Below are 72089 nucleotides of genomic sequence, written 5' to 3' on the forward strand. Positions count from 1 at the left end.
TGTCAACTCAAGCTGAAGCGATCTTGGGTGCTGCAGCAGGACAATGACCCAAAACACACCAGCAAATCCACCTCTAAATGGCTAAAAAAAAAACAAAATGAAGACTTTGGAGTGGCCTAGTCAAAGTCCTGACCTGAATCCTATTGAGATGTTGTGGCATGACCTTAAAAAGGCGGTTCATGCTAGAAAACTCTCAAATAAAGCTGAATTACAACAATTCTGCAAAGATGAGTGGGCCAAAATTCCTCCAGAGCGCTGTAAAAGACTCGTTGCGAGTTATCGCAAACGCTTGATTGCAGTTATTGCTGCTAAGGGTGGCCCAACCAGTTATTAGGTTCAGGGGGCAATTACTTTTTCACACAGGGCCATGTAGGTTTGGATTTTTTTTCTCCCTAAATAATAAAAACCATCATTTAAAAACTGCATTTTGTCTTTACTTGTGTTATCTTTGACTAATAGTTAAATGTGTTTGATGATCAGAAACATTTTGTGACAAACATGCAAAAGAATAAGAAATCAGTTTTTCACATCACTGTAATTTAATATTTTTTTGCTAAAAAATAATTTACAGTACTACTAATGTTAAAGATCAGAGGGAATCTTGTGTATTTTAGTTTATCTAGTGTTTAGTTAATAAAGGCTGTGTTTAAATTCCAGTCATAAAGTAAACTTGGGGAAGATTATATCATAAGACCAGAAACTTCTTTTTCTGTTTTCCACCTTAATGGGACAGAACTTTCCCCTTAACTCGCCAACTGGCCACTGGTGTGTGTGTGTGTGTGTGTGTGCTAAGTATAAATGTAAGGTATTGTATGCAGGTCTTATTACAAAAACCAGGGTTGCCAGATAATTTCAGTAAACCCGCCACATCTCTAAACCTATATTAATAAAGAACTGATCCAGTACTACAGTGGGTGTAAAATGTGATTTTCATCTTAATCTGAGTGATTGTGTGACTTTGGTCATCACACTGTCATTACCTATGGAGTGAAATCAGAGTCAGAAGAACTTCAACCTGAGTGTGTTATACTTTAGAAACACATTTATAATACATATGTAGTGTTTAACAAGAAAACATGTGATAAATGTCATGTTTAGGGGAAGTTAATGTATTTGTACAGTTCAATAAGACAAGAAAATAAACACATGATAAAAAGTCAGGACAGAAATATTAGTGTTTCTCAACAGACTTATCTCTGAAAATAAACCTGGTTTCAAAGTGTTCGACAAAACCGAGGATCTGGCAACTTGAGAAAGTGTTTAACATAACACGACCAACTTTTAGGAAACTCCTGTTTCGGTTTTCCTGTTAGTATGAAAGTCACACAGTCCCGCTGTTGAGACACACACACACACACTCCTTCACCCGGAGAGCTGCTGCTGTAAGTGTGTGTGAAGTTGTGAAGGAGAGGAAACTCGGATCTGCTTGATGTTTTGTTGAAGGATTTGTGTAACTTTAATGTGATGATGTGATTTAAAGTGTAAACACAGTGTCTGAGACATGAAGAGAGGGTGAGTGTGAACTTTATATAACTCTATAAACTCTATATCACAGCTCTTACACAACTCAGAACTTCACTTAGTGCACTAATTACACAACACTCATAGAGTTTAGATATTCATTCAGCAGTTACATACAGTATATTCAACATTAATCATAAATAGAAACAGTAAACACATTCTAGCTGCTTCCACAATATTGTGTTTAACTACAGAAATGCTGTAAAGGAACATCAAAGTCAAGCAAACTGTCAATCATCTACAGAAACACTCTGAATTATGGCATTAGATTAGATTAGATTAGATTAGATTAGATTAGACTGAACTTTATTGTCACTGCACATGTTCGGTACGAGGCGTCAGAATCCAGTTATCATCTAACCAGAAGTGTCACTCAGCAGCTCACAGAGAAGGAGTTCTGTACAATGAGAACAATGATTATAGATGATGAAGTGGAGGAAGATATTGTAGACCAGGGTTATGATATTGTGGTTTAAGAAGGTTATAAATGTGTGTGTGTGTGTGTGTGTGTGTTGTTATAGAGAGTGGAATGAAGGAGGTTTCTACTGTATATACAATATGTGTAACAGTTATGAATAGTCCAGTCCTGAGTGTATTTTAACATTCTGTGTGTGAAGCAGCTGAAACGGCTTTGAATTAATCTTTCGTGTTGGTTATAATATTTGTTAAAATATTGTATTATACATAATTAGTTAACAATTAAAATTAATTAAGAAATTATAGACAGATTTTAAGAAGAACTCGGTTGTATAAATATATTTGTTTGTTGTAGTAAATCTACACACACTGACGCACCATGACCAACTTTTCCTACATCTGCACCGTGTGGATCAGCGTCTGTGTGTGTAAGTCACATTTTTATCTTTTATTAAACAGATGAAACATAATGTTATTAAAATAACTGCTCTGTCCAGATTAATCTATATTATAATTTCCCGTCTCAGACCTCCTCTCTGCAGAACCTGAGATCAGTGTATCTGGCCCAGTGGGTTCTACAGCTGTCCTGCCGTGTCAACTGACGAGTGTAGACACTGACAGACCGTATATTAGATGGAACAAATCAGAGACTGTGTTTGAGCGAGAGGGTGTGGACTCGTATCAGTGTGAGGGATATGAGGGTCGTGCGGACGTTCCTGTGGAGGAGCTGCGTAAGGGGAACTGTTCACTGGTGTTACACAATCTGACATTTACTGATACAGGAGTCTACACCAGCTACCAGACAGTGAGACACACCAAGAGATCTGTCCGTGTTAGGAGAGGAACAGTCCTGATCAACAGTGTTAATCTCTCAGTCTATGGTGAGTGAGTTAGTGTCAGTAGAACACACACTGAGCGTTACACACACCAGAGAACAAAGCTGGAAATAACTAATGATTATAAAAGTGTAAATCTTACTGTGTTATGATGCAGTAATGTGTGTTTTCTTTCCCTTTAGTTCCCCCTCTTAAAGAAACAGACGTTGGTATTTCAGCAGCTCCCACAGGTGAGTCAGTATCTACCTTCCCCTTATTTTCATCACTAATCAATAATTAACAGTCTGTTCCAGAACGTTAGAGGTGGAAGTAGGACTGATTTACAAAATCTTACTTTAGAAATTACAGCCATCTGCAACATGTTGGGTTTTTCTCTTGTTTTAAAGATGTGTGTTCTACAATCATTGTGCTTCAGATAAAGACCAGGTCATAAATAAAACTCATTTCTGTCTCTCTGCAGTAATGAACAATGAACACATTTATTTACACAATCTAAAATAATAAAATGAATGTTTGTCCAGAACAGCAAGAACACTGTTTTCAATGTTCCTAGGACATTTTATTTACCTTTAAATAGTAATTTTTTGCCATTTCATTTCCTGTAAGTGTCACTAATGAGACTATACTAGTGTATTTGCTTTTAATTTTGCACAGTTACTGTCAAGTCCATAAGTATTTGGACACAATGCTATTGTTGTTACCTCTCAAGGGCTTTAAGTAAAATATTGCACCTGATCAGGAATTGCAGCCTTTCTTTCCTTTTGTGGTTTTTTTTTTCTTTCTTTTTTTCTTTTGTTCCAAAATCTCTCCATTTTAACAGCCAAAAGTAACTAGACACCTGATTGATGAGTAGTTTGATGGTAGTCGTGACTTTTTCTTAGTTATTTCTTAATTTTTCATCACTTATTTTAGTTCTTAATATTATTTAAATTTTCTACAAGTCCCTGGAACTTTACTGAAAACTTGTGTGATTGTGTGTGTTCTAGCTAAACTAAAATAAAACACATTTCTTTCATTTCTGTCTCTCTGCAGTAATGAAGAGTCCTCACCCACTGGTCCTGGTCCTGTCCCTCGTCTCATGTTTACTCGTCCAGCTCTTCTGTGGAGAAACATGAGTGTGACCTACAGCTGTGTACAGGACTGTGTGTTTCAATCACACACAGTAAACTACACACTGCAGCTTTTACACACTTTCCTGTCAGAACTCAGCATTAGTGAGACTGGACTTTCTTCCAGAACTGAACTTGAACAGGATTTTGTTCTGGAGAAACCAGTTTGTTCTTCTCACAGCGTGGTGTATCAAATGATCCAAACATCTGCACTTTACTCTGAGTTAAGCTGGTGTTACACTGTACAGATCTTACAGCAGATCTTTATTATCATTACTGATCACATTATACGAGACAAACCTGGTCTGGAAATTATACAGTTTAAAGCTGGATTTACACTAAATGATCTAAACTGTACAACGTTTCAGATTTCACATTTATGACATATGTTTTTTATATTTTCATATTATCTCTGCAGAGGACTATTTAAAGTGAGAAATAAAAGCACTGACAGATTAACAGATACTCATGTAGGAGATGTGGGAGTCACATGTCACCTACAACTAATCATACAAAATGATTGCGAAAAGTTTCACATTTTTAAGAACAGTTTTATCAACCTGGAGCCATCAAAACAAAACACATACATGTGAACATGCAACTGTCAAACTTATCATTTGATCCTTTCTATGGCTTCAATCTGGGGAGGATTATAAGAGTAGAATAAAAATATACAGAAACATTAATAATGAAATAATTTAATAGTAATGTAGTTCTGTACGACTATACACCATCTCTCTCTCTCTCTCACACACACACACACACACACTCACATACACACCAAATCGTCAAACTATTATGGCATATAAAAATCTATTTTTGTGTAGTGTGTGTAGCAGTGTCTACTATGTCAGAAAATAAATGCTCATATATGCACTGTCGTATTTATATTGGTTTTAATAAAAGTGTGCTAGAACGCGTTTAACTTCATGACTAGCTCCTTCAGAATCAGATATTTATTGTAGATTGTTTGAGGCGATTTTCTTGTCATACATTTCCGTGGAACACAGCGCGTTAAACCCTCTTGAAGCCCAGCTTCACTGGATCTCTATGGGCAGCACAGAGGAGCTTCTTCACTGCAGAAAAGCTGGACGGTGATTGGATAAATACACCAAAATTGTGACTTCCAGGGAAGCTCAGTTTCTCTGGGAGTGAATGGAGCAGTGGGCGGGGCAGGACGCTGGGCGGCTGCATGATGATTGGAGGAGCTGTTTAAAGGGCGGAACCCCTTTTTTGATTGACAGCATGTGTTAAGTATGCATTAGCGCTACAGAGATTCGAGTTCAGTTCCATACGGATTTGCAGGTGATTTTTTTTATGATGAAAAATGTAATTATAATAATAAATTTTATGATGAAGGCCTAATATGAGCTTCACTGGTTTCAAAAGCTAGCAGCCTCCACTGGTGTGTAGTGTGTTGACTAATTGTTAGTGTGTCCTAATCATACCAGCGTGACACTGTGTTAAAAAAAAATTAACCCTCTTTCTCTTCCTCTTATTGAATTTCCCTTCTGTTTCACCGCAGTGTATTTCATGTGTATTCACTCCGAAAATAGCTTAATACTTGACAAATGTCTTTTTCTGTGTATAAACCATGTAACATTTATACACCATTGTGTGTGTGTGTGTGTGTGTGTGGATAGATCTAACTGTTCAGTCATATTTTTTTATTTTCTGTTTTTGATTAGTTAGTACAGAATCACTGAAATCAAATCAAATCACTTTTATTGTCACATCATGTTACTGGTACACTGGTACAGAACATGTGAGTGAAATTCTTCTGTACAATCTACACAAACAATAGTAGTGTACAATTATAAAAATAAATATGCATATAAAAGTACAGTAGTATTTATATTGTGCAAGTAATATATAAAAAAGAATATAAATAAATGTAAATACAAGGATACATATATATGCAATATATATATATATATATATATATATATATATATATATTGGTTAATATACTGTTAATGGTTATATGTTTTAATGATGTGTGTAGATGTGCTGTGTCTATTACTAATAGCTTGTATTATAAACATACCAGTGAAATGTAAATCTTATTGTGCTTTTAATCCAGATATTACACAACTGTCTACACACAGCTCTCTACACATCTATACACACTGGTTGTCCCAGGGCCAGAACAGCATTTTTTTTCAACATCCTATTTTTTATTATGTAATATATAAAGTCTGAATACTCCCTAAAGCCCCAGAAGGAACTCGGATCTGCTTCATATTAATTCAGTGGGAAAATGATTCATGTTACTTTAACCTGATAAATGGAAACACAATGTCTGGGACAGGACGAGGGGGTGTGAAGGGGGTGAGTGTAAACATTATACACCTCTGTACACTCTTTATATAATCTCTATCACATTTTTATCTTTTATAAAACAGATGAAACATAATGTTATTAAAATAACTGCTCTGTCCAGATTAATCTATATTATAATTTCCCGTCTCAGACCTCCTCTCTGCAGAACTTCACAGTATTCCCATTCAGTGGTGTTAAACTCTCAGTCCATGGTGAGTGAGTTGGTCTCAGTAGAACACACACTGTTTCTGCACTACATGTGAGTGTTAGATGGAGACAGAATATTGTGTGTTTTTTTGTTCTTGGAAGCATCTGCATAACAGAAGTGCACTAGTTTTCTATTCTATTATCTGTTAATTAAGGAAAATATTATGAGTGTTCAAGTCAAAGTGGGACTTTTGGTAACCGTCCAGAATAACAGAACACAGTCCTGAGAGTAAAAACTCCCTTTATTTCTCTATATAATAATACACTAATGCACTTGTGCACCCAGTGTTTCACTGGTGCTTGGACACCATCAAGGTAGAAAGTTTTCTCACTACACTGGAGCCATGATCGGACTGCTTCACGGCACGCCGGCCTCCCAGGAACTGACTTGTAGTTTAATTCAATTCAATTGAATTCAATTTTATTTGTATAGCGCTTTTGGCAATTTTCATTGCCACAAAGCAGCTTTACACAGTCAAAAGAGTTATTTAAATTTGTATGAAATGTGAATTTGTATGAATCAAAATGGTCAGTTTGTCCCTGGTGAGCAAGCCGAGGGCGACAGTGGCAAGGAAAAACTCCCTGAGATGGTAATAGGAAGAAACCTTAAGAGGAACCAGACTCAACAGGGAACCCATCCTCATCTGGGTGAAACAGATAGCAGTAAATGATCTGCATTTATACAGTGTGTAGGGTGGGAGGCAGTTCAGCTATAATAGCTGATGTTAATATGGAGTCCAGGTAGTTATTGAAGACCCAGGTAGACTTGTAAGAAGTTCCAGTCCTGAACTATAGAACTGTCAAGTCCCCAGAGAAACAGTTGCCAACACCAGTCAAGGCCAGAACCATTTTCTAGGTAGAGAAAATCATTCCCAGACACCAGACGCATCCCAGAGAGACACACGGGGCATCCATGTGACGAGATCTTCAACCAGAAGCGGGGCACCAGGATGGGTCAGAAAGGTCCGGAGGGCAGAGGGAGTCTGGATCACTGGCAGCTCAGGAACGACATGTGTAGCTCGACAGAGAGAGAGAAAGAGTGAAAGGGGGAGACAGGAGGAGAGAGGAAAGAGAAAGAGGGGGGGGGGAAGAGAAGAAGAGGAGAGATGGCAGTTAGGTATGGTCACAGTCACACAATTTATAATGTGAATGTATATTAACTGTAGAGTGCAAGCAGAGACTCCGGCAGGACTAACTATGACAGTATAACTAAAAGGGAGAGCCAGAAGGAAACACAAACATGAGGGCTTCCTGAGATGTAAAGCAAACAATCACCTCACCGTCAGCAAACCTGAGTGATCAATGAGAGTGAGGAAGACAGCATCCAAACATACCAGTTCACCATAATACTCTACGTCCATGAGTCCCCCAGATCTGCTCCTTTACCTATGGCAAATATATTTATAAAAATGCTTGGCTAAATAAATAGGTTTTTAGCCTGGACTTAAACACTGAGACTGTGTCTGAGTCCCGAACACTATTTGGAAGACTATTCCATAACTTTGGGGCTTTGTAAGAAAAAGCTCTGCCCCCAGCTGTATTTTTCATAATACGCGGTACTGACAAGCAGCCTGCATCCTTTGATCGAAGTAGGCGTGGCGGATCGTAAGACACTAGCAGTTCGCTCAGGTACTGCAGCGCGAGACCATTTAATGCTTTATATGTCTAGAGTAGTATTTTAAAATCAATGCGAAATTTCACAGGGAGCCAATGCAGTGAAGATAAGATAGGGGTGATGTGCTCATATCTTCTGGTTCTAGTGAGGACTCTCGCTGCTGCATTCTGGACTAGCTGAAGCTTATTTATGCATCTAGCTGAACAACCAGACAGTAAGGCATTACAATAGTCTAACCTAGAGGTGATAAAAGTATGAACTAGTTTTTCTGCATTGTTTAGCGACAATAAATTTCTTATCCTGGCAATATTTCTGAGGTGAAAGAATGCTATCCTGGTAATATCATCTACATGAGCTTCAAATGAAAGCATCAATAATCACACCAAGGTCTTTCACTGTTGCATTTGATGAAACAGAAAGGCCATCTAAAGTTACGGTGTGATCTAAAATTTTACTCCTAGCTGTATGCGGTCCTATGACTAGAACTTCTGTCTTATCCGGATTTAGCAGAAGGAAGTTAATTAGCCAATTTCAATTTCTTATGTCCTGCACACATTGCTCAATTTTAGTAAGCTGTTTTTTCTCATCAGGTTTTGCTGAGACATATAACTGTGTATCGTCAGCATAACAATGAAAACTAATACCATGCGTACGGATTATGTTGCCCAAAGGAAGCATGTAAAGGGAAAAAAGCAGTGGACCTAAAACTGAACCCTGCGGAACGCCAAACTCCACTAGAGAACATGCAGAATAATCACCATTTAAGTCTACATACTGATAACGATGGGTCAGATAGGATCTGAGCCAGGAGAGGGCTGTACCCTTAATTCCTACTACATTTTCTAATCTGTGAAGAAGAATAGCGTGATCAACGGTGTCAAAAGCTGCACTGAGGTCGAGTAATACAAGCATAGTTACACAACCCTGATCAGAGGCCAATAGGATGTCATTTACTACTTTAACGAGTGCTGTCTCTGTACTGTGATGAGGCCTAAATCCTGACTAATACAGTTCATGTATGCCATTTCTATGTATATATGAGCATAGCTGCTCCGCTACTATCTTTTCCAGAATCTTAGAGATAAAGGGGAGGTTTGATATTGGCCTGTAACTGGACAGCTGACAGGGGTCGAGGTCAGGTTGCTAATTATTGGATTGATAACTGCTAATTTAAAAGATTTTGGAACATAACCAATGCTGAGTGAAGAATTAATTATTCTCAACAGGGGTTCTGTTATTGCTGGTACTATCTGTTTAAGAAAATGTGTCGGTACAGGATCTAATATACAGGTTGATGAATTTGAAGAAGAGATGAGTGAAATTAGTTCATTCTCTTCAAGGGGAGTAAAGTATTCTAGGTTCTGATCTGACATGGCTAGATTAACATCTGCATCAATTACATTGTTCGGTTTCAAAACCTCAATTTTATGCCTAATATTTACAATTTTATTATTAAAAAAGTTCATGAAGTCCTCACTATTGCATGATGTTGTTGTGGAGATTTCTGCAGTGGTCTTATTTCTGGTTAATTTGGCTACAGCATTAAATAAGAATCTAGGATTATTTTTGTTATTTTCTATAAGAGTGAAGAGATATGTTGATCTAGCTACACTAAGAGCTTTTCTATAGTTCAGGATGCTCTCCTTCCATGCTATTTGAAATACTAGCAATTTAGTTTGACGCCATTTACGTTCTAATTTCCGAGCGGTCTGTTTTAAAGTGCGCGTGTGATCGTTATACCAGGGAGCAAGTTTCTTATCTCTAATAATTTTTCTTTAAACTGGAGCTACATTATCTAAGGTATAGTGAAATGTCGACTCTAAATATTCAGTCACCTGATCGAGTTCTGTGGGGTCAGACGGTGATCTAATCGAAGCTGGGAACTCTGGGAGATTACTGATAAAACTCTGTTTGGTAGTTGATGTGAATGTACGTTTCATACGGTAGCGCGGCGCTGTGCGTACATTATTACTGTGACACACTTGAATTGAGACAAGATAGTGATCTGAGATAACTTCAGATAGTGGTATTGTGAATAAATTTCTTATACTTAATCCGAATAATATTATTAAATCTAAAGTGTGACCTGTTTTATGAGTGGGTCCTACTACACACTGATTTACTCCTACCGAGTCCAGTATGGACATAAATGCTGTTCTCAGAGGGTCTTCTGGGTTTTCAAAATGAATATTAAAATCTCCAGCAATTAACACTTTGTCTACAGAAACGACTAGGTTTGAAAGGAAATCTGCAAATTCACTAAGAAATTCAGAGTACGGCCCTGGAGGTCTGTAAATGACGATTAGCGGAATCAACTGAGCTGACTTAATATAGTTAAATACACTTATGTTACTATAAAGAATTTCAAATGAATTAAATTTGTGTCCGTGTTTTTATACAATAGTCACATTATCATTGTGAATAACTGCGACGCCTCCTCCTCTACCAGTTAACCGAGGCTGGTGTATGTAGCTGTAACCAGGAGGACTAGCTTCATTTAGAGCTACATACTCGTCCTGTTTAATCCAGGTTTCTGTTAAACAGAGTATATCAAACTCCTGGTCTGTGATAATTTCATTAACAATAACTGCTTCAGATGCGAGAGATCTAATATTTAACAATCCTAGCTTCAGATCAGAGGTGCCGGCTGCGCATTCAGTGTGATCCAAGTTTGTGGTCTTTATGTCAATTAAATTACTAAAACAGATTTTCTGAGTCTTTCTAAATTTGTTTTTAGCTCGGGGAACAGACACAGTCTCAATACAGTGAACCCTGAGTGACGACTCTATGCAGCTAGCAGACGGTTGGGTTAGCCTGTCTGTCTGCTCCCTGGCCTGGGCTCTGGATTGTCATCGATTAACTAGGCCTCTCCTGAGACTATGAGCTATACTACAGGAAATGAGAGCAGCACCTTCCCAAGCGGGATGGACACCGACACCGGTCAGCTTTGCCCTCAAAGGTCTTCCACTTGTCTTTGAAGCCCACATTATTTTCGGAGAACCACCTGAACATCCAGCGGTTCAGCGACCATAACCTGCTCTAAGCTATGTCTCCACGTCTCATTGGGATTGGACCAGAGCATTTTACTTCATCGGACATCGCCTTCGCTAATTTAAACACCTCTATAAAGTTATTCTTACTAACCTCTGACTGACGAAGGCGTATATCGTTAGCTCCAGCATGTACCACTATCTTAGAGAACCTGTGCTGTCCTAGAGCCCTAAGATTACCTGCTATGTCCGGTGCTCTGGCTCCCGGGATACACCTAACCACTGCCGCTGGTGCCCCTAAAGTTCTAGCTAATTTCACGTGTCTCATCATAGAGTCTCCTATAACCAGAGCTCTTTCAGGTTTCTTAGCGGGTGCATCACTGAGGAGAGCAAACCTGTTGGACACGTGAAGCGCAGAAGAGGTGTGCTCCGGTGGGCTAGCCTTAGCGTTAGCTTTGGCTGAACGAGTATGCCGCCGAGTCGTCACCCACTCGCCCCGCTGTGAGGGCTCTAATGCCGGAGTCGGGGGCTGGTTATCTCCGCCTGCGGCACCCAGACTGTCCGCTACAGGAATAACACTGTTCTCACACTCTCTAACCCTCTCTAAAGTCTGGATGCGCTCCTCTAACGCTGATATCTTCTCCGTCAGAGTGCTCACTAACACACACCTATCACAAATAAAATTACCACTAACGACGGAGGAAGAATGTCTAAACATCCTGCACTCTACACACTGAACGAGCTGAATATTGGACATGATAACGTACCTGAGTCGGAGTTTAGTTGTTTGGGGCTGAATTCCATTTGTTGTTTTTAGACGAAGAAACTCGCGCGTTCTCCAAAAAGCGCAGAAAAAGGCGAAGCCAAATAGTACGAGATGTAAAAACTAGTTGCTGTTAATATTATTATTGTATAAATGAAAATGGTGTGTAATTTAAACGCTAACACAAACGCAAACTTTCGCGGCAACGATACAAAAACAGGAAGCTACGTCACAGGAAGGACCAAGGTTCTTTGCATACTTTTATGAGTAAATAGCTATAAAAAAACAAAATAAAAAGGAGTAAATATTATTAGTATTATTATTTTTCCTAGTATTATAATTTTTACTCATTGCTTTGTTTCCTATCCCTGCCTTCTACCTGTATATTTCTCATAATTCGTTGTGCAGGCGCCTTCTTTTTTATTGTAGCGAGCAGATCATGGCCTCTTGAACCCGAGGCCTTCTGGGTATTTAGTACTTCACACTTGAATACAATTGTAGGCCAATAAAATGTTTCCACAGGGCCTCATCTGGTGTTAACTAATACACCACTGCACTCTCACTGTCTGTCTGTATTACACTGCTTCATCCACTCTGAATCTTTATACAATCAGTAACTTGTGTTTATTATTGCACTGTATATTCCACTCATATTTATTCTGTATATATTGTATCATACACATGTACATATATGGATGTCTGTATCATGTTTATTTGAGCATGTTATCTTCTTGACATGTTATACTGTATATTACTATATACACCATATACTTATTACTTACTGCACTTGTACATTAATCACTCTCACCCCTGTACATATGAACCCACACCCTCATTTACCTCATTATTATTTATTGTAAATAGGACACTTATGCACTTCTCATGTACTTTGCACAATGACAAAAAAGTTTTACCTATTTTATTTAAATTTTAAGTCCTTTTAAAATCCTCAGAAATAGATATTTAATTCTATTTGTAATAAATCAGCTTTACATAATTATATAAATTTATTAAAATCAGTGTTTAACTTGTAAATGTCTCCCTAATGATAACTGAACATTAATTCAATTCAATTCAATTCAATTTTATTTATATAGCGCTTTTAACAATGGTCATTGTCCCAAAGCAGCTTCACCAAAAAAAAAAATTAAAGATTTTTTTTTTTTTTTTTTTAGAAAAGAAAAGAAAATATTTGGAAGTGTGTATGTGTGAGAAAAATGTGTCTAGATAATAATGAAATGAATGAATGATGAATGAAATGTCTCTGATGAGCAAGCCAAGGGTGACGGCGACAGTGGCAAGGAAAAACTCCCTGAGATGGCAATAGGAAGAAACCTTGAGAGGAACCAGACTCAACAGGGAACCCATCCTCATCTGGGTGATAACAGATAGAAATAACATCAAGTGTGTTGTGCAGGTGAAAGTTCAATATATCAGAAGTTGTGTAGATTCAGTTCAGCAGTAGGTGCAGAGGGCAGATGGGGTCAGGATCACTGGAAGCACAGGAGCAGGATGTGTAGCTCCAGCCATCATAAAGCAGAATCTAGCTGGAGCAGGTCCTTCTCAAGATGCCTTAGAAACCTCGCAGGGTTGGCCTTTGTCTACTAAAGCTGGCACAATCTCCAGATGTCTCGGGATGGGTAGAAAAATACAGAACAGATGGAGAGAATTAGCGTAGTTGCCATTCAGGATAGGTGTACTGGAGTATGAGGTTATGGGATGAGTTACGCGTATGCCAGATTAAAGAGATGCGTCTTGAGTCTACTTTTGAATAGGGAAATCGTGTCTGCTCCCCGAACACTGTCTGGAAGGCTATTCCAAAGCTTTGGAGCCAAATATGAAAATGCCCTGCCCCCTTTTGTAGATTTTAAAATTCTGGGAATTACCAGAAGTCCGGAGTTTTGTGATCTTAAGGAGCGTGGTGGATTATAGCGTATCAAAAGACTGGTTAGGTATGTGGGAGCTAAACCATTTAAAGCCTTGTATGTAAGTAGTACTATTTTGTAATTAATTCTAAATTGGACAGGTAGCCAGTGCAGGGATGATAATATAGGTGTTATATGATCATATTTTCTGGATCTAGTGAGAACCCTGGCGGCTGCATTTTGGACTAACTGTAGCTTGTTTATTGAGGATGCAGGACAACCACCTAGTAATGCATTACAATAGTCCAGTCTGGAGGTCATGAATGCATGAACTAGCTTTTCTGCATCAGATACGGATAGGATACTCCTAAGTTTGGCGTGATTTCTAAGATGGAAAAAGGCTGTTTTTGTGATATTGGAAATATGATTTTCATTAGCATTAACACTGGACTAATCAGATCAGAAGGAGATTAGGGGGCGTGGTCTCTCATAAAAACAATTAGACCAGATTAAATATCAGGCTTTAAGATTGTGTTCAGGTGAGATTAGGACACGTCCAACATCAGTCCTGCAGGGTGACATGGGGGAAATGTCCCTGGGTCTCAGAAGGACACAACTGTCCCTTAACTACTGGCTTCATCTGCGAAGACAAAAGCTGGATCACGTGACACAAGTCTCATTAAAGTATTTCTGTAAAAGAGATATGAGAGAAATAATAATAATAATAATAATAATAATTTCTGAACTTTATCAGCTCAGTATCAGACAGTAAATATTCCTTCATACTCAGTAATCAGTCTGAGAAACATTCTGCTTTTCCAATGTAAATTATTTATCCAAGTTTTAAGATTTTACTCTCTCCCACCACTAGATGGCGCTCCATCCCTATAGATCACACCTCCTTATTGACATGTGTGTAAGACTATCCCCGAAATATTGATGTAGGAACAAAATGTCATGTCATGCAATCCGTGGCAGGGAGGCATTTTAGCGCATAATATTACAAAAAAAATTCAATAGCTCTTTTGTTATGTGGATTACACATGTAAAACCAGTTGTACTATAATTCACTCTATCACTGCTAATAACTACAACCTTTTTCTCATTCAATTTGATTTTATTTTTATTTTTAAATTAATTAAAAAATTAACAACTGAATTAATATCAAACTGATTATCGCAAAGGGAAGGGTAGTAGTTATTAGCAAGGAAAGCATGCATTATAGTACATGGGGCCAGGGGTAGATCAGTGGTCAAGGCATTGGAATATGGTTTGGAAGATCCCAGGTTCAAACCCCACAACCACCAAATTGCCACTGTTAGGCAGCTTGTCAAGGCCCTTGAGCAAGGCACTTAACCCTCAATTGCTCATGTGTATAACGAGATAAAAAATGTAAGTCTTCCTAATTTGTTGGGTCTCATGCTGTCTGCTGCCAGCGGTTTAAGACACAAAACACACACGGGTCTCTCCTCTGCCCCCACCATGAATCCAAGTGCAACATAGGCTTCATCATGTTTTCCTTTCGGCTGGCTTTTTGGTTGATTAGAGTGATGATGCTGAATCACCTGCTTTTTTGTGGTCCATGTAACAAATGTATCCATTGACGTTATTACGCTCACTACACACTGTACGCTACTGACCCGGTGTTATGCTCTAAAATGCCCCCCCCCCCATAAACTTTTTCAAATAATATATTAGAACATTAATTCATAGGTTTGTGGTTTACAAACTACAAATTATAACAAACGAATTTAATTATAAAGTAAGCAATATAAAAAAAATTGTATAGGGGAAAAATACATAAATTATATATTTTTTCATATACAACATGTATATTTTATATTGCTTATTTTATAATAAAAATCGTTTCTTGTAATTTTTTCACCACAAACAATATTTATTTAGTGTAATTTGTGATAAATAATTTGTTATTTGTACATTGACAAACCCCTGCAAAATAAATGTGCCATATAATAATCATTTTTGGGGATTTGTATTAATCGTCTCGACGAGTGTCACGTGCCTAGGGTTAATTATAATAGTAATAATATATTTGATAATAATAAACCTTTGAATGTATGTCCTAATATAATATTTGATAGAGATTATGTAGGGGGGGGGGGTCCAATCCGTGGCAGGGGGGGGGGGGGGGGGGGTCAAACCGTGGCAGGGGGGGGGGGGCAATCCGTGGAAGGGGGGGGGGGGGCATTTTAGCGCATAACACGTTTTTGTGACGGCGGTAAAGTTAGTTTGATATTCGCATCTCCGAATTCAATAGCTGCGTAAATAAACCCGTGAATAAGATACCCAGATATATTTCCTCTCTACATTGTCTTTAAGCTACATCCGCCGTAAATTATACATGTTTAAAAGCATAAACACCATTATTCTCCATATTCACCATATACGGCGCAACGAATGATTTAGGGATCATCGCTAAATGCCGCACAGCAACAAAAAGCGTAGAACGATATTGATCTTCCCTTCTGTTCAGCGCCTGAAGGATCAAAAAGCAACTTTGTTACCACACTTGTGTGGATGTTGCGGTTCGATTATCAATATGAGTGGCACCCGCTACAGATTGTAGTCAATAAATCACACGGTCCATGCCCATTAAAAAGCTTTACTGTAAGCATACGTCAATATGTGTGTGGTTTCTACAAATAAACAATAACAACAAAGAATGAATAAACAGAAAATACAAACTGTGCACTTAGGAGCAGTAACAGTAATATTTCAATAATATGGATAACACATCAGCATATGAATCAGGTTAAATTTATCTGAATAAAGCAGATATAAATCACATCAGATTTCTATATATTAATATTCACTTAAAGTGGACTATTAGATAAATAAACAGAACATGGCCTTATATTATCTTAACTGCTGCATTTAAAGTATCTCAAATCACACGCAATATGTCTGTGTGATTGTAGCATCTATACTAATTATTTCACAACAATGAACAACATCCAATAGCAATGAACATATGAAACAATATGAAGTTACTTACTTCAGAATTTACGCACACATTATGGTAAAATAGACTGAAATGGGACCAGAACGACGCACAGCTTGCTACAGAACTATCTAGAAAGTTAACCGCTTTTGTATGTGCCTGGACATGTCCTACTTTTAACCAATTAGATTGCAGCAATATTAGTCACAAGTTTCTAGGCGCAGTAACTTAAAGTGCCCAAAAGGGGGCACTATTGTCATAAAGTCAGGCCTTTTGTACAACACTGGAAACTAGAAATGCCAGACTAGTACTGCCTGATAAAATAATAATGTTTAACAAAAATACAGAAACATCAGCATACACCTTGAAATAAATGAAACTACATATATAATACCGAATGTTTCCTTATATATTGTTCCTCTGCGATTAACATGCCGACGTTAAACCGTTATTGTTGCACTATGGTTCCACTTTTTCTCTGATGTTATTTTAATTTACTTGTATTAATGATCCATTTCTTTGTGTGTCATTATTTAGTTTCGAGTGTCCGATAAAGAAAATAAAGATTAAATGAATCAATAAAGAAAAGCATGAATTAGAATAGGTACAGTACTTTCCTATTATTTTCCACTAATTCCCTACCGTTCATTGCGCCCCCCTGTCATGTCTGTATTCCCCACTAGAGGGCGCCACACACTTTGAGAACCACTGCCATAGAGGAACTTTACATAACACCGCCCTCGCATTCTCATACCCACACATTCTCGCGCAGGCGGTAGTGATGTGAAGTTTGAATCATTTTAGTGATTCGGTTCTTTGAATCTCGTTTATCAAAATGAACTAATCTTTTTAGTCATTTCATTCATTTCGTTCTTTTGATCAGAAATAAGATAAAATGTTGCATTTTCAATAAAGGAAAATACCCTCAATACATCTACATACACAAATTTCGGCTATAGTTTCAGAAATTTTCTTTTTTTTATGTATAGCTAAGGAGATATTATAATAAACAGAATGAGTAACTCACCATACTGCGGTAAAGTCCGTTTGATGTTCAAACATCGATGTGAACGAATTATGAAATCTTCCAGTCGTTCGTTCACAGACTGAAGAAAAAGTTTTTGCTTTTCAAGACAACTTATGAGTCACGATAAAGTAAGAACTAAAAAAGACTTGGTAACCCTCCACTTGGTAAACCTCGGTTGGTGTGCGGTTGACCGCAGCAGAGCTTTTTGGCCCCAGTCCCGTTTATAACTAACGCTGGGTAAAGTCCCGGCCCCACCTGTTTCAGTTTTGTGTCAAAGAGAGAGTTCAATTCTCTCCGAATTGTAAGCGGGCCAGAGGAAGTTCCAGATGAAATTTATGAAGTGTATGAGCTGCTTTTCAATGTTTATTTCAGGTTTACTTCATGTCAGGACATACTGTAGCCTCCTGTGTATTACAGATCAGGAGCATCACGTTTATCACATTTCACTGGTTATTGGATTTGGATTGTCTGGATTTGGAAATCTCTTATCACTCCTGTAAATGTCTATTTTTTATGTAATCGATGAATTATATTATATAAAGTTATTGTAGTTATAGTCTGGTCTGTAGTTCCTCTGTGTTTTAATAATCAGCATTTACAAGTCATTCCTGGAAAAAAGAATAAAGAGTAATAAAAACAATGCATTCTGTACTTTTATAGGGTGCATAATTATTTAGTAAAGTTTAGTTTAAAGTATTGCACCTGGTTTAAAAGAGCATGACTGGTGAGCGATGGTGGCAGGCAGAGCAGGGTGGCAGGGTGGCAGGGTGGGCCCACATGTGCAGTGGCTCTTGCGAGCTTCTTGACTGGCACTTTTCATGCTCGGCCAACTGGCGCGGCGACAGGCGGGTACCTTCTGGACACTCCTCTGCTGGACACTTTCCCAGCTGGGATCAAAAGCCTTGTTGTGGAATACACACCTTTACCCTAATATATACCTTTAAATCATCCGATGAAGTACAGGCTTCATAATCCAAGATTAAGTTTAATTTAGTCATGATTTATATCGATAAAAGATCTTTCTTAATGTGAAGTTAATGGAGTTATCAGTAATTTTATCTACCAGTTCATAAATATAGAGAGATGTGCAAGTTTGTATTTTACTAAGAAAAAAAATCAAAATGCGTATCTGGAATATTTTTTCCATAAGTCTCGATTTTGTTCACTGTATATTAGAGAGAGAGAGAGAGAGAGAGAGAGAGAGCAATTTAATCTCTGTTTTAATCCACACAGGGAGCTTTGTGTACATTACATTAGTATACATGAAGTAGTATTAGTCTTGATTAGTCTTCACAGACTCAATTCTCTGTGTCTCTGTTTGTATGTTCTCCCTGGAGAAGAGAATAAGGAGAAATAAAAGTGTATTTTTTTTACCACCATGACAGACTGCAGGCTGAAAATCTGATTAAATACTGACTATCTGATCTTAGAGCTGGACTTTACTGCAGTGGAGTTTATTAAAGTGAATGAATAAAAATATATAGATCTCATACTGTTACTTCTAAAAGGTCACACATGTGATTAATTTAAAGATTAACAGTGAGACACAAGAAGATGAAAAAGTCCTAATCAGCCGTGGTAATATCTCAGTCTCTTTTAAGTCTCAGGAGAACACACACTGATCATCACAGCTGAAATGATGAGACATTTATACATTGTTCATTTACTTGTAAATACTATTTTAATGGCAATGACATATTATATCATCATATATTATATGATTAAAAAATAAGAGTTATAGTATGAATATGTACCAGGCTATTATTATTATATTATTGTGTAAAGTGTGGGTTAATAAAGTGTGAGTTTAACAACAGTAATGGAGTGAAAGTTAAGACTGGGGAAGAGAAACACTGAGCCACATTATTAGTGAGTCTGACCTACACCTGACCCACAGTGTCCGTCACTTCAGCATCACTGAGAAGTGTTTGATCTCACAATGGATTTAAAATGAAGTGATGCTTTATTGTAAATTAACACTTATATTGCTCCAAATTACACATCATCATGGATCATGGCTCTGGTGTACTGAGAAAACTTTCTACCTTGATGGTGTCCAAGCTCTAGTGAAACACTGGGACAAGTGCATTAGTGTATCAGGGGATTATATAGAGAAATAAAGGGAGTTTTTACTCTTAGAACTGTGTTCTGTTATTCTGGACTGTTACCAAAAGTCCCACTTTGACTTGAATGCTACTTGCAAAAAATATTGAAATAGATGTGACATAAGGATGAGAGAATGCAAACAGGACAAAGTGGTAAATTACATTTTAGGAGCAGAGTGAGATTATGAACAACTTAAATATCTACTGTATAAGTAACATCTTCATCTTCACAATAGTCCATTCCTCAGCCCCGTCTCCCAGCAACTACACCCCATCATCTCTACAACCACTCTTGGCCTTTCACTGGTTTCATCACATATTTAACCTAAGCCTGATTCCTGTGTCCAAAAATAAAGACCCATGCACACCAATTACATGTTCTAATTAACATGTTCCAATTAACATGCAGTTTATTTACAGTTCACAAGGTTAATTTGATCTGAAGCCGAGGTTGTTTCATTGCACTCAGTCATACACTTTTATATAAGTATTGTGGAGGCAAGTGCAAATTTGTCATAGTCTAGTCCCAAATCGGAAAAAATGTAATTTTGGAAAAAAGCATTGGTAGGATCCCATAGAAAAGAATTAGTGATGGTCTGGTCCAACACGGCCTGATTGCTCCACCAGTAAGACTCACATTAATTTACAAAGTATTTCTGCTTCCAAAAATATAGTTTTAACTATTAGTATTACTGAAGTGTACTAGATTTTTATTTTACTCCTGCATTTTCACATATTTGTCTGACAGCATTCTTTAAAAATTATATAATTTTATATTATTTGACTAAAAGATTATTTATATATTACTAATGTTAAAGCAGGACAAAGATCAGAGGGAATCTTGTGTATTTTAGTTTATCTAGTGTTTAGTTAATAAAGGCTGTGTTTAAATACCAGTCATAAAGTAAAATCAAAGACTGGGGAAGATTATATACTAAGACCATAATGTTTTTTTCTTTTCTTTTTGTTTTCCACCTTAATTGGACATATATACATATTTCACCAGCTCACACAGATGAGTCAGTATTATTATTATTATTATTATTATTATTATTATTATTATTATCACCCTGCTCCCTGAAGCCTTATACATTTATTTGCTCTTATTGAGGTCTTTATCATCCATCTGTTGTCTATTTATGTAAGAAAGGGTGTGTGTGTGTGTGTGTGTACTACAGGATTTGAGATGTTGAGTGTGGTCGCTAGTGCAGATATTTGGGTTGCCAGATAATATCAGTAAACCCGCCACATCCCTAAACCTATATTAATAAAGAACTGATCCAGTACTACAGTGGGTGTAAAATGTGATTTTCATCTTAATCTGAGTGATTGTGTGACTTTGGTCATCACACTGTCATTACCTATGGAGTGAAATCAGAGTCAGAAGAACTTCAACCTGAGTGTGTTATACTTTAGAAACACATTTATAATACATATGTAGTGTTTAACAAGAAAACATGTGATAAATGTCATGTTTAGGGGAAGTTAATGTATTTGTACAGTTCAATAAGACAAGAAAATAAACACATGATAAAATGTCAGGACAGAAATATTAGTGTTTCTCAACAGACTTATCTTTTCAGTGTTCGAATTAGAGCGTAACACCGAGATCTGGCAACTTCATTGTAGTTTCCCGCGTGCGGTTTACTGGTGGTGCAGTATAAAAGGACACAGTCCCGCTGTAGAGACACACACACACACTCCTCCACCCGGAGAGCTGCTGCTGTAAGTGTGTGTGAAGTTGTGAAGGAGAGGAAACTCGGATCTGCTTGATGTTTTGTTGAAGGATTTGTGTAACTTTAATGTGATGATGTGATTTAAAGTGTAAACACAGTGTCTGAGACATGAAGAGAGGGTGAGTGTGAACTTTATATAACTCTATAAACTCTATATCACAGCTCTTACACAACTCAGAACTTCACTTAGTGCACTAATTACACAACACTCATAGAGTTTAGATATTCATTCAGCAGTTACATACAGTATATTCAACATTAATCATAAATAGAAACAGTAAACACATTCTAGCTGCTTCCACAATATTGTGTTTAACTACAGAAATGCTGTAAAGGAACATCAAAGTCAAGCAAACTGTCAATCATCTACAGAAACACTCTGAATTATGGCATTAGATTAGATTAGATTAGATTAGATTAGACTAAACTTTATCACTGCACATTTTCGGTACGAGGCGTCAGAATCCAGTTATCATCTAACCAGAAGTGTCACTCAGCAGCTCACAGAGAAGGAGTTCTGTACAATGAGAACAATGATTATAGATGATGAAGTGGAGGAAGATATTGTAGACCAGGGTTATGATATTGTGGTTTAAGAAGGTTATAAATGTGTGTGTGTGTGTGTGTGTGTGTGTGTGAATTGTTAGAGTGGAATGTAGGAGGGTATTATATACAATATGTGTAACAGTTATAAATAGTCCAGTCCTGAGTGTGTACATATATAAGACAATATACGGTATATTTCTAATGTCTTTAATGTCTCTGAATGTCTCTCTAATCTCATGCGTACTTCATCTGCAGTGCTACTGCTCTGTGTTAGTGCTCCATGTACTGTATTAGTGTGATAAAAATTTAGAAATACTGAGTAATAATAAGGTGGAATGGTGTCGCCTTGCACCTCCAGGTTCCAGGTCCGATTCCCGGCCCGGCTCGATTCTCTGTGTCTCTACGTGCATGGATTTTGCATGTTCTCCCTGTGCTTCATGGGTTTCCTCCAGGTACTCCAGTTTCCATCCAAAGACCTGCAGATTAGGCTAACTGGTGTTCCCAAATAGCCCATATTGTGTGAATGAGTGTGTGAATGAGTGTGTGAATGAGTGTGTGAATGAGTGTGTGTGTGCCCTGCGATGGATTGGCACCCGTCCAGGGTGTACCCCGGCTCGTGCCCTAAGCCTTGGGATTACTATGACCTGGTGACCTCTAGTCATTTGTAATAATTGCAGAGGTCGTCTCTAATTTTAATGCTGCAAATGACCTCCATATTTTGACAAATACTAAGGTCTTATGATATTAGTGGTCTTGATTTGGCCAGGATTTGTCAGGGTCGTAGATCAGTTTTTCAAGGTTTTTGTTTCCTGTGCACCTGTTTATCCATCTTCTGTAGAAGATAGAGGCTGCGTTTGGAATGCTTTGAAAGTATTTTGGGTTCTGGATCATATAGAGATACACAAGACAACAATACACTGTACAGAAAAAAAGAGCTGAAAACTATCAAAAAGAATGAATAGATAGAGATGGATGAGATGTATAGAAGCATGCTGTAAACACTCCTCGATTTCTATCATACAGCTCGACCTACTGTATCATGACAAGAGATTTCCAAATAGTAGCCTATCCAAAATAGTGCACAATTAAGAGGCGGTTCAAGTCATATTTAGTGGTTAATGAGTTAGAAACAAATCAAGTAAAAAGCATATAATGTTAAGCCTTGTTGTTTTATCCTATCCAGGACATAAGTCAGTAAATTTGAGTAAAATCGCACGATTTGCTTCTCCTATGTGTACACAGCACACAGAATTCAGATGTGTGTGTATGTTTGTGTGTGTTGGGGGTCGTGCTTAAGGAGGTTCCATAGGCCGTGGCAGATGGCCTCCTCTGTGTCTGTAGGCCACGCCTACAAGGGCAAGACATAGATATTATATCCTGTACCAACACATTTTCTTAAACAGATAATACCAGCAATAACAGAACCCCTGTTGAGAATAATCAATTCAAGTTCAAGTCGGCTTTATTGTCACGTCAACCATTTACAGTTAGTACACAGTGAAACGAAACAACGTTCCTCCAGGACCAAGGTGCTACATGCAACATAAATTTACAACAAATTAAAAGAAAAACCAAACTAGCTAACTAAGAGGCCTAGTCAGCTGGCTAGCAGAGACAAGACAGATTGACCTTACACAAATTACAACATAAATTAACAAAAACTAACTATCTAGGGAAGACTATCTACAGGAGTGTGAAGTGTGTGTGAGAGGGGTGTGTCCGATCAGCCACAATGCTGGTGGCTTTACAGATGAAGCGTGTGGTGTAGATGTCTTCAATAGAGGGGAGAGAGACCCCGATGATCTTCTCTGCTGTCCTCACTATCCGCTGTAGGGGTTTGCGGTCTGATATGGCACAATTCCCAAACCAGACAGTGATGCAGCCGCTCAGGATGCTCTTAATAGTTCCTCTATAGAAGGTGGTCAGGATCGGTGGTGAAAGCTGGGCCTTCCTCAGTCTTCTCAGAAAGAAGAGACGCTGTTGGGCTTTCTTGTGTAGGGAGCTGGTGTTGAGGGACCTGCTGAGGTCCTTCTCCAGGTGGACGCCCAGGAATTTGGTGCTGTCGACAGTCTCCACAGAGGAGCATCGATGCTCAGCGGAGAATGGTCATGTCTTTCTAAAGTCAACAACCATCTCAAATTCAAATTCAAATTTTATTTGTCACATACACAGTCATACACAGTACAAAATGTAGTGAAATGCTTAATGCTCCTTTGTCTTGTCAACATTCAGAGACAGGTTGTTGTCTTTACACCAGTCCGTTAGCCTCTGCACTTCCTCTCTGTATGCTGACTCGTCGTTCTTGCTAATGAGACCCACCACAGTCGTGTCATCAGCGAACTTAATGATGTGATTTAAACTGTGTGTTGCTACACAGTCGTGAGTCAGCAGTGTGAACAGCAGGGAACTGAGCACACAGCCTTGTGGGGCCCCAGTGCTCAGTGTGGTGGTGCTGGAGGTGCAGTTACCGATATGTACTGACTGAGGCCTTCCGGTCAGAAAGTCCAGGATCCAGTTGCAGAGGGGGGTGTTCAGGCCCAACAGGCTCAGCTTCCCGATCAGTTGTTGGGGGATGATAGTGTTGAATGCTGAGCTGAAATCTATGTACAGCATTCGAACGTATGTGTTCTTTTTGTCCAAGTGTGTGAGGGCAAGATGGAGTGTAGTAGAGATGGCATTGTCCGTTGAGCGGTTAGGACGGTACGCAAATTGCAGTGGGTCAAGTGAGGGGGTCTTGATGTGTCTCATGACGAGCCGCTTGAAGCACTTTATGATGGTGGGAGTAAGTGCCACTGTTGAGTCTGGTTCCTCTCAAGGTTTCTTCCTATTACCATCTCAGGGAGTTTTTCCTTGCCACTGTCGCCCTCGGCTTGCTCACCAGGGACAAACTGACCATTTTGATTCATACACATTCACATTTCATACAAACTTAAATACTTCTTTTGATTCTGTAAAGCTGCTTTGCGGCAATGACAATTGCTAAAAGCGCCATACAAATAAAATTGAATTGAATTGAATTGAATTTTCCACTAATTCCCTACTGTTCATTGCGCCCAATATTTGTTCATATGTGTACAACATGAACACAAACTCAAAATCCTCCAGTTTCATTATGAAGCCTTTGGCAGCATCTAATGTGTCATCATCCATGCTCTCATCCTGGGTAATCTTCTCAAAAGTCTGCAGGAGGCCATCATAATTGTTGAAATTCCATTGAGTAGGAGCGTTTTTGTGCAATCTTGAAGACTCTGCAGGTGTTCATGATTGCCCAGAAAAAGGATGTCAAGAAAAGACATTCTTTTTGTGAACTTTGAAAAAAAATGTGGTGAACCCAGAGAGAGATGCAAAAAATATTCTTGACTCAGGCAAACATTTAGCACCTTGGGACAACACCAGGTTCAGTCTGTGTGCATAGCAATGCACAAACTCTGCACTAGAGACTATTACTTTAACTTTGGCCTGAAGGCCATTAAAGATAAAGCAAAGACAGCAGCCCCATCGTAGGTTTGTGCTACAAGTTTTTCTCTAAAGCTGTGGCCCTGCATGTTCTTGTTTAAAACTTTAAACACAGACTGAGCATCTCTACCCCTGACACATCCAAAAATCCAATGAAGCACTCTTGAATTTTACCTGCACTATCCACATATCTAACAATGACAGGTCAGTTGCTTCATCCACCTGCCATGCAAAAAAGGAGCAGTCTGAATTTCATCTTTTATATGATCAGAAACAGTGGCTGCGAGAACAGAGATCAAGTCATTTTGGATTGAGTGGGACATCCCAGAAAACACAGCTGATGACTGAAATTGTGTGGCCAAGACAGAGTCATATTTAGCTATGTTTCTGTAAATTCCCTGTAATTCAATTCAATTCAATTCAATTTTATTTATATAGCGCTTTTAACAATGGTCATTGTCTCAAAGCAGCTTCACAAAGATAAAAGAAATTCATAAAAAAAATATATATATATATCTTCTTTGTCTTTCGGCTGTTCCCTTTCAGGGGTCGCCACAGCGAATCATCTGCCTCCATCTAACCCTATCCTCTGCATCCTCTTCTCTCACACCAACTAACTTCATGTCCTCTCTTACTGCATCCATAAATCTCCTCTCCTCATTTATATATATATATATATAAAATAAAATAATAATAAAATAATAATAATAATTTGTGTATGTGTGAGAAAAATGTGTCTAGATAATAACGAGATGAATGAATGAAATTTCTCTGATGAGCAAGCCAAGGGTGACGGCGACAGTGGCAAGGAAAGACTCCCTGAGATGGTAATAGGAAGAAACCTTGAGAGGAACCAGACTCAACAGGGAACCCATCCTCATCTGGGTGATAACAGATAGAGATGATATAACACCATGTGTGTTATGCAGCTGAAAGTACAATATAACAGAAATTCTTTAAATTAACATGAAGTCCAGTTCAACATAGGGATGAGTCAGTAGGTGCAGAGGGCAGATGGGATCTGGATCACTGGGAGCACAGGAGCAGGATGTGTAGCTCCAACCATAATAAGGCAGAATTCAGCTGGAGCTGGTCCTTCTCTGGATGCCTCAGGATCCTCGCAGGGTTGGCCTTTGTCTACTGAAGCTGGTACAATCACCAGATGCCTCAGGATGGGTAGAAAAGTACAGAACAGATGGAGAGAATTAGCGTAGTTGCCATTCAGGATAGATGTACTGGAATATGAGGTTATGGGAAGAGTCACGTGTATGCCAGATTAAAGAGATGCGTCTTAAGTCTACTTTTAAACTGGGAAACCGTGTCTGCTCCCTGAACACTGTCTGGAAGGCTATTCCAAAGTTTTGGAGCTAAATATGAAAAGGCCCTACCCCCTTTTGTAGATTTTGAAATTCTGGGAATTACAAGAAGTCCGGAGTTTTGTGATCTTAAGGAGCGTGGTGGATTATAGCGTTTCAGAAGACTGGTTAGGTATGTGGGAGCTAAACCATTTAAAGCCTTGTATGTAAGTAATACTATTTTGTAATTAATTCTAAACTGAACAGGTAGCCAGTGCAGGGATGATAATATTGGGGTTATATGATCATATTTTCTGGATCTAGTGAGAACCCTGGCGGCTGCATTTTGGACTAACTAAAGCTTGTTTATTGAGGATGCAGGACAACCACCTAGTAATGCATTACAATAGTCCAGTCTGGAGGTCATGAATGCATGAACTAGCTTTTCTGCATCAGATACGGATAAGATGCTCCTAAGTTTGGCAATATTTCTAAGATGGAAAAAGGCTGTTTTTGTGATATTGGAAATATGATTTTCAAAGGACAAGTTACTGTCTAATATTACGCCCAGGTCTCTTACTGTTAAGCTAGTAGTAACAGTACATCCTTCTAAACGCAGGCTGAATTGTGAAAGCTGTTGTGTGCTGGTTTTTGGGCCGATGAGCAATATCTCTGTCTTGTCTGAGTTTAGTAAAAGGAAGTTATTGGTCATCCAATCTTTTATGTCCTGGACACACTCGGTTAATCTAGACAATTTAGTTATTTCATCTGGTTTTGTTGAGATATATAATTGGGTATCATCAGCATAACAATGGAAACTAATCCCATGTCTTCTAATGATGTTACCCAAGGGAAGCATGTATATTGAGAACAGCAGAGGTCCTAAAACTGACCCTTGTGGGACCCCATATTTCACTGGCATTACACCAGACAGTTCTCCATTTAGATCTACAAAATGGTATCGATCAGACAGGTATGATCTAAACCATTTTAATGCCTGTCCCTGAATACCTATGTGATTTTGTAAGCGATCCATGAGAATATTATGATCTATAGTGTCGAATGCAGCACTAAGATCAAGCAAGACTAGAATTGAGGTGCAGCCTTGGTCCGAAGCTAAAAACAAGTCGTTTGCAATCTTAACTAGTGCAGTTTCTGTACTATGATGGGGCCTGAAACCTGATTGAAATTCTTCAAGGATATTGTTTTCCTGCAAAAATGTGCATATTTGAGCTGATACTACTTTTTCTAATATTTTTGATATAAAGGGAAGGTTTGAAATCGGTCTATAATTTGTTAATTCATTTGCGTCCAAATTAGATTTTTTAAGAAGCGGCTTAATAACTGCCAACTTGAAAGGTTTAGGGACGTGACCTAGATATAATGAAGAATTAATAATGTTTAAAAGTGGCTCTCCAACCGTATGCATCACTTCTTTCAAAAATCTGGTTGGGATTGGATTTAACAGGCACGTTGCTAAATTAGCTGAGGTGATAAGTTTATAAAGCTCTTCCTGTCCTACACCTCTAAAGCACTGAAAAACTAAATGTGAAACTTTAGACTGAACTAGATCATGAGATACTATTAGGGGTTGAACTTCCGTTATTTTCTTCCTCATGCTATCGATTTTTTCATTAAAGAAGTCCATAAAATCTTTACTACTAAAATGTTGTGGAGTACTCTCTGCAGGCATCTTAGGTTTTGTTAGGCGGGCTACTGTACTAAATAAGAACTTGGGATTGTTTTGGTTTCTTGCTATCAGTTGGCTAAGATGCTCGGTCCTAGCAGTTTTTAGAGCCTGTCTATAGCTGCACATACTGTCTTTAAACGTAATTTGAAAAACTTCTAATTTAGTTTTTCTCCATTTTCGCTCGAGGTTACGAGTTGCTCTCTTTAGGGTGCGAGTATGATTATTGTACCAAGGAGCAAGTGTTTTATCTCTGACTTTTTTTAATCTGATGGAAGCAACAGTGTCTAATGTACTGGTAAAAATAGTACCCATGCTGCTAGTCATTTCATCCAGATCGTCTGCATTTTGGGGTCTTATAAGAATTTGAGACAGATCCGGCAGATTACTCGTGAATCTGTCTTTAGTAGTCGGATTCATATTTCTAACAAATTGATAACGTGGGGAGACACAGTTAATCTGTTCTACGGGTAGAGTATATATCAAGAGGTGATGATCTGTTATATCATTACTTTGAGGTAAAATCTCTATATTAGAGACATCTATACCATGAGATATAATTAAATCTAGCGTCCCCTTATATGCTGATTCACTACTCTCATCATGCCCCCTGAATGCCAGCTCCTGGCAGCCAAGCAAGGAAATCACATCAATTAGGCGGTTTAGCCCCTAGACAGGTAGCCCCTGTTTTTTTTCTTTCTGTTTCATTATGTTTTACCACTTGAATGCGAAGACCCTCATTGATTGCATGTTCAAACCTGACCCTGCCCAGACAACTTAACCTTGCACGTGAACTCACATGTTCTTTGCACTTTTCATGCCTTTTGTATGCCCTGTCAAAGTAACCCAGATCTCCAAAACCCACGTTTGACCAAACACATCCCATTCCCTAAGAAGGTTTCATCAAGAGGCATGGGCAACAGTACATTTTCTTTGTCACAGCACTTCTAGTCAACCAGTTCACCTTGATATACCAGGAGAGCTGAAAAGACCTGTTATTTTTTCCAGATTTGCACCAGATCAATCTTGGGCATTGGTTTGCCCTGCCGTTTAATTCTGAGTCTCTCCTCGTAAGGAAGACTACTAAATGGTTTTGCCAAAAGCAGGTCAACAATATTAGCACCATCTTCGTCTGCCATTATGCACAGCTTGCTAATTGACTAGTTTCCCCTTCCATAAGCCACTTTAATTATATGAACTAACTTTACAATGCTGAAACAAGGAGCAAAGTCAAGAACGCCATAAATTTAAAGAATGATTTGTACAAACAAAAATGGTTTATATCACCAGCAAACAATACAGAGTGCAGCAATTCGTCGTACCACTTCACCTGCAAATCTGCATTGGACTGAACTCGAATCTCTGATGTGCTGATGTATACTTAAGACATGCTGTCAATCAAAAAAGGGTTCCGCCCTTTAAACAGCTCCTCCAATCATCATGCAGCAGCCCAGCGTCCTGGCCCGCCTACTGTTCCATTTACTCCCAGAGAAGCTGAGCTTCCCTGGAAGTGACGATTTTGGTGCATTTATCCAATCACCGTCCAGCTTTTCTGCAGTGAAAAAAAGCTCCTCTGTGCTGCCCATAGAGATCCAGTGAAGCTGGGCTTCAGGAGGGTTTAACGCGCTGTGCTGCACAAAAATGTATGACAAGAAAATCACGTCAAACAATCTACAATAAATAACTGATTCTGAACGAGCTAGTCATAAAGTTGAACGCGTTCTTTTATTAAAATCAATATAAATACAACAGTGCATATATGATTATTTATTTTCTGACATAGTAGAGGAAGCTGATCTTCCCTTGTAGTCTTAGAGCAGCCGCCACTGCTATAGATCTATAATAAAAGTTAATTTTTTTTCAATTGTCCAGGTGTCTGGTTACAGTTGATCTCATTGAAGTTTTTGTGTATTGACCTGTTACACTACAAAACTTAAAAGTACAATATGAAATGTTCCTTAACAACTATCACTTTTTTATTATCTGTATTTGTTTGTCTGTTTGTTTCAGAAAATCTTTACACACTCTACAGGAGTCTCAGACATCATGACCCTCCTGTACATTTATATCTTATTTCTGGCTGCCGGTGTGGGTAAGTGACCAGGATCTACAAAACCAACAAAACTAACACATGTTAAATTCAAATTCAAATTTAAATTCAAATTTTATTTGTCACATACACAGTCATACACAATACGGTATGTAGTGAAATGCTTATACGACCGCCTGTGACCTTAAAATTTTAAAAAACAACTGACAAGAAATAAGAAAGAAATGGAAAAACAAGCAAGAAATAAATAAATAGTTTAACTATAAGAAGTTAGACCAAAATATAAAAGTTTTCAAAATATATAAGAAACATAAAACTCTTCCATACAAGAATGAATGAAAAATGTCCAGAAGTGTGCAAATGAGCATTGTGAGTGCAAGTGTGCAATATGCAAAGTGTGTGCAATATGCAAAGTGTGTGCAATATGCAAAGTGTGTGCAATATGCAAAGTGTGTGCAAATGTTGCAATGTGTGTGCAAATGTGCAGTGTCCATGGTTGTCCGGTCTACAGTGTATTGGGGTGTGTGCACAGAAACAGTAAATAATGACCATGAGTGACCATTTCTTTGCAATGTTGCAAAATCACGGAGATGATTAGTCCTGTGTTGTGTTGTGGTTGAGAGCCCTTATCGCCTGCAGGAAGAAGCTCCTCCTCAGTCTCTCTGTGTTGGCCTTCAGGGAGCGGAAGCGCTTCCTGATTGCAACAGAGAGAAAAGTCCATTGTTGGGGTGGCTGAGGTCCTTCACGATCTTCCTGTCCAGCACCACTTGCTGTAGATCAAGTGCAGATCAGGGAGCTCAGTGCGGATGATGCACTCAGCCGAACGCACGACCCTCTGTAGAGCTCATCTGTCTTGCATGGTGCTGTTCCCGAACCAGGTTAAGATGTTTCTAGGATGCTCTCTATGGTGGTGATGGTATGGAGGTATCGGAAGCTGTCCCTCTCTCCACTGGGCTCTCGTTGATGATGGGGGTGTGGTAGTTCCTCTCCTGCTTTGTGCTAAAGTCCACTATCAACTCCTTTGTCTTGGTGACTTTCAGGAGGAGATTGTTCCTCTGGCACCAGTTCTCCAGATTTCCAACCTCCTCCAGGTAGGCTGTCTCGTCGTTGTCAGAGATCAGGCCCACCACGACAGTGTCGTCAGCAAACTTAATGATGGTGGTTGTGTTCGTAGTGGCTGTGCAGTCATAGGTGTACAATGAGTACAGCAGGGGGCTCAGAACACAACCCTGGGGGGCTCCAGTGCTGAGAGTGAGAGAGGCTAAGACATGTCCGCCCATCCTTACGTGTATAGAGGATATGAGAGATTGCATTGTCTGTGGAACGGTTCGGGCGGTATGCAAACTGTAGTGGGTCCAGTGTGTCGGGTAGTGATGAAATTATGAAGTCTCTGACCAGCCGTTCAAAGCACTTTATCACTACTGAGGTGAGGGCTACAGGGCGATAGTCATTAAGAGAAGCAGGATGAGGTTTCTTTGAAACATGAACAATGATGGACTCTTTGAAGCATGTGGGGATCATCGACTGAGATAAGGAGAGGTTAAATATCTCTGTGAACAGGTGCTAGTTGGTCTGCGCAGGCTCTGAGAATACAACCGCTTCCGTAAACACGCTGACGTCATCGGAGCTGTTTCTGAACATGTCCCAGTCTGCGTCATCGAGTGCGTCCTGTAACGCGGCCTTCGATTGGTCCGTCCAGCGCGTGACCTCCCTCTGAACCGGAACTCCATGTTTCAGCCTTTGTTTGTATTTTGACATGAGGAAGATGGCTGCGTGGTCAGATTTCCCAAACGGTGGACGAGATTGTGCCTTGTAGCCGTCTTTGATTGTCATGTAGCAGTGGTCCGTGTCCTTTCACCCCTGGTGGGGCAGGTGATGTGCTGATGTAAATTCGGTGCTGCGTGTTTGAGGTTGGCACTGTTAAAGTCCCCTGCCACAATAAGCGCAGCGTCCCGGTGTTGTGTCTGGTGCTTTGAGTGCCTCATGCAGCTTGCATAAGGCAGTGTCCGTGTCCGCTTGTGGTTGAATATAAACGGCACTGATTATGACTGATGTAAACTCCTGAGAAAGGTAAAAAGGACGACACATGATGGAGAATAGTTTCAGGTTTGGTGTGCAGGATGGTGTGAGAGGAACAACGCTCACGCTGTTGCACCAGCTGCTGTTCACCATTAAACACACACCAACTCCCCTTGACTTCCCCGAGTCCTGCGTCCTGTCCATGCGGTGAACCGAGAAAAACTTGGCCGGCTGGATGGCATGGTCCGGCACCGCTGGGTTCAGCCATGTCTCGGTAAAGCAGAGGAGATTGCAGTCCCGAATGTCTCTCTGGAACTTTATCCTGGCCCTGAGGTCATCGAGCTTGTTCTCCAGTGACTGGACGTTGGCGAGCAGGATGCTAGGCAGAGGTGTGCGGTGTGCACGGGCTCTCAGACTGTTCATGATGCCGGCTCGTTTCCCTCGGGGCCGCCGCTTCGCGTCGCGTCGCGTCGCGTCCATTGTTCTCCCTTAGGATCTCGCTCGGCCAGCTCGGATCCGGAGTTAAAAATGACGAATTGTAAGTACATTGTACACCAATAGAAACGAGAGTGTCTCTATCATACTTAAAGTACTCAATAGTGATGAGTTTGCCGGTTTAAAGTTACTGGAAATTACCTTAAAATACAAAAATAATGAAAAGTATGTCGGAGCAGTCGTGACGGCAGCTGAACTCACCGTCGCCATCTTGTATCAATAAATACAATAAAACTATGTTACAAATCATTGTAATGTTTATCCAACAGACTTCATCAGTGCAGTTCCTCACATTACTGTATCTGCTCTAATGGGTTCCACAGTCGTCCTGCCGTGTGAACTGACTAATAATTTCACCCAAACATCAGTTATTCAGTGGCGCACTGATGATGAGGATGTGTTTGAGCGAAGCAGTGATGGTACGTATGTGGGTGAAGGATATGAGGGTCGTGTGGATATTCCTGAAGACGAGCTTCATAAAGGAAACTGTTCCCTGGTGTTAAAGGACGTCAGTGTTACTGATGATGATTTCTACAGAACCTTTGTGGTGAAACATGTGGACAAAAGTAACACAGACATAGAACAGGAAATCTACAGTGTTACACTCTCAGTCATTGGTAAGTAAAATTTGTTTAGCAACATCTAAATTTGTTAAAATATTTCTGAATATATTATTTAAATCTAATACGTGTGGAAATTAAAGGGCTGACTTTATTTTTTAGAAATTTTGATAGAAAGTTCCCAGAAGAAGTCTGGTTGAGATCAGAGGTTTACATCAGGACTGAGCTCCTGCAGGACAGTTTAAACACATCAACAGGAGGGTTTTTACCTCCATGTGTGTGTGAGCAAGCGGTCAGATATTAAACTCATATGATAACCACAGATGGAAAGAGTGGTAGAATCATAAAGATGTTTATCAGGGGATTAGGAAGATAATCTTGATGTTTGTACAGAGTACAGTTTACAGCCTGCTTGGCTTCGATCATTAAATAAAAAGTAGATTTAAATAATTTTGTGTAATAATAAACACTAGATTTACTAAAGTAAAGAGATTTTATTGTTGTTGTACTAATGTAATGAATTTTGTGTGGTAGGTCTGAGAGACCAGCAGTAATAAAGAAAATTTAAGAATAAACAAAAGATAATATAAAAATAACATTATATACAATGGAATATATGTGCAGTGGGACTTTGTAGTCCTGTTTGCACAAAGGTGAATACAACTCCCTTACGACTTTACATTATACTGTTACTGTTACATTCATCTCTTTTTGTCATGAAAATCAGAAAAAATACATTTATATTTAATTTGCTTTGGTTATATCTGTTGTTTTAGCAGCTGTGTGATGAGCATTTAGTTTTTACGAAATCAATAAAAACATAATGTTTCTAATGTAAGATCGTTTCCTGAACATTTTTTTTCTATTGAATGTCTCTTCAGGCATTCAGGTATCAGCTCCAGTGGGTTCCACCGTCGTCCTGCCGTGTGAATGGAGGAATCTGTCCATCCAAACACCTCATGTGGAGTGGTCTATTGACCGTGAGGTTGTGTTTGAGCGACAGGGTAAAGAGACATTTCAGGGTGAAGGATATGAGGGTCGTGTGGACGTTCCTGAGGACGAGCTGCTTAAAGGAAACTGTTCACTGGTGTTGAAGAACATCAGTGGTACTGATGAAGCTGAGTACAGAAGCTCCACGTACATGGTGAAACACAAAAAAACTGTCTTGGTCCAGAAAGTTCAACTCTCAGTCTATGGTAAGTTAATTAATCTCAGATACAGAGTCTGACACAAAGTTTATAATGACTGGAAAGGTATTACAGTTGCAAGAAAAAGTATGTGAACCCTTTGGGATTAAGTGGAGTTTTGCATAAATTGGTCAAAAATGTGCTCTGCTCTTCATCACAACAATAGAAAAACAGTCTACTTAAAATAATACAACACAAACATTCTATGTTTTCATGTTTTTATTGAACATAACATGTGAACATTCACAGTGCAGGGTGGAAAAAGTATGTGAACCTTTTGGATTAATAACTGGTTGACCCTCCTTTGGCAGCAATAATTTAAGTTGTGATTTAAATACAGTTCAGAGCACATTTTATGACCAATTCATGCAAAAATCCCAAAGGGTTCACATACTTTTTCTTGCAGCTGTAAGTTTACCTGAACAGCTTATTTAATGTTTGTGTGTTTCAGACTGTGTTATTTAGTTCAATACTTTTTCACAGCTAATTAAAGGTTTCCATGACTGTGTTAGATCAGCTGAGAGGGGAATCATACTCTGTATCCTGCATTTCAGTGCTGTTTTATCACACACTCATTTCGCACACACATTGTTTACTTAAGTGAGACCTAATGTAAAGTGATGCTTCTCGTGCACTCCACTGTAATGACCTGAGAAGTTACATTCCAAACCCACACCAGTAGAGGGAGCTCAGTGTGAATATGTGCATTTTAACGCAGTACTGTATGTTTAATGTGTTTAAAAAAGTAACAGATATTTAATATAGTTTATTTATCTCCTTTTTCCTGTAAAAACCGAACTGAAGAGAGATCAGCTTCCTCAGGTGAGTGAATATTAAACCTTATTGAAGTATTTCATTTACTTTGATGTTCAGAGACTTTATGAGTAAATTATACACAATAAACACGATTATGTGACTAATGACAAAACATTTAAATTAATGAAAGTGTACAATTGTTACCTGAATATAAATGAACTGTAATCATGCTAAAATAAAACAATCATATACAGTAAAGATCTAAAAATGTCTTTTCCCTCTGAAGACAACATTGAAGAGAGTTCAGATAAAAACTCTGGTGAGTGAATATTAAGCTTTAATATTATTTTGTTGTACAGCTCACTGATGGAAACATCACCTAATTATTTGATTATATGAATGAGTGATAACACATAACCAATACGAGATGTAACAAGAAAAAGTATTTACACCCTGAAATATACACTTACACTCTACAGTATATGTAAATAAATGATGAATAACAAGAAATATAAAAAAACAACTGACTTGACATTTTACATTAATGTCACCATTTATTTGTAAGCTGTGTGTTTGTGTTTGTGTGTGTGTGTGTGTGTGTGTGTGCGCGCATTGTTCACTAACCTTAAAAATATAAAGATATTACAAAATTTAAACTGAAACCTATAATAACATTCATGATTTAATTTCATTAAGAGTGACATTTTGTCTTTGCAGATAACAGCGTGAGAAGACACTTGCTGATCCTGCTCATTTGTTTCTCTGTTTTTGTGGTATGGTTGTGTTGACTCTTATTAAACAAAAACCAAACAGTTATTCAGTAATAATTTGTTTTAAAATAGAAGCCAAGGTTGTTTTTTATCTTTACAGTAAACATTGTTCCAAACCTCACTTGAGGTTTTAGATCACGTCTATTACTGAGAAACGTTATGGTCATAACCAGTGCAATGGTTTCATTCTTTAATTAATCATTGTGCCAATCACTGAATATAATTTAAAATGTAGGGTTTAATGGTGAAAGAGCTCCTGTGATATGGCGATGGGATGGGAAGAGACATATCACAAAAGGATTTATGAGTTGCAGTGGTTTTCTTGTATAAATGATTATTTCGTATCCATCATGCATAGTGTCGACTGTACAAGCCTCTGGAGACAGTGTTATGATCTGGGGTTGATCAGCTCTAGACTCAGCAATGTTATGTGGAAATAAAATGAAATCAGCTGACGACCTGAATGTACTGAATTACCAGGTTATCACATCTATGGAGTTCTGCCACACAAATAAAATCTCCAGTTTATTTATTATTATAACAACAGTAAACTATTTCTTTATAGGATTCAAACAGGTGGGGGACAAAGTCCACAAATCCTGTACTTGAGTAAAAGTAAAATATTTATTTTTCAGGTAAAAGTAAAAGTTAAAATTTTCACAAAGATTTCTATCGAAGTACGAGTATAAAAGTAATTACCTTTAAATGTGCTTTGGACCACGCCCAGGAATCCTGTTCAAGTTCAGTTCTGGAAGAAAGTCCAGTCTTACTAATGCTGAGTTTAAGTTACACCCACCCACCCACACACACACACACACACACACACACACACACACACGAAAATGTAAGAGTTTGTATTGTTACTTCCTGTATGTAAACAAGACAAAAGGAGAATTAAGGACATAAATATGGTTGAGAGAATCACAGACAGCATACGAGAGGGAAATATTTTATATAAAACATCCAAATATAAAGCATTTATTCTTATTTGTTTAAATATATTATTCTTTCAATAGCAACAGTTAATTCAAACATGTATGACATCCTCCACATAAACAGATTTTTTTTTAAAAGTGTAATTGTTGGCAGCATTCTGTCAATAGACCATTAAAAATGGCTTCATTGGTAACTTGCTTTGGATCAACAGCAATGAATCTTTTAGAAATCTAATTATCTTTATCATGTAAAAATTATTTAACTACATCAGCAGAAATTGTGCTTTAATGCCTAATGGTTAATCCTCTTAGTTCAGTAAGATACTGTGTGACCTTCTGATCTCCAACAGTAACCCTCCTAACAAACACTGCTATAAGATCTGATCTAATCTAGAAACATCTTTACTCTTTGTGTAGATTCTCAATCACCCAGGTCGCTCGTAGTTGTAGGATTTAGTAACAACAGGTACAGTTGAGGAACACAGCATTTCTCATCTGAAAGGCTTCATCAGCTCCACCTAAATGGTTTATAGTCACAGGGTTTACATTTTGTGAGTTAATTAGACATTAATAGTTGGACATCAGCGGCATGTCTCTCAGGTACTGGTGGGTCAGGACCACAGAACTGTGTTGTTATGAAAGCACATTTTGTCCATTAGTGTGGGATTGAAACACAGTCCTGTACACGGCTCTAGGGGACACTGATGAAGAGCTTGAGGAGTGAACATGAGTGTAGAAATGATGGAAATGTTCATGAATGTTGGCTGAGAACTCTTCATTCCTGCATCACCTACAGAGAGTAAGAGAGAGAGAGAGAGAGAGAGACTGGAGCGTAGTCATGCAAAACTACAGTACTATTAAATATCAGTATTTAATTACTAATGTTTATGTAGATTATTTATGTTTTAATGGCTCAGTTCAGTTCAGCTAAGTCTAGCCTTTATTTGTCACACACACATCACTGCACAGTGAAATTCTTTATCCTTTACATATCCCAGCTTCTTGTTAGTAAACAGGGTCAGTCATTATAACCCTGGAGCAGCGGGGCCTCGACCTGCCAACCTTCTGATCCGTAACTCAAAGCCTTAACACACTGAGCCACCACCACTGCCCCAAGCACTGATAAGCACTGATAGATTAAGATGGCAGAAAATATACAGTGTGTTCTAATCATTATTTTATGCACCAGACATTGATTTTTTTGAAGAGGTTACGTCACCTGGGATCATCTTTAAATAACTCATTAAGCCAAATCATTTCAGTAACCAGTGATATTTAGAGTTTCTTTACTCTGTACAGAATTCAGACAGGTTAAACACTGACATGCATTCTTTTCCATTTTCTATTTGAACCAATGATGATGTAATGCAATGTAATATTGTTATTAAATCAATTAGAGAATATAGAAAGTGCTTAAGGATCAGGAGTAAAGGCATGTGTTTATGAAAATTATATAGCTCCTGATATCTTAAAGGGTCTTTTGGATTTGTTACTATAACAAAATGACTGGACAGCAGTGTTTATGATGGAAGCCTTTGCATTGTGTTATTGTTATTGGGAATTCCTCATATCTCACATGTAGTGTTGTGGATAAGCGAGAACACTCAAACTTCTCAATTATAATCTTTATTACAAATGAAAACCAAGATAATAAAGAAGGTTGGTATTGAATGAACACTGAAGAGCTGACCAGGATGTAAAGTTGTTTTTTTTTTTTAAAGGCCAGTTCTATTTTTTTTCTTTTTCACCACTAGATGGCACCACATCCCTTTAGATGAGCAGGTCTTAACCCTAGTCCTGGAGTCCACTGGCCTGTATGTTTTAGTCTCACTGCTCTACCACACACACTTCAAGAGACTGGCTTTACACTCTACAATTTCCAGCTCAGTTTTGTGTTACACTGTGTATAATGAAGAAGAATCATTGATCAGGAGAAGAGAGCAGTGCTGTAAGAATGTTTAATGTGACACGCTCACTGGGGATGTGATGATGGGAAAGGAAAGAAAAGTAATTTAAATTAAAAATTCAAATTTTATTTGTCACATACACAGTCATGCACAGTACAATATACAGTGAAATGCTTATACGACCGCCAGTGACCTTAAAAAAATAAAAGACTATTAATTGGAAATGAATATGAAAAAGAAAATAGAAAGTAAATTTAACTAAGAAAGAATAAAATATTTGTACAATACAAAATATACAATATATGAAAAATAAGAAAAAGCTAGCGGAACAATATAAAAAAATATAGAATTTATGGAATTTCTGTGTGGGAATGAAGTTGAATATAAATAGAAATGTCCAGGTGGTGTGCCTGAAAGTGTCATATTTAAAGTGACTTCATCGTGGAAATAAAATAGAAGTAAGTAATGTCCATGAATGTGCAGGTCTGCAGTGACCACTAGTGTCAATGAATGTCCAGAAGTAAGACCAATAATGTGTTTGCTTTGTGTTTATTTACAACATGTTCTAAAAGTTCCTAAAAGTGATTATGAGCTTCAGGAAAATCAACATAATTCCCTCTGACAAATGAGTAACCTGATAGGGCAGGAGTAGCTCAGTGGTCATTGCACTGGACTACTGATCTACTAGGCAGTGACGTCCTGATAACCAGTATTTACAGGTCATACACTATATACACTATCTGTACATTTAGGCATTTGAAAGACCCTTATCCACCAGAGTGACTTACATTATCTTTATCTCATTATACACTATCTGTAATTATTATTCATCATTATATGTCTGAGCAGTTAAAGCTTAAGCAAGATTTGAACGCAAGACCTTCAGACCCATAGTCCAATGCCTTAATCACTTAGCTATCCTTGACCCCTATACATTACATACACTATCTATACACTATCTTTATACAGTAACTATACACTATCTATACACTATTTACTGTATCTAATAACAAAAATCTTCTTTGTCTATCGGCTGTTTCCTTTCAGGGGTCGCCACAGCGAATCATCTGCCTCCATCTCTTCTCTCACACCAACTAACTTCATGTCCTCTCTCACTGCATCCATAAATCTCCTCTTTGGTTTTCCTCTAGACCTCCTGCCTGGCAGTTCCAACCTCAGCATCCTTCTACCGATATATTCACCATCTCTCCTCTGAACATGTCCAAACCACCTCAATCTGGCCTCTCTGACTTTATCTCCAAAACATCTAACGTGGGTTGTCCCTCTGATGAACTCATTCTTGATCCTATCCATCCTTGTCACTCCCAAAGAGAACCTCAACATCTTTTCTTCAGTGCCACTGTCTCTAAGCCGTAGAGCATCGCTGGTCTCACCACTGTCCTGAACACCTTTCCTTTCATTCTCACTGATACTTAACACACCTGACACTTTTCTCCACCCAGTCCAACTCGCCTGCAGAACCAAAGTCAGAAACAAGCAAAATGTCACATACAGAATAATAATGAGTTAATGATAATAAAGATCTGCTGTAACTGTGCAGTGTAACAGCAGCTTAACTCAGAGTAAAGTGCAGATGTTTGGATCATTTGATACACCACGCTGTGAGAAGAACAAACTGGTTCCTCCAGAACAAAATCCTGTTCAAGTTCAGTTCTGGAAGAAAGTCCAGTCTCACTAATGCTGAGTTCACTCTACAACACACAACTTTTAAAATGTCAAACCACAATATACTGTTACAGGAAAATAATCTTCACATCCCTCATTATTTCACTATAACAGCAGAACAAACTGTGCTTTAATACTTAATAAATAAGACTTTAGTTCAGTAACCTACTGGCTGTGACCTGCTGACAGACGACTTTATCCTTAATAACAAACACCACTATAACATCATTTAATATAGAAACACAGAAACCCCTGTAATTATGACCATCTGTGGAGATTCTCAGTCCTCACGATGATCACAGAGGTGCTGTACAGTGACGACTCGACTTGTATAAAGTTCTTCAAGATGCTTCACTTCTCCAGAATTCTTCATCAGGTCCAACTAACTGAGTGTCAGGGACATAAACTCAGTGCAGTAAACATGAGACGAGGGACAGGACCAGGATCAGTGGGTGAGGACTCTTCATTACTGCAGAGAGACAGAAATGAGTTTTAGTTATTGTATTTATTTAAAATGTGTAAACAAACAGACACAAATCCACACCCTGAAAAATATATTATTATTATTATTATTATTATTATTATTATTATTATTATTATTTAATACCACTCCCTCCTTAAAAAAACTTCCATTCCTGAAGCAGGATTAAAAAAACATCTTACTCTCACCTCTAATATTCTAAAAAAAGACTGAATAAAAAGATAAATCAGGAAAATTAAAGTGTTTTATAGAGAAGGGAAAGTGGATACTGACTCACCTGTGAGCTGATTTAATAATAATACATTTTATATTATAATGCACTTTATATTTGAAACAAATCTCAAATTCAAATTTTATTTGTCACATACACAGTCATACACAGTACGAAATGTAGTGAAATGCTTACACGACCGCCAGTGACCTTAAAAAGAGAATTAAAGCTTATAATAAGAAATAAATATGAATAAAAGAAATACGATAGAAAAAATTAAATAAAAAATACAAATAAAAAATGAACTAGGAAAAATAGAACTAAAAATAGAAATATACTGTACAAGAACATTTAAGAAAATGTGAAATTTTGATATTTTGGGGAGAAAGATGGTGTGTAAATATGCATAGAAAAAAAGTGTCTTTGTGCAATGGTCCAGAATGTAAACGTAAACATGTAGTGTAGATGTGAAGGTAGATGTGCGTGGAATTGTCCATAGTGTCCATGGATGTATAAAGATTGATTGATTGATTGTGAAAAGATTGTGTTAGTTCTGCATAGTGGTGTGGTTGAGAGACCTTATCGCCTGCGGGAAGAAGCTTCTCCTCAGTCTCTCTGTATTGGCCCTCAGGGAGCGGAATCGCTTCCCAGACCGCAACAGAGTGAACAGTCCATTGTTGGGGTGGCTGAGGTCCTTCACGATCTTCCTGGCCTTGGTCAAGCACCGCTTGGTGTAGACTGAGTGCCGGTCAGGGAGCTCGATGCGGATGATGCGCTCAGCTGATCGCACCACCCTCTGTAGAGCTCGTCTGTCCTGCATGGTGCTGTTCCCGAACGAGGTCGTGATGTTTCCCGTCAGGATGCTCTCTATGGTGCTGGAGTAGAAATTCCTGAGCACCTTGGAGGGCAGTCTAAAGTCTCTTAAGCGTCTGAGGTGGTACAGATGCTGCCGGGCCTTTTTTACCACGGTGTTGATGTGACAGGACCATGCCAGGTCCTGCGTGATGTGAACACCGAGGTATCTGAAGCTATCCACTCTCTCCACTGGGCTCCTGTTGATGATGGGGGTCTGGTAGTTCCTCACCTGCTTTGTACTGAAGTCCACTATCAGCTACTTTGTCTTGCTGACGTTCAGGAGGAGATTGTTTCTCTGGCACCAGTTCTCCAGATTTCCAACCTCCTCCAGGTAGGCCGTCTCATCGTTGTTCGTGATCAGGCCCACCATGACAGTGTCGTCAGCAAACTTGATGACGGAGGTGGAGTTGATAGTGGCCACGCAGTCGTGGGTGTACAGAGAGCACAGCAGGGGGCTCAGAACACAACCCTGGGGGGCTCCAGTGCTGAGAGTTAGGGAGGCTGAGACATGTCCGTCCATCCTTACTGCCTGTGGTCTGCCAGTCAGAAAATTGGAGATCCACTGACACATTGATGAGATGAGTCCCAGGTGCTCCAGCTTGGTGGTAAGTATGGAGGGAATTATGGTATTAGATGCAGAGCTGTGGTCGATGAAGAGGATTTTCATATAATTCCCTTTCCTAGTGTCCAGGTGAGTGAGAGATGTATGGAGGAGATGTGAGATTGCATCGTCCGTGGAACGGTTTGGACGGTAAGCGAACTGTAGTGGGTCCAGTGTGTCTGGTAGTGAAGAAATGATTCAATTTCAATTCAATTCAATTTTATTTGTATAGCGCTTTTAGCAATTTTCATTGCCGCAAAGCAGCTTTACACAGTCAAAAGAATTATTTAAGTTTGTATGAAATGTGCATTTCTATGAATCAAAATGGTCAGTTTGTCCCTGGTGAGCAAGCCGGGGGCGACAGTGGCAAGGAAAAACTCCCTGAGATGGTAATAGGAAGAAACCTTGAGAGGAACCAGACTCAACAGGGAACCCATCCTCATCTGGGTGAAACAGAAAGCAGTAAATGATCTGCATTTATACAGTGTGTAGGGTGGGAGGCAGTTCAGCTATAATAGCTGATGTTAATTGATGTTAATATGGAGTCCAGGTAGTTATTGAAGACCCAGGTAGACTTGTAAGAAGTTCCAGTTGTGAACTATCGAACTGTCAAGTCCCCAGAGAAACAGCTGCCAACACCAGTCAAGGCCAGAACCGTCTTCTAGGTAGAGAGAATCATCCCCAGACACCAGGCGCATCCCAGAGAGACATATGGGGCATCCATGTGACGAGATCTTCAGCCAGAAGCGGGGCACCAGGATGGGTCAGACAGGTCCGGAGGGCAGAGGGAGTCTGGATCACTGGCAGCTCAGGAACGACATGTGTAGCTCGACAGAGAGAGAGAAAGAGTGAAAGGGGGGTCAGAAGGAGAGAGGAAAGAAAATCACCTCACCGTCAGCAAACTAAAAATTACTAAAAGAAGGCTTCATGTTACGAATGAATAGAACACAAAATCATTTCCAAACCTATAACAGGTTTTTATAAATAAAGCATTTATTAATTATTTTATTAAATAATAATAATAATAATAATAATAATAATAGTAACATGCTGATTATCACAAATTATCACAAGATTTTAATGCAAATCATTCTTATTAGATCACAGTATTCCACCTCAAAGCTGCTACAGTTGATATCTAGAGAATCAGTGTAAGCATGCTGTAAGAGAGTTTGATGTATTACACTTAATAATCCACAATAAAACAATATGTAATAAGATTCATTAACACGTAGCAGGGAGCTTCCTGTTCTTCTAAAAGGAGTCTGTGTACAAACCTGTGGGAACAGATTGCAAAAGTGTGCGCACAGAATTATGAATTTGTGGGTACGGATTACAAAATCTGAGCGCACGGATAAGTAAACTGAGGGAACAGCTTAAGAAGTTGTGGGAATGGATTATTAAACTGAGGGCACGAATTACAAAACTGTTGCCACAGATTGTTTTTTTTACCTTCTCCTCTAGGTGACTTCCAGGGCTCTGTACATTTAGGCATTTGGCAGACGCTCTTATCCAGAGTGACTTCCAAAAAGTGCTTTAAAGTTTACATACTTACACTGGGGTAACTAGGTTAATAACGAAGTGCCGTTAGTCCAACACAACTGGAAAGAGTTTTTTTTTTTTTTTTTTTTTAATGGGTTAGTCCAAGTACTGCAGAAACTGCGTCTTGAGTTGTCGTTTAAACATAGTCAAAGTCTCAGTTGTACGGACATCTAGAGGAAGTTCATTCCACCACCTAGGTGCCAGAACAGAAAAGAGCCTGGATGAATGCCGCCCTCGATCCCTGAGAGATGGTGGGATGAGGCGAGCAGTGCTGGAGGATCGGAGGGAACGTGGTGCAGTGCGTGGTGTGATTAGAGCAGAGAGGTAAGTGGGTGCTGGGCCATTTTTAGCTTTTTAGGCAAGCATCAGTGTTTTGAATTTGATGCGGGCAGCTACAGGAAGCCAGTGCAGGGAGCGGAGGAGTGGGGTGGTGTGGGAGAACTTGGGAAGGTTAAAACGAATGGCTCTGCTAATGAGTCCCCGAGTCGTTCTTTTGTCATGTGACTCCCATAGACGCTATGCAGTGAAATAGAACAGGTTTTGTCATTTTAATATTGATATTATTGTTTGATGTGATCTAATAAAAAAGCATGCCAAAAAAAATTACAATAAGTGTATCAAGTGTATTTTCTTGCCAATGATGTCAATGATGTATACTTTTGCATTTAATAAAAAATATTATATGGATATTATGTACTCAGAAATTATTTTTGTATTTATTATTAATTTATTTATATATTTATTTTGAAAAATGTGTAAACATGTGCTTGGTTTTAATATTAGGTGCAAACAGTAATTAGTTGCAAATAATAATACTATTAATAACTAAACATTTGCTTTATAACGTCTGCTTCATATTTTGTACAAATAAAATAAAATAGTAAGGGACACAGTCATATAAAATTAATTAACATAGATTTAAATACTTACCTACAAATGATTGGGTCAAACAAATGTCACCTAAATACTAATATAAATTGTTGGGTTCAAACAAAGTTCAAGGTGTATCCAGTAAGTTTAACTGTCACTCAAAGCCATCTCCAAGGGAACCGCCACCCCTCCGCATCCATCCCCACACTTTTACACTAAATGAGGCGAAATGAAGGGAATCCTCAAAACCTGATTTGACAAGCTCAAGAGAATGGCCACAAGAAAAAGGAGTGACATTTGGACACATTTTCTGGCAACTTCAGCCACAGAGAGTAAGTGTAATTTATGCAAGAAGACTGTTTCCACCAAAGGAGGAAGTACTTCCAATTCCAACACAGAGAGACTGAGAAGGAGCTTCTTCCCACAGGCGATACGGTCTCTCAATCACACCACCACACAGTACTGACACACATATGGTCTTTACACACACACACTGGACATTCTGGACATTCGTTTACACTAGTGGCCACTGCACAACTACACCTGGTGGTCACAAGTCACAAGTCACTTTAAATAAATCACTTTTTAAGCATTTTTTGCACGGCACTAGACACTTTAAATATGTGAATTGCACAAACAGTGGACATTACATTACCATTACAACTACCATTCCATACAAAAATTACATAAATATACCTACCCGTTCAGCTGCTCTTATTGTTTTATATTGTTTTATATTTGTTTTTATATTTCGTTATACATTCTTCAAATATTTTCTATATTGTGTATTTTTGTCGTACAGTTATTTATTTATTTTTTTAACTTTAGTTTTATATTTTATTTTATTCTTTTCTAGTTTTATTTACCCTATATTTTAATTCTCATATTAGTCTTCTATTTTAGGTCATGAGCAGTTGCCTAAGCATTTCACTGCATATCGTACTGTGTATGACTGTGTATGTGACAAATAAAATTTGAATTTGAATTTAAGGAGACACCTAAAATCTATTCACCCAACTGTGCTGTTAGCCCTTCTGCAGCTGGAACGGTTTCCAGCAGCATTACTTCAGCCAGACCCTCAACTGACTCATCGACCACATCCACACCTGCCAATTTACCCGCAGCACCCACCACCATCCAAGAATCAGTTCAGGCACGGAGACCACATCATCAAACCTCAATGGGCAGTTTCATAACAAGACCGATGGACCCATTAAGACAGAGCAAACTTGATGAGGCCTTGGTCAAAATGATTGCTCGTGACTTTCAACCATTTTCAGTTGTTGAGGATAAGGGCTTTAGAGAATTTTCAAATCTCCTGGACCCATCAAACATTCTACCAAGTAGAAAAACATTGTCAAAAACCATACTGCCTAGGTTGACAAGCTAAGGGCAGAAATAAAGGATAAAATCAAGAGTGCCTCTGCTGTATGTCTCACAACAGACTGCTGGACTTCTGTGAATGCCACAAGTTATATGGCTGTGACTTGTTATTTTATAGAGGATTTTCAGATGACATCCTATCTTTTAGACTGCTTTGTTTTGACAGAAAGACACACTGCCTCTCACCTGGCAAGAGAGCTGTCCAGAGTTACTAATGAATGGGATGTGGATAACAAAATTGTAGCTTGTGTAACTGACAATGCCAGCAATATTGTTTCAGCTCTGAGAGAACACCTCCACTGGGACCACATACCATGCTTTGCTCATATGTTAAACCTCATTGTCAAAGCTGCACTGAAGGAGGTCCAAAATGTACTGCAAAAGGTGAAATCTATTGTTGAATACTTCCACAGAAGCACAGTTGCTTCAGACAGACTCAAGGCCACACAGAAACAGATGGGACAGGAGCCGCTGCGTCTAAAACAGGAAGTGTCCACAAGGTGGAATTCAACTTATTACATGTTGAAAAGGTTCACTGATTGGACCCTGGCACTCACCACTCTTCTTTGCCAACATTAACACCAGAGGAATGGGAAATTGCCAAAGAAATTACTGATATCATTAAGCCATTTGAGGAGGTCACCACTGAAGTGAGCGGAGAAAAGTAAGTAGTTTAACTTTTTTTGCTTAACATTTATAATAAACAAAATTTAAAACTCTCTATTTTTATACAACATTATATATTTTTATACTTACATTATGCTAATCATATGTACAATATAGATTGATTGTTGATTTAGTTATGTAAAGTTGCATAGTAGAAGAAGCGAATTGCTCAGTCTGCTGTGCTTCGGTAAGCTTTTCTGGTGCAAGGAGAGACTCAGTCAAACACACACACACACACACACACACACACACGCTGTCTGTCAGAAAGGTCTATGTTTATTAATAGCAAAACATGGGGTTTTTATATGTTTGACCATCTGTGCCATCGACATATGTTCCTACAAAGAACAAGAACCATTGTAAATGTTCTGGTGAGATCCTGAAGAATCAAAGGAGAGGAAGATAAAGAGGTGTCCATCCAGAGACGAATCACAAGATCACAAGACAGAGAGAGATAGAGAGAGAAAGACATGAACAGAGAATGAGAAGGTGAGCGTGGGAGCGTTCGCACCTTTAAGAACAGATGAAAGAGGAGACAGGAAGATAGCCGCAGGAGAGATTTAACACGTTAATATCAGATCTATGAGCAGGAGAGTAGAAATAACTCATTTTTATATAAAATAATTATTACAAGTTATAAGAAATGATATGAAATATAATTGTTTATCTTTATAGGTTTGTGACTGCCTCCGAAATCATTTGAAGAGGTCCTTAGAAGATTGTTGTCAGGTTTCAGAGAAATCCATTCTGTCTAGGATCTGTTAACAAATTAGTGGACACCCTCATGGCTGAAATGAACAGAAGGTTTGGCAAAGTTGAATTTATTGAGAAGCTTGCTGATGCTACTTGCTTGGACCCAAGGTTAAAAAAGTAAGCCTTTGTCAACCAACAGGCTGCAGATGAGACAGTAAAGAGGATCACTACAGCTGCAGCACATGTTAACCCAACTCAGGGTGAAGAGGAGACTGCTCCAGATTGTGCTGCAATCGTCACTGCAACAGCCATGTTTTGGGAGGACTTTGACAAAAGGGTAGCAAGCATGAGGCCAATTTCTGCCACCACTTCCCATACTTCAGATACAATGACATCTGTGCCATCTGAGAGAGATTTTTTCTAAGACAGGGCAGATGATCTCTGACAGAAGAAACAGAGCCTATCCAAAGTCCAGGAACTTGTTTTTCTCAATGCGAACCAGGTCACAGCGTGTCTGTGTGTCTTGTGTGTTTATTTTTTTTTAAACAATATTGTTGTTAGGCTTTATATTGTAATATATTGATAACTATATGTTATTGTTGTGGCTCATACTGTAGTGTATAGTGTGAAAACTTTTAATTTTTTTTTTAATTATTTAATTTTACAAAAAAATAAATAAAAGCAACAGTATAATACTTTGTTTGATTATTTTATATACGTAAATATAACTGCATAGGGTCTATGGAGCCACGTGACAAAAGAATGAACGAAAAATGAAAAATTCAGTTTCCTGTATATAACATACGAAGGTTTTGCGATGTTTTGCGCATGCGTGCCCAGTAGAAAATGAACGAATCACTCTCCGAGATCGAATCACCAACCAATCAGACGTTCCTAGCCTAGCATAAAAAAAACAGGAAGTTTTGAATTTTAAATTGTGGCGGTTAATGTCGTTAACTCACGCGTGTGCTGTGCTCTGATCTCTGCGTGTTGTTTCTGTCCCAGTTGTTGGATTTAATCTCCATTTCACGGAGTCGAGTCGAGGTTAGTACAGTATACCTGAGGATGTACATAACCAACCCGTAGAGTGAGGATGTGATTAGGAACACGAGTTCGGAGTGAGAGCTGATAGTTGTACTTGTGTTTAGTCAGTCGGTGTAGTTGGCGGGTTCTTTGCCATGTAAAAGTTAAAAGGTGTTTATTTATTTGCTTTAAACTACGCTCGCGGCTCACATCGGTGACTTTGCTTATTTGAATGTTTTGTATTTTTGTCTTTATCTGAACTTTTTGTTTTCACTGAAAATATGGAGCAATTGGGTGTGTTGTTGTACATTTTTGTATTTACAGTATTTGACCTACATTATTTTTAAAATATATTATATAAATTTTTATTTTAGTCAGACATTAATTTAAATTAGTAGGTGAGTTGATGCACCAAAGGTGTAGTGGTTAGCACTGTCGCCTTGCAACTCCACGGTCCGGGTTCGATATTTCCGGCCAGGCTCGATTCCCATCTCTGTGTGCATAGAGTTTGCATGTTCTCCCTGTACTTGGTGGGTTTCCTCCGGGTACTCTTTTTTTTTCCCCACAGTCCAAAGACCTACAGATTGGACTAGTGCGCCAGATTTTAATGGTGAATAACAAGATTTGCAAATAATATAAGATGTGAGTCTGGATGAAGAAGCGCTTCAAACCAACTGCAGTAACGCTGTGTGTGAGGTTGTTGAACCTGCTGCTGATTTTACACTTTAATGACTTTTACCTGCTTCCCTTGAAAGCAAACCTTTGTGTTTAACATGCATGTTGTGTTACACTGTGTAACTATATAATATTTAACAGTTTCTAAACTATAGATACATTTAAGAAAGTACTCTATTATCTGTAGACATTTTATTACACATTTATTTTTTTCATACCCGCCTCTGTTATAGTAAATCTACACACACTGACGCACCATGACCAACTTTTCCTACATCTGCCTCGTGTGGATCAGCGTCTGTGTGTGTAAGTCACATTTTTATCTTTCATAAAACAGATGAAACATAATGTTATTAAAATAACTGCTCTGTCCAGATTAATCTATATCATAATTTCCCGTCTCAGACCTCCTCTCTGCAGAACCTGAGATCAGTGTATCTGGCCCAGTGGGTTCTACAGCTGTCCTGCCGTGTCAACTGACGAGTGTAGACACTGACAGACTGTATATTAGATGGAACACTGAATCTGAGACTGTGTTTGAGCGACTGGGTGACAGGTCGTTTCAGGGTGAGGGATATGAGGGTCGTGTGGACGTTCCTGTGGAGGAGCTGCGTAAGGGGAACTGTTCACTGGTGTTACACAATCTGACATTTACTGATACAGGAGTCTACACCAGCTACCAGACAGTGAGACACACCAAGAGATCTGTCCGTGTTAGGAGAGGAACAGTCCCGATCAACAGTGTTAATCTCTCAGTCTATGGTGAGTGAGTTAGTGTCAGTAGAACACACACTGAGCGTTACACACACCAGAGAACAAAGCTGGAAATAACTAATGATTATAAAAGTGTAAATCTTACTGTGTTATGATGCAGTAATGTGTGTTTTCGTTCCCTTTAGTTCCCCCTCTTAAAGAAACAGATGTTGGTATTTCAGCAGCTCCCACAGGTGAGTCAGTATCTACCTTCCCCTTATTTTCATCACTAATCAATAATTAACAGTCTGTTCCAGAACGTGAGAGGTGGAAGTAGGACTGGTTTATAAAATCTTACTTTAGGAATTACACTCGTTTTTACTCAACTGTAACCAAAACTCATTTCTGTCTCTCTGCAGTAATGAAGAGTCCTCACCCACTGGTCCTGGTCCTGTCCCTCGTCTCATGTTTACTCGTCCAGCTCTTCTGTGAAGAGACATGAGTGTGACCTACAGCTGTGTACAGGACTGTGTGTTTCAATCACACACAGTAAACTACACACTGCAGCTGTGTGATGCTGAACAATCAGAACTCTAGAGACACGTCACTGCTGTCCAATCAGAACTGTCCACCTGACTTAAAGACTGCACTGAGTTTACATCCCTAACACTGTGAGACAGTTAGTTGGACCTGATGAAGAATTCCGGAGAAGAAGTGAAGCATCTTCAAGAACTTTATACAAGTCGAGTCGTCACAGTATTATCATTACTGATCACATTATATGAGACGATCTCAAGGACATCTGATCAGAATTCTGTGAGAGTGTGTGAGAGTGTGTGAGAGTGTGTGAGAGTGTGTGAGAGTGTGTGAGAGTGTGTGAGAGTGTGTGAGAGTGTGTGAGAGTGTGTGAGAGTGTGTGGGAGTGTGTGTTCTACATGTTTAAGATGAGAAGTAAAAGCACTGAAAGATTAACAGACAGAACTCACACTACACATGCAGGACGTGTGTGAGACAAATGTCCATAAGGAGGTGTGATCTAAAGCAGCGGTTCCCGTCCCTGATCCTGGACGACGCCCTGTCCTGCACATCTTAGTCTTTTCTCCATTAAAGTGGGTGTGATAAAGCAGAGATAATTTCTATGGTTATTTTTTATTTATTTTAAGGAATCTAGTATACACTCAGTACTTATGGATGCTTTTGTACAGTATGATTACTTTATCTTTTATATTCAGATTATAGCACAAATATAGCATTAATGTTTTTACTGTGATTTAATGTCTTATTCATTGACCTTTTATAATAAATCATAAATAAAGTGCAGGAAAAGGTGGAGAAATGAGGAGAAGTAAAAGCAGAGGTGGAAATGAAACAGTTTTCCACCACGACAGACTCCAGGCTGTGAATCAGAATAAATACTGACTATCTGAGCTCAGAGCTGGACTTTACTGCAGTGGACTTTATTAAAGCAGATTGTACTGTAGTTAATAAAGCTTGTATTATTTCGGCAACTTAAAAAAAGGTGCAGGGGGCCTTACTGGGAATTGTATAAATAAATAAATAAATAAAGACATTTACATTAATTTCTAAAAAGGGAGGTCCCTGCCTCTGTGTTAAACTTTAGCAGTTTAATGATTGGTCTAACTGTGTGTGTGTGCATCAGTGTGATGTAGTAGGAAGTTTGCACTGTGTCTCCTTTACTGTTATGCTGTATAATGGAACTAAATCAGTACTGTGTGAGTTTTATAAACCGTACTGTTTAATAACTGTATTGTGAAATAATACTCATATTAAATCCTAATAAATTTGATAATAAAAGCCTCTTGGATCTATTAGAAATCAATCTTTATGCCTGTAACACACAGTATAAATGCAGATCAATTCCTGCTCTCTGTTTCACCCAGATGAGGATGGGTTCACTGTTGAGTCTGGTTCCTCTCAAGGTTTCTTCCTATTACCATCTCAGGGAGTTTTTCCTTGCCACCGTCGCCCTCGGCTTGTTCACCAGGGACAAACTGACCATTTTGATTAATACACATTCACATACAAACTTAAATAATTCTTTTGATTGTGTAAAGCTGCTTTTATTGCACAATTGTTAAAATCGCTATACAAATAAAATTGAATTGAATTGAATCTCTAAGCTGTGTGTGTGTGTGTGTGTGTGTGTGGTGGGTGGATCGGTGTGATGTAGCAGGAAGTTTGTAATACGATATTATTTTCCTGCCAAAAGTTTGCTCGTGCCTGATGTACAGTTTTCTCTAGTGCTTCTGGTCTACACCTGAATATTCCCTAATGTGAGGATTATTGCCCCTTTATGAGAGTAATGACACCCAGTTTAACAATTTCCCAGTAATATAAACTGTAAAGGTAAATAATTTCAACTCTTGGCTTCCAAGGCTCCTGAATCCTCACCCAACCTGTTTCTGACTGAATGAATGACGTCTGACTGATCGGACTCACACACCCTTCCTAGTATGTGATTGGCTGATTAAATAAGATCTGACTGACTGTATAAAGTCTTTGTGTGGCGTTGAGTAAACCACAGGCAGGAGACTTCACACACAAACAAGCTTGATCCAGAATGAGAGATTTATTTATTTATTTATTTATTTTATTTTATTTTTGCTCTGTGTGTGTGTGTGTGTGAGGACTATAACTTCCTAAAGACAAGCCGCTGGAGGAAACTGCTCCGTGGTGTTGAAGAACGTCAGTGTGACTGATACAGGAGTGAACAGAGCTGCCTGTATGTGAAGTGTTAGGATTTAAACCCCAGTGTGAGGTAAGTGCTGTAAGAGCAGTTTATCAGTCCTGATAAGGGATGGGGTGTCATCAGAGGGAGACTGTGGCTGGAGGTAGCGTGTGTGTGTGTGTGTGTGTGTGTGTGTGTGTGTGTGTGTGTGTGTGTGGATTGGGGGTTGGGTGTTTTAAGGGGCTACAGTTAGTTTTGTTTCTTCATTTATAAGAAAATTCACCACAAGTCCGAGTTTGACTTGAACACCCTTTATATATATATATATATATATTTTATTATTATTATTCAGTATATGAGCTGTATATAAGTATATAAGCTTTATATATTTTACATCTGATCCGCACATCATGTTTTATAGTAAAACTAACCACAGTGTATCAGTTACTACACACTAGTTTACCTGAATACACAGATTTATACCTGGACCTGGGCGTAATATTAGACACTAAATTGTCCTTTGAAAATCATATTTCCAATATCACAAAAACAGCCTTTTTCCATCTTAGAAATCACGCCAAACTTAGGAGCATCTTATCCGTATCTGATGCAGAAAAGCTAGTTCATGCATTCATGACCTCCAGACTGGACTATTGTAATGCATTACTAGGTGGTTGTCCTGCATCCTCAATAAACAAGCTTCAGTTAGTCCAAAATGCAGCCGCCAGGGTTCTTACTAGATCCAGAAAATATCATATAACCCCAATATTATCATCCCTGCACTGGCTACCTGTTCAGTTTAGAATTAATTACAAAATAGTACTACTTACATACAAGGCTTTAAATGGTTTAGCTCCCACATACCTAACCAGTCTTCTGATACGCTACAATCCACCACGCTCCTTAAGTATTTCCCAGAATTTCAAAATCTACAAAAGGGGGTAGGGCTTTTTCATATTTGGCTCCAAAACTTTGGAATAGCCTTCCAGACAGTGTTCGGGGAGCAGACACAGTTTCCCAATTCAAAAGTAGACTCAAGACGCATCTCTTTAATCTGGCATACGCGTAACTCATCCCATAACCTCATACTCCAGTACATCTATCCTGAATGGCAACTACGCTAATTCTCTCCATCTGTTCTGTACTTTTCTACCCATCCTGAGGCTTCTGGTGATTGTACCAGCTTCAGTAGACAAAGGCCAACCCTGCGAGGATCCTGAGGCATCCAGAGAAGGACCAGCTCCAGCTGAATTCTGCCTTATTATGATTGGAGCTACACATCCTGCTCCTGTGCTCCCAGTGATCCAGATCCCATCTGCCCTCTGCATCTACTGACTCCCTGTGCTGAACTGGACTTCATGTAAATTTAAAGAATTTCTGTTATATTGTACTTTTAGCTGCATAACACACATGGTGTTATATCATCTCTATCTGTTATCACCCAGATGAGGATGGGTTCCCTGTTGAGTCTGGTTCCTCTCAAGGTTTCTTCCTATTACCATCTCAGGGAGTTTTTCCTTGCCACTGTCACCGTCACCCTTGGCTTGCTCATCAGAGACATTTCATGCATTTATCTCATTATTATCTAGACACATTTTTCTTACACATACACAATTTATTATTATTATTATTATTATTATTATTTTATTATTTTATATATATATTAGTTTAATATCAAAACACTACTCAGGTGTAACGAAAATGTCATCTGAAGGCGCCGCTGAAAGTTTTGTACATGCTCTAATTTTCCTCCTGACTCTCATGACACTAACAAACAGGACAGAATTCACACTGAGTCCTAAAGAGACTGTAAGGAGCCGTATCCGTCCTCTACCGAGGTGTCTAGATGTCAGCACAAATTTTAATCTGTGCAGATTCAGTAGTAAATTCACTCAGTGGAATGTAAATGTAAAGGACTGTGTATCAGAAACGGTCAGGAGCAGCACAGGCGCTCCACAAGGGTGTGTATTATCTCCTCTCGCTTTCACTCTGTACACTTCTGACTGTAGATAGAGCCGTGAACTGCAGTCTTTTGTGGCCAGTGTGAATTTTATGTTGTTTTCATAATTTTTTTAATAATCTGATCTTATTTGTTTGTTTGTTTCAGAAAATCTTTACACACTCCACAGGAGTCTTAGACATCATGACCCTCCTGTATATTTATATCTTCTGTGTCGCTGACTGTGTAGGTGAGTGACCAGGATCTGTAAATCCAACGATACATAAGTTTTCTACAATTAAAAACATTCTATAAATCATATAAACTGTAATGTTTCCTTCTACAGACTCCATCAGTGAAGTTCCTCAGATTACTGCTCATGTGGGTTCCACAGTCGTCCTGCCGTGTGAATGGAGAAATCAGTCCATTACAACACCTCATGTGGAGTGGTCTATCAGTCGTGAGTTTGTGTTTGAGCGACAGGGTAAAGAGTCGGATCAGGGTGAAGGATATGAGGGTCGTGTGGACGTTCCTGAGGACGAGCTGCGTGAAGGAAACTGTTCACTGGTGTTGAAGAACGTCAGCGTTACTGATGATGGCGTCTACAGAAGCTCCATGCTGGTGAAAGACACAAAGACACCTGCTGTGGCCCGGAAAGTTAAACTCTCAGTCTACGGTAAGTGAGTTAGAATCAGATAATACTGCGTATGAGTCTGATACAAAACTGATAAGAGATCAGCTTCATCAGGTGAGGGAATATTAACACTTACTGAAGAATTTCTTTTGCTTTGCTTTGATTGTAAAAATGATTTTGATCTTTTCCCTCTAAAGACAAACCTAAAACACATTCAGATAGAAAGTCAGATTCCTCAGGTGAGTAAATATCAGACTTATTAAAGTATTTCCTTTGCTTTGCTGTTCATCTCTTTTGTAAGGAAACAGGAAAAGTAATGAATCATGTAAAAAATGATTATATGAATCTAAATGTAATCACATCTCAAAGTGAATCACGTTTTACAAAGATTTGAAAAATGATAAAATTTTTTTCCCTCGTAAAACAAACCTGAAGCACAAAATCACATAAACGATATGAATCGTGTAAAACGGATTTTAACATTTAGTTTCTTTTTCCTCTGAACACAAAGCTGAAGTGATATTAGACGGAACGTCAGGTTCCTCAGGTGAGTGAATATTAAACCTTATTTAAATGTGTGTTTTGTTGTACAGCTCACTGATGGAAACGTCACACACAGTCATGTGATTATGTGAGAGATGATGCGTAAACAAAATGAAATCACATAATAGGTGTAGGAAAATGTTTCACACTGAAATTCCACACATTAAATAAAACAAACACACTTTATAACACACCATGAGTGTGTGTGAGTGTGTGTTCAGGTTCTATAAAACTAATAACACATAAGAAACATCTATTTTAGAAAAGCTCAAAATGTTTATGATTAACAGATCATGTGTTACAAAATATATAAAATACAGAAATACACATAAGTAAGATGTGTACTATTTAATATTTTAGTCTGTATTATACAGATTGAGAGTGTGTCTGTTTGAGATCAGAGGTTTCCATCAGGACTGAGATCCTGCAGAACGCTACAGTTTAATCACATGAACAGGAGATTTTTACTTCCAGTGTGAGAAATCAATCAGACACAAACCTGCAGGACAATAACAAATGGAAAGACTGTTAGAACAGCATACAAATCCTTTCTCAGGTTATTTATAAGTTGTTAAGAATAATATTTAATTAATGAGAAGTGACACCTAAAAAAAAAAAAAAAAAAAAAAATATAAACAAATAATGAATAAGTGAAAATGTCTAAAAGCCACGTATAATTTACAAGCCAGTTATTAGATAATTTATTTGTGAGGTGTTTGTGTGTGTTAGGCGGCACGGTGGTGTAGTGGTTAGCACTGTCACCTTCCACCTCCAGGGTCTGGGGTTGATTCCCGGCCAGGCTCTATTCCCGTCTCTGTGTGCATGGAGTTCTCCCCGTTCTTGGTGGGTTTCCTCTGGATACTCCGGTTTCCTCCCACAGTCCAAAGACTTACAGATTAGGCTAATTGGTGTTCCCAAATTGGCTGCAGTGAATAGGTGTGTGTGTACCCTGAGATGATCGGCACCCCTTTAGGGTGGACCCTGCCTTGTGCTGTAAGTCTCTTGGGATAGGCTCCAGGCCCCCATGACCCTGAATACAGGATAAAGTGGTATGGACAATGAGTGAGTAAGTGTGTGTTTTCTGTAATAAAGAACATACTGTATACTGTAAAACTAAGCTATGTTTAAAGCTTTGTAATAATAATAATAAGAGAAAGAAGAGGAAGAAGAAGCTATAATAACATGTACAAGTTCATCTAATATACAAAGTGAACTATTTACAACAATGAATTTCTGTCTCTGCAGGTACCAGTGAAAGGGACCGTCATTATTACATGAACCTGGTCACTGTCCTCTTGCTGCTATCCTTTTTTTGCCTCATGATTCTGAGATCCAAGTGCAGAAAAAACATCAATCATTCAGTCGTAATTTCAAACAAAGTAGAAGCCGTCTAGTTCCCCGCACAGACTGTTGCACGACACCATGTGAAACCATTTTAGGTTACACCAGCTAACATTGTTTAGCATGTTACCTTCTTGACATGTCTTCACCACTGTACAGTACAATATTAAAATTGTTTGCACATTTATAATGTATATTACAGTACCATACGTGTCCTGTTTTTAATACCTACTGCACCTTTTTCTACATAAGACACTCACACCCATGTACTTATCACCCTATAGTCTTTTTTTCCTACGATTGTAATTTTGTTGTAAATAGGCCACTTATGCACTTCTGGTTAAATTCTAACTGTATTTCATTGGCTTTGTACAATAAAAAATAAACTTCAATCAAATAGAATAGAATAGAATAGAATAGAATAGAATAGAATAGAATAGAATCTAAGTAATTCCAAGTCACTTTTGAACCATCCATGTTGTTCTGTTCATGGCTAATGCTAGCTAAAAGCTAACCAGCTGTTAGCACAAGGCTGAATTCCAACTCCTGATCAAGGTCACTCTATGGTGTGTGTGTGTGTGTGTGTGTGTGTGTGTGTGTGTGTGTGTGTGTGTGTGTGTGTGTGTGTGTGTGACAATAGATTGTACACCCTGCGTAGCTCCCTGGCTTTCTATTTAATGTTTTTGGGATTCTGATATTCAGTACAACAGCATGGCCTCGAGTGTGATATTGCTTAATTGAAAGATTAGTTTAGAGGTAAAATATAATAATATTACTGATATGTGTAGAATGTGCTTTCTAAACACAGGATAATTAACCAGGGAGCCATATAAAAATGTCAAGACAAATAAATGTGGAAGTACAGTTAAATAATTTACCAAAACTTGCATTATTCTTCTTATAAAGGATCAGTTTTCAATAATCAATAATCTGATAGCGGCACAAGGATCAGTGCTAATATGACGTGCTGGTATTTGGTACAACAGCACGACCTCAAGCGTGATATCACTTATTTAATATGTACAGTGTCATTGTGCTAGTAGATCACTTTTGTAAGAATCTAATATATGAATTTAAGGTTTGTCAATAAACTTTTTAAGAGATTTTTCCCTGTTTGATATCTTGATAGTTGGTAATAACATTTTGTTTATGTTTATTTTTATTTTGATACATTATTAGCATTGTTTTGCCCTGACTCTAGTGTGTGAGCGAGGCAGGGGACGGACTGGGAAGCTCTCTCACTCAGGAGGACGAGATTAGGACTAGTGGACATTACCTCAGGTCACCTACAGGGGGCGCAGGAAAAACACACATCTAACTTTATACAGCAGTGCAGTTAGTAACATCACTGACAGAATGAATAAAACACACATCATTCATAACACTGTAGATATATACTGTACAGTTACACACACACACACACACACACACACACATCCCAATGTTACCTGCATAACTCTCTCATCTGTTATCTTCAGGGTCTGATCACTTCCTCTCAGGGTTACACATCACACCAATACACACACACACACACACACACCTGGGCACTTGTCACTGTCATGCTGTTCTTCTGCACAATTATTACTATTGCACTGTTGTCACTTCACCATCACTACAGTTACACATCAAAGGGTTTCTGCATTTCACTCTCTATTATATTCATTCATTTCCTTTGTCTTATTCTTTTTTCTGTAAATTTAAACTTATTAATGATGTATTACTTATGATTTATATTTATAGACTGTTATATATATTCTTGTGAAAACCCAGACTTGTTAATAATATTTATTAAAAGGAAAACTAAATGAGTAAAGGAGCCTGGTGTCGAGATCAAACACTGAAGAGTTCACCATCATCCAGCATCCAGTAAACTCTCATTTATCTTCATCACTTTACCTCTCTCTCCCACCACTAGATGGAGCTCCATCCCTTTAGATCACACCTCCTTATTGACATGTGACTCACACACCTCCTGCATGTGTAGTGTGAGTTCTGTCTGTTAATCTGTCAGTGCTTTTACTTCTCCTCATCTTAAACAGTCCTCTGTAGAGCCTGGGACAAACTCAACTTATTACACACACTGACTGGAGTGTATGGAGTGTGTGTGTGTGTGTGTGTCCTGTGATGGATTACCAGCCTCGCCAGAGTGAAACAGTATAGAAGATAATAAATAATTTAATAATTGTTTTTTTTGTTGCATATAATCCACTGTATATTGTGGGTCTTAATGTGAGTCCAGAAACAACATTGAACACTAACAATCTCTCATGTGATGCCTAAAGATGAATGAAGAGAACTTCAGGTCCTCATAACCTGACTTTCATATTTCACCACTGATCTTTAATCCTGCTCTGTACGTTCATTTACACAGTTATATATTATTATAATAACTATTAAACCAAACTGTTGTAATATATTAGTAGACCACAGTCACCAAAACAACCTCAACCTACAGAACAGCACTGCATTGTCACTTTCTGTCTGTGTTGCACTGCTTTATCCACTTTAAATCTTCGCACCATCGCATTGTACAATATCATTGTTCTACTGTTTATTTATCATTTAACATATTTATCCTGTACATGACGTCCATATATGTATATAATGTTATACTGTATATTACTATATACACCATATACTTATTACTTACTGCACTTGTACATTAATCACTCTCACCCCTGTACATATGAACCCACACCCTCATTTACCTCATTATTATTTATTGTAGAGTTAGTAAAAAAAATAGAGTTTGTAGAAACAGTTAAAATGTTAAAGCTAAAAATAATCTGGAGATCTTTAATGTAATCAGTGATATAATAATAATAATAATAATAATAATAATAATTATTATTATTATTATTATTATTATTATTATTTGAGGTTGAAGCCCACGTACATGTCTGTGTGTCTCTCTGTACAGCAGAACGCTCTGTCTAACTTATTAACACAAAGAAATCACATTCTGTAAAGTTGAGACTCTTACGCCTTGTTGACACTAAGTTGTCCTTCTGTCATTGTCAGACAAATACAGTACACTCCCTGTTTGAGGTAAATTATTACATCCCTCACATGACTGATCATAACGTCACATTCACTAAACATTTTCATTTAAGTGACTAACACTCTCAGTTCAGGTATTTAACACACCCTCGCCTGCTCTTCTACTCAACTCAAACCTGCTCTTCTACTTGACTCAAACCTGCTCTTAAAGTCCTTTAACATTAACATTACAGTCCTTTAACATTAAAATTAACATTTTGATGTACTTCATGGTGCAGATTTAACTTCAGGCAAACACGAAAGGATTTCATTAGTTTCATTCAATTCTGTAGAGACAGTTTTGCATGATGATGTGACCAAATCTCCTGGACAGACATACAGAGATACAGACAGAAATATTTCTGAGACTGGTTTTGGGTCCTTTCATGAATAAAATGTAAAGATACAATTTAAATAGTGGGTTCTCACCAATGTACAGACAAAACATAGATATTTATTTTATTTACATACAGTAGATAGACCACTTATGGTTAGCACTGTCGCCTTGCACCTTCAGGGTCCGGGTTCGATTCCCGGCCAGGCTCATGGAGTTTGCCTGTTCTCCCCCTGCTTGGTGGGTTTCCTCCGGGTACTCCGGTTTCCTCCCACCGTCCAAAGATTTGCAAGTTAGGCTAGTTGGCGTTCCCAAATTGCCCCTAGTGTGTGAATGTGTGTGTGTGTGTGTATGTGTGTGTGCCCTGTGATGAATTGGCACCCTGTCCAGGGTGTACCCTGCCTCATGCCCTAAGCCTCCTGTGATAGGCTCCAGGTCCCCGTGACCCTGAATACAGGATAAAGTGGTATAGAAGATGAGTAAGTGAGTGAGTAGACCACTTATGCACTTTGTATATACTTTTCACAATATAACTTTATACTTTATAACTTTATACTTTATAACTTTATACTTTGCTCAATAAATTTAAATCTAATTTATTTGAATGCAGAATATTTTTAATCCTCAGAAATACAAATTTAATTCTATTTGTGTCACTATTTAAACTCTTAATAAATACATAAAACTACTTACATTTATAAAAACTCTATTAAATCAGCTTTAAATAAATCTATAAATTGTGAAAATCAGTGTTTAACTTGTAAATGTCTCCCTAATGATAACTGAACATTAGCATTAACACTGGACTAATCAGATCAGAAGGAGATTAGGGGGCGTGGTCTCTCATAAAAACAATTAGACCAGATTAAATATCAGGCTTTAAGATTGTGTTCAGGTCAGATTAGGACACGTCCAACATCAGTCCTGCAGGGTGACATGGGGGAAATGTCCCTGGGTCTCAGAAGGACACGACTGTCCCTTAACTACTGGCTTCATCTGCAAAGACAAAAGCTGGATCACGTGACACAAGTCTCATTAAAGTCTTTCTGTAAAAGAGACATGAGAAAAATAATAATAATAATATTAATAATAACTAGAGAGGTACATTTCCTGAAGAAAATGTGAGTGGTGCTTGCCGTGGCGAAACTCTGGCCGTCCATATCTCTATGACAATGGGATCTTGATAGCAACATGCTAATATAGCTAGCATCAAGCTAGCACCATGCTAATCAGCTAAACATCGTGCTAATTACACTAGCATGATGCTAGGAACATTCTATACATGTTATTAGCGAAAAGTTAGCATAATGCTAGCGACATGCTAATAGCGTTAGCATCATGCTAGCGATGTGCTGATGAAATTAGCATAACGCTAGCAAGATGCTAATTTTGTTAGCATCATGCTAGCAAAATGCTAATCGCGTTAGCATCATGCTAACAGCATGCTAATGAGGGTGCTAGGGGGCGTGGCCTATGAGCATGATGATATATGCAAAAGAGTGTCTCTACGACAGACGGTTCCACAGTTAAATCAATGTTAAGTGTGTGTGTGGTTAATTGCCCCCTGCGGGGGCAATTAACCACCCACCCCTTAGAAAAGTCACAGCACCCCGTTCCCGAAGATGGGCCGCACGGTTTGACACCTCACTCATGGGACTCAGTCAAAGTTGGTCTCAATGTTAAGTCTGTGGGTGGTTAATTGCCCCCTGCGGGGGCAATTAACCACCCACCCCTTCAAACAGTCAAAGCACCCTACTCCCGAATAAGCCGCACGGTTTGACACCTCATTCGTGGGTCTACGACGAACGGTGCGGGACTCAGTCAAAGTTGTTGTCAGTGTTAAGTCTGTGGGCGGTTAATTGCCCCCTGCGGGGGCAATTAACCACCCACCCCTCAGAAAAGTCACAGCACCCTGTTCCCGAAAATGGGCCGCACAGTTTGACACCTCACTCATGGTACTCGGTCAAAGTTGGTCTCAATGTTAAGTCTGTGGGTGGTTAATTGCCCCCTGCGGGGGCAATTAACCACCCACCCCTTCAAACAGTCAAAGCAACCTACTCCCGAATAAGCCGCACGGGTTGACACCTCATTCATGGGTCTACGACGAACGGTGCGGCACTAGTAATTTTTTAAAATTCCCATTATAAGTCAATGGGCAAAGTCGCCAAAATCCCCATTCAAATTCTATGGGGCAACTTTGGGGACCTCTCTTGCCCCGGGGGTCGAACTTATTCCCCTGTGCGGGGTATCACCTGACACAGGCTGCAATCCTCTTCAAATGTGGTAAATCTGACGTTTCTACAAATTTCACTCTCTGCGCTACAATCCGTCAAAGTTGGCCTCAATGTTAAGTCTATGGGATTTTTTGGCCGGTTAATTGCCCCCTGCGGGGGCAATTAACCGCCCACCCCTTATAAAAGTCATAGCACCCCATTCCCGTATAAGCCGCACGATTTGACACCTCACTCATGGGTCTATGACAAACGGTGCGGGACTAGTTACGCGCCAAACTTTTGTACGGAAGAATTTTGCAAGATAACAATAGTGATGCTTTGCAAGCACCACTAATAATAATAACTAGAGAGGTACATTTCCTGAAGAAAATGTGAGTGGTGCTTGCCGTGGCGAAACTCTGACCCTCCATATCTCTACGACAATGGGATCTTGATAGCAACATGCTAATATAGCTAGCATCAAGCTAGCAGCATGCTAACCAGCTAAACATCATGCTAATCACACTAGCATGATGCTAGGAACATTCTATACATGTTATTAGCGAAATGCCACTAAAGTTAGCATAATGCTAGCGACATGCTAATAGCGTTAGCATCATGCTAGCGATGTGCTGATGAAATTAGCATACCGCTAGCAAGATGCTAATTTTGTTAGCATCATGCTAGCAAAATGCTAATCGCGTTAGCATCAAGCTAACAGCATGCTAATGAGGGTGCTAGGGGGCGTGGCTTATGAGCATGGTGATAAATGCAAAAGAGTGTCTCTACGACAGTCAGATCCACAGTTAAATCAATGTTAAGTCTGTAGGTGGTTAATTGCCCCCTGCGGGGGCAATTAACCACCCACCCCTTACAGAAGTCACAGCACCCCGTTCCCGAAAATGGGCCGCACGGTTTGACACCTCACTCATGGGACTCAAAGTTGATCTCAATGTTAAGTCTGTGAGTGGTTAATTGCCCCCTGCGGGGGCAATTAACCACCCACCCCTTAGAAAAGTCACAGCACCCCGTTCCCGAAAGTGGGCCGCACGGTTTGACACCTCACTCATGGGACTCAAAGTTGGTCTCAATGTTAAGTCTGTAGGTGGTTAATTGCCCCCTGCGGGGGCAATTAACCACCCACCCCTTAGACAAGTCACAGCACCCCATTCCCGAAGATGGGCCGCACGGTTTGACACCTCACTCATGGGACTCAGTCAAAGTTGGTCTCAATGTTAAGTCTGTGGGTGGTTAATTGCCCCCTGCAGGGGCAATTAACCACCCACCCCTTAGAAAAGTCACAGCACCCTGTTCCCGAAAGTGGGCCGCACGGTTTGACACCTCACTCATGGGACTCAAAGTTGGTCTCAATGTTAAGTCTGTAGGTGGTTAATTGCCCCCTGCGGGGGCAATTAACCACCCACCCCTTAGACAAGTCACAGCACCCCATTCCCGAAGATGGGCCGCACGGTTTGACACCTCACTCATGGGACTCAGTCAAAGTTGGTCTCAATGTTAAGTCTGTGGGTGGTTAATTGCCCCCTGCGGGGGCAATTAACCACCCACCCCTTAGAAAAGTCTTAGCACCCCATTCCCGAATAAGCCACACGGTTTGACAGCTCATTCATGGGTCTACGACAAACGGTGCAGGACTACTTATTCGCCAAGATCCCCATTATAAGTCGATGGAACGGTTAATTGCCCCAGCAGGGAAAAGTCATCAACGGTTAATTCCCCGCCCCTTAGAAAAGTCATAAAAAACTATTCCGGAATATTCTGCACGGTTTGACACCTCATTCATGCGTCTGCGATGAACGGTGAGGGACTAGTTATTCCCCAAAATCCCTATTATAAGTCAATGGGGCAACTTTGGGGACCTCTCTTGCCCCGGGGGTAAAACTTATACCCTTGTGCGGGGTATGTTCTGACACAGGTTGCAAACCTCTTCAAATGTGGAAAATTTTAAGTTTCTACAAGATTCCCTCACTGCGCTACAATCCGTCAAAGTTGGCCGCAATGTTAATTCTATGGGATTTTTTGGCCGGTTAATTGCCCCCTGCGGGGGCAATTAACCGCCCACCCCTTAGAAAAGTCATAGCACCCCATTCCCGTATAGGCCGCACGATTTGACACCTCACTCATGGGTCTACGACAAACGGTGCGGGACTAGTTACGCGCCGAACTTTGTACGGAAGAAGAAGAATAAGAAAAAGAAAAAGAATAATAAGTTCGCAAGATAACAGTAGTGATGCTTTGCAAGCACCACTAACTAGAGAGGTACATTTCCTGAAGAAAATGTGAGTGGTGCTTGCCGTGGCGAAACTCTGGCCCCCCATATCTCTACAACAATGGGATCCTAATAGCAACATGCTAATATAGCTAGCATCAAGCTAGCACCATGCTAATCAGCTAAACATCATGCTAATTACACTAGCATGATGCTAGGAACATTCTATACATGTTATTAGCGAAAAGTTAGCATAATGCTAGCGACATGCTAATAGCGTTAGCATCATGCTAGCGATGTGCTGATGAAATTAGCATAACGCTAGCGAGATGCTAATTTTGTTAGCATCATGCTAGCAAAATGCTAATCGCGTTAGCATCATGCTAACAGCATGCTAATGAGGGTGCTAAGGGGCGTGGCTTATGAGCATGATGATACATGCAAAAGAGTGTCTCTACGACAGTCGGTTCCACAGTTAAATCAATGTTAAGTCTGTGAGTGGTGAATTGCCCCCTGCGGGAGCAATTCACCACCCACCCCTTAAAAAGGTCACAGCACCCCGTTCCCGAAGATGGGCCGCACGGTTTGACACCTCACTCATGGGACTCAGTCAAAGTTGGTCTCAATGTTAAGTCTGTGGGTGGTTAATTGCCCCCTGCGGGGGCAATTAACCACCCACCCCTTCAAACAGTCAGAGCACCCTACTCCCGAATAAGCCGCACGGTTTGACACCTCATTCATGGGTCTATGACGAACGGTGCAGGACTCAGTCAAACTTGTTGTCAGTGTTAAGTCTGTGGGCGGTTAATTGCCCCCTGCGGGGGCAATTAACCACTCACCCCTTCAAACAGTCAAAGCAGCCTACTCCCGAATAAGCCGCACGGTTTGACACCTCATTCATGGGTCTACGACGAACGGTGCAAGACTCAGTCAAAGTTGTTCTCAGTGTTAAGTCTGTGGGCGGTTAATTGCCCCCTGCGGGGGCAATTAACCACCCACCCCTCAGAAAAGTCACAGCACCCTGTTCCCGAAAATGGGCCGCACAGTTTGACACCTCACTCATGGTAGTCAGTCAAAGTTGGTCTCAATGTTAAGTCTGTGGGTGGTTAATTGCCCCCTGCGGGGGCAATTAACCACCCACCCCTTCAAACAGTCAGAGCACCCTACTCCCGAATAAGCCGCATGGTTTGACACCTCATTCATGGGTCTACGACGAACGGTGCGGGACTCAGGCAAAGTTGTTGTCAGTGTTAAGTCTGTGGGTGGTTAATTGCCCCCTGCGGGGGCAATTAACCACCCACCCCTTCAAACAGTCAAAGCACCCTACTCCCGAATAAGCCGCACGGGTTGACACCTCATTCATGAGTCCACGACGAACGGTGCGGGACTCAGTCAAAGTTGTTGTCAGTGTTAAGTCTGTGGGTGGTTAATTGCCCCCTGCGGGGGCAATTAACCACCCACCCCTTCAAACAGTCAAAGCACCCTGCTCCCGAATAAGCCGCACGGGTTGACACCTCATTCATGGGTTTACGACGAACAGTGCGGCACTAGTAATTTTTTTAAATTCCCATTATAAGTCAATGGGCAAAGTCACCAAATTCCCCATTCAAATTCTATGGGGCAACTTTGGGGACCTCTCTTGCCCTGGGGGTCGAACTTATCCCCCTGTGCCGGGTATCTTCTGACACAGGCTGCAAACCTCTTCAAATGTGGTAAATCTGACGTCTCTACAAAATTCACTCTCTGCGCTATAATTCGTCAAAGTTGGTCTCAATGTTAAGTCAATGGGATTTTTAGAAAAAAACAAAACAAAAGAATAATAAAATAAAATAAAATCATCGCTTTTGATCATCTTGCTTTCCGTCCACACCAATCATGTCCACCTCTTTAAACAAATCTAAAGAGCTTGTTAAGCGACCTCGCAGACTAGACTTGGACAAAGAGAACCGGCAGACAGGGCTCACAAGACGCATCCCACTTCAACCAGCTGCTGGATCAGGCGTGACAGTAGGCAGGATATCCTGAGGTGAAGGAGATAAACAAGATGTCTTAAATGTTGTGTGATTCAAATTTCTGTGATTTTTCAAAGTTTTATATTAAGATAAGTAATGATATTAAACATATGTAAATCATCTATAAAGATTTATACAAGCAGGCAGGGCTCACCCGACGCAGGCGGGGGGCTCACCCGACGCAGGCGGGGGGCTCACCCGACGCAGGCGGGGGGGTCACCCGACGCAGGCGGGGGGGTTACCCGACGCAGGCGGGGGGCTCACTCGAAGCAGGCGGGGGGCTCACTCGAAGCAGGCGGGGGGCTCACTCGAAGCAGGCGGGGGCTCACTCGAAGCAGGCGGGGGCTCACTCGAAGCAGGCGGGGGCTCACACGAAGCAGGCAGGGTCACTCGAAGCAGGCAGGGGTCACTCGAAGCAGGCAGGGTCACTCGAAGCAGGCATGACAGTAGGCAGGATATCCTGAAATGGGGGAGATAAACAAGATGTCTAAAATGTTTTGTGATTTTTGAGAATCACTGTAAAACAGAATTTACGTTATAAATGTTTTACTGTCACGTTTTGTTTTACCTTATTGGTATCGCAGTACCCTTGAGCCCTCAGGCACTGCCATCTGCTCCTCTTGTTGTCAACAGGTCTTCTCAGGCGTTCTCACTTCAGTGTTGCTGAAACATTAAAAACAACAATTAGATTTTTTTTTTTTTCTAAAAATGCGGTAAAGCTATAAGGTATTTGATCATTGATTGAAATGAAGTGGTTAAACTTAGCTTAAGATTGTATCTTGAGGAATCTTCTCCTGTTCTAGCTGTTGTATCCGAATTCCTCCTGCAACTTTAAAAGGCAAACATTAATGACAGAAGATGGAATGCGTTTACTAGTCATTAAAAATGGCAGAACACAAATGTAAGAGTAAAGTTCTACTTTCAACATTTCAAAACCTATATTGCAGTGAAATATGTTTAAAAATCTTCCTAAATATACTTCAACAGTGTCCTAATGCTTCTCCCTTCATCTTAGTGTGTTTCTCACTAACTCTCTGCTCTCACTTCCTGCTTCCTCACTGAAGATGCTGCACTGTTCTTGTGCATCCTTTGTGGACCTGCTGCTCTCGCTCTCCCAAGTCGTCTTTGACATTAACGACAAAAGATAGAATGCATTTACTACAGTCAGTAAAGATTGCAGAACACAAATTTAAGGTTAAACTTTTACTTCTAACATTTCAAAACCTGTATTGAAATACAGACCTGCTGCTCTCGCTCTCCCTTAGTCTTCGCTAAACCTGCCACTGATCCTCACTGCTGCTGCTTTGCTCAACATCATTCAACTTTTGTACAAATTGCCTTGTAGCTGGCTATACTAGCCTCACTGTCATTACCAATTTACAAAGGAAATAAATAAAACTAACAAAACTAAATAAACCAAGCCACCGACTAAACACGCTGAACAAGTGAAACGTACAAATGAAAAGCATACTGGTCAATAGACACACCCTATATCAGACATATTGAAACTCGTCACACAGATTCCATTAATGATGTTACCAATTTCCAAAAAAAAAAAAAAATCAAACAAACAAAACAAACTAAGCCACCGACTTTACACGCTGAACATTGAAACTTGCAAATGAAAACCATACTCATTAATAGACACACCCTATATCAGACATATTAAAACTCGTCACACAGATTCCTAAAATTATGTGATATACAATTAACAATCAATTTTGACATTTAAACATCTCAATTAAAAAATAAAACAAAGAAAACTAAAACCAAGCCACCGACTTTACACGCTGAACAAGTGAAACATACAAATGAAAAGCATACTCATCAATAGACACGCCCTATATCAGACCTATTGAACTTGTCACATAAATTTCTTAAATAATGGTATATACAATTAATAATCAACTTGAACATTTAAACATCTCATTTAAAAAAAAAAAAAATCAAACAAACAAAACAAACCAAGCCACCGACCTTACACGCTGAACCACTGAACAAGTGAAACGTACAAATGAAAAGCCAAATCAATATACACGCCCTATATCACACATATTGAAACTCATCACACAGATTCCTAAAATTATGTTAGATACAATTATCATTTTTAACATTTAAACATCTTTTTTAAAAAATAAATCAAACAAACAAAACAAACCAAGCCACCGACTTTACACGCTGAACCAATGAAACATACAAATGAAAAGCATACTCATCAATAGACACACTGAAACTCGTCACATAGATTCCTATAGTTATGTTACCTATTTCCAAAAAAAAATAAAAAATAAAACAAACAAAACAAACCAAGCCACCGACTTTACACGCTGAACAAGTGAAACAAACAAATAAAAAGCATACTCATGAATACTCATGAATAGACACGCTATATCAGACATATTAAACTTGTCACACCGATTCCTAAAATTGTTATATACGATCAACAATCAATTTAAACATTTAAACATCTTATTTAAAAAATAAAACAAACAAAACAAACTAAGCCACCGACTTTACACGCTGAACCAATGAAACATACAAATGAAAAGCTTAATATCAATATACACGCCCTATATCAGACATATTGAAAACTTGTGAAACTCGTCACATAGATTCTTAAGATTATGTTATATACAATTAACAATAATTTAACATTTAAACATCTTGTTTAGATTGTAGCATTTGCCAAAAAAAAAAAAAAAAAATGAAACAAACAAAACTAAACAAACCAAGCCACCGACTTTACAAATGAACATATTATTTTAGTGGAGAACACAGTAAGTGGCATTGTGATAACTGTGATATGTGTTTATAACACCTGATTGGAGGCAGGCGTTTGGCTGCGATATGTACATGTGATCAATCAGTGTGTGTTTTTCAGTAGTTGCAGCAGTAATCAGTTGTGTATATCCACTTGACTGAAACAGTTCGTGGATGCTTTTTTTCCCTTTGCTCATAAGGTCCTCATTGAAGTCTCCACAAACAATGATTGGTTGGTGATTCATGAGGTCCAATGAGTCCAACAGACTTTGCAGTTGTGGTAAAAACCCACTGTGACTGTAATTTGGTGGCCTGTATACAGTTGCAATCAAAGCTCTGACTGGCGATTCAACTTTGACGACAACAAATTCAAGGTCAGTCACATTTTGCAGGTACTTTCGGGCCTCAGCCGTAAGATGTCTCCTGTAGTACGCTGCCACTCCGCCCCCATTTGCCGTAGCCATTTCTGTATGGTTCGTGTAAGAAAGGTGTCTGCTACGTGTGACCGAGTCGTATTCTTCCAGCTGGAACTGGGGAGCAAGAGAGGATCCAGACAAGTGTGTTTCGGTTATGCACAGTACATCAGCAAGTCTGAGTTCATGGTGGCATTTCATGTCCTCGATGTGCGACGGGAGGCCTTGTGCATTATGGTGGACAACAATCAATGTCTGGAACGTCGGAACTGCTGATTTCAAAAACTGCAATAGCGGGCTCGTATTTTCAAACGATGCGCGTCTCATGTTTTGGAGCGCGTCTGTGATCGCAGGATCAGCGTAGATTTTGTCCTCGCTAAATTCTGTGACGTACAGGCCCTTAAGCGACGTTGTGCGGCTAAGGGCGACGTAGGCCATTCCGGGCTCGAAGACGCGCTTCAAACTCACTACTGCCGAGTCCATCGTCATGCCTTGCACTTTGTGAGCTGTACATGCAAAGGCCAGTTTCATTGGAAATTGCCTACGAAGAAGTCCCTTTTTACTCGTGCTTTCCTCACACTTTTCAATGTACACTAGGTTGTCTGAGGATCCTCGTACCTTCTTGCGAAATCTCTGACCCGCATTTTCATTGTCCAATTCGAGTCCGATCAGTCTCACGGTCTTTGGTCCGTCCTGCGTGGCTGTCACGATGTTCGCGATTGTTCCGAATGTCCCGTTAACAAGTCCATCTTCTACGTCCAGATTCCTGATGATCATCACACGCGCTCCTGGTGCGGCTTGTATGTTGTCGGGTAAATCGGACTGTTTGCCTTTGATCGCCTTAGCCAAGTTGACCATTTCACCCGTTCGCGGATCCTTTCTGTAGTCCTCTGCCCGGATGTTGATGAAATCGGAATGAAGCGCTGTTATGGTTGCCGAATTGTGTTCGTTGACCTCTTTGTTTGTAGCATAGATATGTAGTGCATCAGGTGGACAGTCTTTGATTTCGTGGATAGCCCGTGCGAGCAAGGCTTTGTCATCGGCTCCAAGGGCGTCGGTCTTCCGCTTTACTCTTATCCTGTTGAGAAGTTCAGCGAAGCGAAGGTCGTCTTTCTGGCGCATGATTTCCGTCAGGTTGACCATGTGGAAATTGTCTCTCCAGAGATCAAGAACGTCGTCCTCGTAAACACAAAGCGGTTTTGCTTTTCCCAGGGGCGGCAGCTGGTAAAAGTCTCCTACTGCAAGGATGGACATCCCGCCAAAAGGTTTCTTGTTTCCCTTAACCTGTTGAAGTCTCCAGTGGACGTAGGCGAAAAGCTGTTTCGAAACCATAGATATCTCGTCGATGATCAGAATCTCTGCGTTTGAAAGCGAAGCTCTGACTTCATCCAGCGCGTTCCCTAGTCCCTGATACGGCGGTTTTAAAGA

General features: G+C 39.4%; 1 protein-coding gene and 1 long non-coding RNA gene across 2 annotated transcripts; both read left to right on the forward strand.

Annotated features, from left to right (window-relative positions):
* The first annotated feature begins 21437 nt into the window (after nucleotides 1-21437).
* LOC128511523 (uncharacterized) lies at nucleotides 21438-34811 on the forward strand. The gene is made up of 5 exons (XM_053484421.1): nucleotides 21438-21594; nucleotides 22380-22473; nucleotides 30470-30551; nucleotides 33293-33640; nucleotides 34465-34811. Exons 1-5 carry the CDS (start codon nucleotides 21584-21586, stop codon nucleotides 34809-34811), a joined length of 882 nt encoding a protein of 293 aa, XP_053340396.1. The 5' UTR covers nucleotides 21438-21583.
* A 751-nt stretch (nucleotides 34812-35562) lies between these two features.
* LOC128506517 (uncharacterized) lies at nucleotides 35563-36830 on the forward strand. The gene is made up of 3 exons (XR_008355715.1): nucleotides 35563-35592; nucleotides 35813-35845; nucleotides 36244-36830. It is a non-coding gene; the product is annotated as an uncharacterized LOC128506517 (long non-coding RNA).
* The last annotated feature ends 35259 nt before the right edge of the window (nucleotides 36831-72089 follow it).

The sequence above is a fragment of the Clarias gariepinus genome, chromosome 2, assembly GCF_024256425.1.
Source record: "Clarias gariepinus isolate MV-2021 ecotype Netherlands chromosome 2, CGAR_prim_01v2, whole genome shotgun sequence".
Taxonomy (NCBI): Eukaryota; Metazoa; Chordata; class Actinopteri; order Siluriformes; family Clariidae; genus Clarias; species Clarias gariepinus.

What these genes read in the sequence shown, in the direction of transcription:
- LOC128511523 (XM_053484421.1), top strand. An exon ending in GCTTCATGGGTTTCCTCCAG is followed by an intron (nt 22,474 to 30,469) that starts GTACTCCAGTTT and finishes TGTTTGTTTCAG; the next exon opens with AAAATCTTTACACACTCTAC. An exon ending in ATTTCTGGCTGCCGGTGTGG is followed by an intron (nt 30,552 to 33,292) that starts GTAAGTGACCAG and finishes TTTATCCAACAG; the next exon opens with ACTTCATCAGTGCAGTTCCT.